This window comes from Culex pipiens, chromosome 1, assembly GCF_016801865.2.
Source record: "Culex pipiens pallens isolate TS chromosome 1, TS_CPP_V2, whole genome shotgun sequence".
Taxonomy (NCBI): Eukaryota; Metazoa; Arthropoda; class Insecta; order Diptera; family Culicidae; genus Culex; species Culex pipiens.
The window spans coordinates 91,784,342-91,837,806 of NC_068937.1; the positions used below are offsets into that span (position 1 = coordinate 91,784,342).

Genomic DNA, 53,465 nt, shown 5'->3' on the forward strand with positions numbered 1-53,465 from the left:
TTTTAGACCCAGACCTTTTACACGCAGCTGGATTACTACTTTTTTAGCTGTGTAGTAGAGGTCTTATCACCCTAGTTAAACACAAAAATTAAATACCATTCAAAGAAAAACGCTTCGCAACGTCGGTACGAACAAGACAAATTAGTTCTCCATGGCCGTCGCCATCGCGACACCGCTCCTTACGTACGTTCCCCCCATTTTCTGTAACATTATGGTGTGGAACATCCCGACATGACAAAGCGAGCAAGAGAGAACGCACACAAAGCATGCTATGGAAACGGCACGGCAAGGGCCGGAAAAGAACCTCAAAAGGAAGGCCGGAAACGCGCATGAAAAGCGTCGGTCGAACTGTCAAAACGAAGGGAGGGAAAGGTGTGGTGGGGAATGCGGGGACAGAGTGGGCGTCACGAGTGCGGCGCGCAACTATGGCTTCCTCCATTTTCATTCGAACTTCAAATAAAACGAATCATCACTCCCTACACCCGCCGCCCTGGCAAAAAGTTGGAAAACAACTCGGGAACGGAACGTTTGTTTTGTTGTTGTTGTTGGATATGGTCGGTAAAACAAAGCAAACTGGAGCTGGCTTCTGGTTCTGAATTGAGTGTGATTTAATATTAGCAAAGTTTGTATTACGACGACGCTGGCGACGAGGCGCGATAATTATTACGCAGTCGTTATGTTGAAGAGAACGAATTGATTGTATAAACTTCCTTTTATTTTAATTTCATCTGATAGTTCAAGATTTTTTTGAAAATTTAAATAAATATTTTTTAGGTTTCTTATTTACCATATTCTTATTCCATCATATTCTAAATGATGGCTTGATTTTCTATTAAACAAAAGGTAGGACTTTTGACGATGTTGTGATTATCTCAGCTTGTTTATTCTTTAGCCGACGCGTTTTCACATTTTTTTTAAGTTTAATACAATGTTTGCATAATAAACAGCGATGTAGAAAATTTATCAAAAATGTTTTATGCAGCACACACTGAGTAAAAAATCGAACAAATCGAGACATTCTTCTTTCTTTCGCAAACTATCCGTAGAATTATTTCTCAAAAATAAATTTCAAATCATTAAATGTGTGTGTGTGCAATAGGATGTAACAAAAATGACTTTTTGGCGGGCATTCAAGGGTTTGTTCCGGTACTGAGCCCAAATCCCAAATATGAGCTTGATTGGACGTACACTGAAATAAAAAAAAGTACCAAATTCCTAAATTCTAGGAATTTTGCCTCCTTTCCTTATTAAGTAATCCAAAAAACCCGATTACTAAATAAGGAAAAGTGGCAAAATTCCTAGAATTTAGGAATTTGATACTTTTTTTTTTATTTCAGTGTAACAGGAGCTGGCGCTCCGCCCTTCAATTTTAAATGAGATTTAACCCGTAAAAATACTTTTTTTTCAAAAATGACTATTTTTGAGGCACTTTGGTCACCAATGCGTTTACCAAAATCATCACTATCGTGTGGGCCACATCCTTGCGCATCTTTTGGTATATATAACATTGAAGTTTGGAGCACCCTGGAGCTCGGTGCAGACCTTCAAAGTTTGGCATTTTTTCGAAAAATCGGCCCCGGCAAAATCAAATGGCGTCTCGGGCGTCGCGAGGTGCGACGCATATCTTTTTTGCCGGGGCCGATTTTTGAAAAAAAATGCCAAACCCACCAAACGGGACCACGCGGTCGCCTTTTTACAAATTGAGTTGTTTCCATGTATTTCTAGATTTAACATCACGCAGAAAAATAAGGCATATTTGAATCAACAAAACGTTTTGTTGATTTGAAAATCAAGATTTTTGTTGAATCAACGTAAACGTCAAAGCAACTTTTTCAAAACAACAAAAGATTTTTGTGGAATTAAGAAAATAAAGGTTTGTTTCAACGCAAAATCGGCGTTGATTATATTCAACAAAAAATTTGTTGAATCAAACCTCGTACAGGCTGATTCTACAAAATATTTTTCTGCGTGATTCTATACATGCAAATAACTCGCATAAGTATTTGGATGGTGTTAGCTCTGCCGAGCTTCGGTGACCCATTTCTACGCAGGCTAGCCGTGCACGAGGTACCTCAGCTTGAATCGACAAGCCCCGCCCTGAAGAACGTTTGCATCAATCGGATTCAAACGTTATTAAAAAATTCCGAACCCTTGCCAAGTGGACAAAGGCCCAGCGCGTATATAGTTGGTAATAACAGGATTCCTAATTCCATTCATAGTTCACCAAGCCATGATGGCGAAGTGGTTAGCATTTTTGCCTACCAATCCAAACGACGGGGGATCGAACCCCACCTCAAGCGACTTTGATTTTTCGTTCATATTCAGTGTTTCAAATATTTCAAGTTCTGAAACTTTCACGTTGGGAGCAGATGAGCATCGAACCCAGGACCATTCGCTTACAAAGCGAAAACCGTAACCAGTCAGCCACGGCCGCTCCCAAATAAATTCCAAATCATTAAATCTGGTAAAATTTCATGGAAATCCCGAAAAGCTCTGAATGAATATTTGAACAACCCTATTACAGAGAAACCTCTTTTTACGCGGTGGCGTTACGCTTTTTGTTTCGTAGATTTCTCTTAAACTATACAATATTTTTGCAAGCTTCAAAAAGCGTTTTGTAGATCTGAACAAAACCTAAAAAATTGCTTTTAAAACATTGCGTCGTTCCAGAGAAATATACAATTTAGAAAAAAACGTAACGCACCGCGTAAAAAGAGGTTTCACTGTATGTCTTTTGCAGACGATTAATACAATGAAAATATGCCACACTTTTTATTCAAGTGCCCAAACACTTGAATGATTGAATAAAGCCACATCATAGATTGAATTGGTTTCTGTTTCAACATCAATCCAAACCACTATCAAATGCAAGTGTTTGGGCGATTGACTTTTTGGTATTTTTTGAGACGTTATTTTCATTCGGGTGGCTCAAGCTTTTCAAGTGTTTTGCTCATGAATTTGTCCCAGTGTTTTGAATTATTCAAAGTGATGAGCAAAACACTTGAAAATGATCTTAAGATCTACCCAAAACAGGCACTATTCAAAGTCAACGTGATTATCCACTTGAATTTAATGTGTTTCACTGATTGATTTTAACGCGACTTTTATCGATGGCTAGAAGTGTGGGAATCCTAAGTTGGTGCCGTGGAGAGAATCCCCGACACGTCTGGTTCGTCCGGAGATCGGTGTTGGAAGAGGCTGATCGTTTGTTGACCTCGACTGACAGCTGCCCGCTGTGTTACGGGTGTGCGTTACGCTTCGTACAAAGGGCGCACATGCGAGGGTATTATTCGGGCTCACACAAGAAGCGAGGCTAGAACGAATAGCACAAAAAACTCTCCCGGTTTCAACTGGCCAGCCGGCGCTGTGTTAGCGTGCACGACTAGCAAGCGAGAACCTGTATATCGCTTGTATGTACTATTATTTTTCAACACCGTTTAAAATTCGAGTGTTTGGCTATTGAAATTATTTCATGGCCAATCACCGAAATTTAAAGTGTTTTGCGATTGATATTTGAGTGCTCTGTACAGCACGGCCAGATCATGAGCGAAACACTTCGATGCGCTGTGGGAGTTTTGCTCAGTGTTATCCAGATTTTTAAGCGATGTTGTTTACACTAAAACCCCGGTTTACGCTTAGGCGTTACGCTTTATATTTCGTCGATTTCTCTGGAACGACGCAATATTTTTGCAAACTTTTTAAAGCGATTTATACGTCTTGTCCAGATCTACAAATTGCTGTCAAAAGAATGTAAAAAGTTTTTTACTAAAAACATTACACTGTTTTCGAGAAATCAACCAAACAAAAAGCGTAACGCCTGCGCGTAAACGGGGGTTTTAGTGTACGAGGGGGGGGGGAAGGGTTGAGATTTCTCAAAAAAAGTGTCAAGGTTTATGGATGGTCCCCTTCCAAAAACTAGAGTCGTGGTGTTTTTGTTTTTGGGACGATTATGAAACTCCTGTCCAACTGAAATCAATTTCTGAACTCGAAAGATTGCTTGCTATCTCTATCCAGATTTTTAAGCGAAGATGGCGTTACGAATTTTGCACCCCGAAATTTTCTCTCGATTATCTCCGGATTGACTTTACGGATTTTGACCGTTTTATTCTCATTCGATCCGTCTTGGGGTCCCATAAGTCTCTATTTAAAATCAGCAAGTTTAGTTAAGTACTTCAAAAGTTATGTTAAAAAAAACTATTTTGACTAAAGTCCGGAAGTTTGTAAAAAGGGTGTTTTTTGTAAAAAAAAAAAAAGCCATCATGCTATACATTTTTAGAAAGGTATTTGAAAGACCTTTCCAACGAGTCCAAAACATTGAAGATCTGATAACCCTATCAAGAGTTATTAACACTTAAGTGTTATTTATACACTTTTTGGAGGCCGGATCTCAGATATTTCAATAAAAATGATGTCCGGGTCCATCGTCCATCGACCCGTCGTTAGTTAGATAATCGAAAGACCTTTCAAATGAGCCTAAAACCTCAAAGATCTGACAAACCTATCAAAAGTTATAAGCTCTTAAGTGTTATTTATACACTTTTTGGAGGCCGGATTTAAGATATTGTGATAGAAATATTCTCCGAATCTTTCCATGCGAACTATCGCTGGACACGTTTTTTATCAGACCTTGCTGATGAGCCAGAAAGATTGAAGGTCTGAAAACCCTATCAAAAGGAATGAGTAATAAAGTTGATTTGTAAAACATGTTTAGGGGGAATGTTGCTATTTTGACCGAATGTGAGGAAGGCACCAAGCACCTAATGGTGGATTAAGTAACGTTTTTTGTGTGGAGCTTGGACAATGATTGGAAATCTCAGAAATCTCTGTTCCTTATTATGAAACTTTGTAATTTTCTACATGTACACTGTCGTTCTACGCATAATTGTCCCATGTTCAACAAAAATGCAACTGAGAAAAACGCGATTGAAATTTTTCGACCGATTTCTTTGTTTCTACGCATAATTGTCCCGTGGGTTCCTATTCGCCCTATTTGTCCCTAGTCGCCCAGTTAGCAGTTTATCACCCTTATTTGTGATTCTCTTGCTATACAACAGGTAAACAAGACATAATGCTTAGGAAAACTAATAATTCCGTGTAAGAAAATCCTTGGTGGGACAATTATGCGTAGAAGTTCAACGATGGTACAAACAGACTTGGTGTTGTTTTTAATGAGTTTCCGAACAAAGTTCCAGATTTTATGTGTTTTTCTTAAAGTACACATCAGACTAAACTTAAAAATGTCATAAAGTCAAAATCGTCCAAAACTGACATGGGACAATTATGCGTAGAACGGCAGTACAGTATGTAAAAAAGTATTTACACCCCTTGGGCACTATGCACATTTTGTGATGAAGCTTGTAAACAATTTAAATTTTGACAGAAACCTAGTACTACGTTTTGTTCAGAAACTCATGCCGAACATTTTGCTATAAAAAGCTCATGAAAAGATGATTTCCATAAAAAGTTATATAACAAATACTATTACAGCAATCAAAAAAGGTGCATAAAAAGTTTGTACACCTTTTGAAAAATTAACATAAATAATGTTATTTGTTGCAAATCACCATAAATCCTAAGAACTCCAAATAGGAAAATCCGCCGACATCCGAACCGGTCCACAATTCACAACCAACCTATGTGGCATCAGAAAGGGCATAAAATTTCCGACCTTTTGCTACCCATACATCTAGGTTTTCTATAAAACCCACGTTTCTAAATACCTGGGTATAACTATTTGGATTTGGGAGACTGGATTTATGGTGATTTGTCAACAAATAACTTTATTTGTGTTAATTTTTTGAAAGGTGTACAAACTTTTTTTGCACCTTTTTTGATTTTTGTAATAGTCGTTGTTATATAACTTTTTATAGAAATCATTTTTTCATGAGCATTTTGAAGCAAAATGTTCGGCATGAGTTTCTGAACAAAACGTAGTACTAGGTTTTTGTCAAACTTTAAATTGTTTAAATGTTTTATCACAATATGTGCAGGGGTGTAAATACTTTTTTTACATACTGTATGTAACCTTAGGGTGGAATCTAGTTATATGGGAAAATTGAAAATGATAAAAATCAAAACAGCAACACATTTTTAGGTCCCTTTTAGGGTCCCAAACAACCTCCAAAAATTTGGGAGCGATTGGATAAGCCCACGATTGGCGCAAAGCGAATGAAATTTTTATGGAAATTACTATGGGGAATCTTGCATTTTCACATTTTTTTATTTACAAAATTCATGTTTTATTATTTTATGAAACTAACACCGTGAAAGTATAGCCCTGGATGTCCTGAACAACTCTCCCAAAGACAGTATGGTGCTAAAGTGCGTCAAAAAAAAGATACAGATTTTTCAAAAGTTGTGTATTGAAACTATCAGTGAAAATAACACTTTCTGCCAACATTGCCAAAGGAACCATGAAATACAGAGAAACATCTTTTTACGCGGTGGCGTTACGCTTTTTATTTCGTCGATTATTCTAAAACCATACAATATTTTCGAAAGCTCCAAAATGCGTTTTGTAGATCTGAACAAAACCTTCAAATTGCTTTTCAAAAATTGCAAAAATGTTGCGTCGTTCCAGAGAAATCGACAAATTAGAAAAACGTAACGCACCGCGTAAAAAGTGGTTTCACTGTACAAAACAAACATAATTGTTCTTATATTTTGATGAACCTTACGTAAAATCGTTATGAAACAATGTTCAGAAGACGTTATTTAGTTAAATTACACCCCAATTCCTCAAATATATTCTAGTTAGCGAAAGTTTCCGCTTGACTTGGCAGTGTTGGCAAAAAGTATGATTTTTACCGAGTATTTCGAAATGTTTTTCTTAAACGCTCTGTAACTTTTGTTGAAAGCAATTTAGCACCATACTGTCTTCGAGAGAGTTGTTAAGGACATCCAGCTATACTTCTACGGTGTTAGTTTCATAAAATAATAAAACATGAATTTTGTAAATTAGAAAATGTGAAAATGCATGATTCCCCATAGTAATTTCCATACAAATTTCATTCGCTTTGCGCCAATCGTGGGCTTAACCAATCGCTCCCAAATTTTGGGAGGTTGTTTGGGACCCTAAAAGGGACCCAAAAAATGTGTTGCTGAAAAAATCAATTTTCGATTCCACCCTAATGTAACCTTTTAAGGAAAATGCCGTAACTTACGAAGTTATGTTTTTTTGCAGACGCTAAATAGGTCGATAGCAAGCAATCTGTCAAGTTCAGAAATTGATTTAAGTTGAACAGTAGTTGTCGCAGAACTGGCGTTCCGTTTCACCTTAAATAATCCATAGCTTGTTCAAAGAATACTTTGTCACTCAGAGCAAAATTGAGATTTTAACATTTATTACTGATTTAACTGCGTTACGTAATAAAATAGCACTCCCTTAGATATTTTGAAAACTAATGATTGCAAAACAACTGGACTTGTGTAAAATGCATTTCAAACCAGTTTTTTTCATTAAAATGTTTAAACCGTAAACCAAATAAACCGAAATCAAGATTAATTCTGGCATATTTTAAAATCATAAAAAAATCAAATCAAACATTTCATAAATAACGATAAAATCTGTTCTATTACTTTTATCTGAACAATTTTAAAAATAGATTAAAAGAGAGATAAAATAATGTAGTTTCAATTCTATCCATTTGGCCTTTTCAAATTTGCTAAATTTACGCACAATAACGCAAACACGGATGGTGATGGATGGTTATTGACCCTAAATTACTCAACCGAAAAGTCTTTCACTCGGCCCAAAATTGAAGTTGAAAAAAAAACTCTTCTTCATTTTCCCTCCACGTTGCTAACCCATAATGTACATTTTCGCTCTCTATATCTTCCTCTCACCGTCGTATCTCCCTTCGATCTCGACTCGACGACCCAAATGCGGCTCCACATGGCTCCTCCACAAGCACCACACACCGGTAATTTCAATTATCACACTTGAATGAATCCAGTCGCAGTCGTCGTCGTCCCCTTCTCCTCGACGACTTTTAATCAATGAATTTCTTCTTGACGTTGGCGGTGATGTCTTCACCTGGACCTTTTTTTTTTTTTTTTTTTTTCATAAAATTATTTTTATTAGGTCCTTTTCGGTACTGGGACCTGGTTAGGACCGAGTCGGCTTTTGTAATTACATTTGACTTAATAATTACAGAGGATCTTGTGTGTAAATGTTAGTGGGAGGGGAGCCGATTACCCGCGGCCTACTCGGGGTTAGTAGGGAAGGGATTGATGTTAAAGACAAGGCGTGGGATGGGAAGGGGGATTGTGTAGGGGTCTTGGTTGGCTCTGCTGGCCTTTGCTTGTGTCCTCAGCCGCAAATCGGTGTCCAGCTGCTGGGGCGTTCTTGCTTTGCTTCCGGTGCAATCCAGAAACGACGGCTTTGTGTGAAGGCGAGTTATACTAACTGAAGGAAAACTAACTGAAGGAAAACTAACTGGAAGAAAACTAAATGGATATTTTGGAATCTACGAGGAACTGATAGATCGGATAGAGAACATCAAGGTCTAGTTGAGATAACGCGTCTCGCATCGGGATTTCTGGTGGTCTTCCTCGGGCCCTGAGGGTATCTTTCAACTTAATTCTGTGAGCCTGGTGATCTGGACACGCCCATACGAGATGGTCGATGTCCTGATAACCCTGCCCACAGTCGCATAAGTTTGTATCACTCATGTTGATACGGTAAAGATGAGCCTTGGACGAGTAATGGTTCGACATAAGGCGGGACATCGTTCTGATGAATCCACGCGTCAAGTCCATTCCCTTGAACCAGGCTTTTCTTTGCACCTTAGGTCGTATGGAATACATCCAACGTCCCTTGGTGTCGTCGTCCCCACCTGGACCTTACTGGACCTTTTCTTCCTGGCCTTGGGAGCCTGTAAAACACTCTTGGTTGAAGGAGTTTTAAAAATGATATTTTTTTTTGAAATTATTACTTTGAATGTTTAAATAACAACGAAGTTGTTTAAAATCTAAAATTTGTGTGTCACAATTTTTATTTTATTTTAAGAGGTGTTTCAAATCAACCAATCGGCAGTTTAAACAGTTTACCTTTCTTGTGACAGTTTTGACTTTAATCTTATGTGCTTGTTGTGGCACATTGAGCCACCACAAATTATGATCACGAAAAATAACACAACTATACCGGTTGATCAACGTGTTCTATTTTAAGGTAGAATTGGGTACCTTAACAGCACATCATAATCTTGGTGACATAAATACAAACTTTGACCACCTTCCCGTATTATATATAATTCAGTTTTTCTTAGCCCCGTTCGACGGAGCGGATCCAGAGCATGTTTTTTACGTGCTTCTTCTCCTCTTCCATCAAGTTGACTTCAAGTCTCGTCCGGTTTGCCGAGTTTGACGAGCGTGGCCACCCAGCAGATGACGTGACAGGGACGTGAAAAAAGGTACATGACGGCGAGGACCCTACCGGGATCTAGCTGCTGCCGATGATGCTCTCATCCCTTTCCTGTCCATCAACTTCGTCCGGTTTGGTCACTGTTTTGTGAGTTTTACTTTCAAGCTTTGAAAATTTTATAAAATAATTGCAACTTTGTTTCAACTATGTTTTCTCTTGTTAATATTAAAACTTTTTTAAATACTTGTTCAAAGTCGCACAGCTTTAAAAATTATAGAAAGTGCTCTTAAACTAGTAGATAAATGAAATCAGTGTTCTCATAAACCTCTCACACAAAATCGAGTCCATTTTACTCTCGACGGTCTGATGTTGATATTAATCAGGGGGATGGCAACCCTATTCCGACTGAAGCAAACTGACAGCAGTCGACATTAGCACGGTTGTCAAATGAGAGCCTACAACAAAAGCACTAGCTGTCAAATGGTAGCCCATAACAAATCAATGTTTTGATTTTTAATTTTCAAACGATAAATTCATGAAAAAAACATCAAGTGCTCCTGATGACATTCTCTATCATATACTATTGAATATTTAATCTTTTTTTTCTTTTTCCTGATAAGACAAGCTAAATATTTCTGAAATTTTTACTCAAAAAACTAGATTTATTCTGGTTTGTTTTTTTTTTTACGAGCAATTCCAGCTCAAATCAAAAAATTTTCTGGTACTTTTGTACCCGACCCTCTCCGATTTCAATGAACCTTTGTAGACATGTTATCCTAGGCCTATATAAGCCATTTTTGTGTATATGGAGCCAATTGCACTCGAAAATGACATTTGAGAAGGGCGTAAGTTATTTAGATATTTTTGTATTCTGTAATTTAAAAATGACTGTATCTCGAAGGCGTTGCATCATACCAAAAAGTAGTCAAAGACAAACTTGTAAGAAATTGGACGGGCTTTCTGAAAAAAAATACACTGTAAGAAAAATACACGCCACTTCTATGGGATTATTTAATTTTTATGTTTAAAAGTAAAATTTTAAGGTGAAGTCACGATTTTTTTTCGTTCAAAATTTTTGAGGAAATAGCCTAAAATGTTACAAAAAGACTCACGAAAAATGCAGAATGGTATGTCTCTCCTAAAAAAATACAAAAATTATTTACTAAAACCGTTTTTATGAAAAGTGGTCTAAACGTCAAAATTTTCAGAAAGCGATAGTGGGAATCAATTCTCTAGACAATTTTACATAAAAGTCTCCATATTGACCATTGTCCTAAGTCCGAGCCTTGCGAAGTTACAGCGGTTTTAAAAATAAAAATGTTGAAAAAACAGCTTTTTTTTGTGGTTTTTGGCATTTTCTATATGACAGACTTGATTTTTCAGTCTCGAAAATATTTTTACCGGAAAGGTCGTCCAATTTCCCATGAGTTTGCCTTTGAAATTGGATGCATGTGCTTACAGATATTAGCTGAATTACATTGCTCATAACTGAAAACAGAATATTTTTTTCAGTGTGGGTGGGTCTCGTGGCGCAGGGGTAGCGGCTTCGGCTGCCGATCCCGATGATGCTATGAGACGCGGGTTCGATTCCCGCCTTATCCACTGAGCTTCTATCGGATGGTGAAGTAAAACGTCGGTCCCGGTTTCTCCTGTCTCGTCAGAGGCGCTGGAGCAGAAATCCCACGTTAGAGGAAGGCCATGCCCCGGGGGGCGTAGTGCCAATAGTTTCGTTTCGTTTCAGTGTGGTAGAAATCTGGATAGTAAATCATCTTACGTAAATATTAAAGCGAGTCAAGGGACCATCCATAAACCACGTGGACACTTTAGGGGTGTCTGTCATATAGAAAATGCCAAAAACCACCAAAAAAGCTGTTTTTTCAACATTTTTATTTTTAAAACCGCTGTAACTTCGCAAGGATTGGACATAGGACAATGGTCAATATGGAGACGTTTATGTAAAATTGTCTGGAGAATCGATTCTCACTATCGGTTTTCAAAAAATTTGGACGTTTAGACCACTTTTCAAAAAAACAGTTTTAGTAAATAATTTTTGTATTTTTTTAGGAGAGACATACCATCCTGCATTTTTCGTTAGTCTTTTTGTAACATTTTAGGCTATTTCCTCAAAAATTTTGATTGAAAAAAAATCGTGACTTCACCTTAAAATTTAACTTTTAAACATAAAAATGGAAAAATCCCATAGAAGTGGCGTGTATTTTTCTTTCAGTGTATTTTTTTCAGAAAGCCCGTCCAATTTCCTACAAGTTTGTCTTTGACCACTTTTTGGTACGATGCAACGCCTTCGAGATACAGTCATTTTTAAATTACAGAATACAAAAATATCTAAATAACTTACGCCCTTCTCAAATGTCATTTTCGAGTACAATTGGCTCCATATACACAAAAATGGCTTATATAGGCCTAGGATGACATGTCTACAAAGTTTCATTGAAATCGGCGAGGGTCGGGTACAAAAGTACCAGAAAAATTCCTGATTTGAGCTGGTATTGCTCTTATGCAACTTAGATTAATATTTGGGATTTTTAAAATTTTGATGTTTCGAAAACCCCTCAAATTTCATTGCACACCTGATCAAACCATATGTTTACTACCTTTACGTTTCGTCTTCGATACATTTCCCCTTTTTGAATTTCTGTCCTGCTGCTGTAACAGCAACTGTTTGACGAGGAGAGAAGATTAGGTGCAGTCATCCTTGGCGCTGACAAGTCAATATTCCCAGATCGAGACTCTATTGTGAGCTCGGGAGAAGGTGATATCTATGCTGACTCAGGAACATCATGTCATCAGGGGCTTGGGATCAAATTGTTAGGTGGAGAACGGAATAAAAAAAGAACCGGCACCGGGAATCGTCAGAAAAAAACTAACGCACATCGGACACCGGCAACATGGAAAAACGGAGGAAAAAAGTATCAAATGTTGCACCAATGCTCGTTGATGTCGATAATTATATTCGTGCACCCATGAGTGTGGGTTAAACTAAAATAAAGTGTTGAACTTATTGTTAATTAAAAAAAAATTGGGACGGATACTTACAATAAACCACAGTTTTAGAATTAATGCTTTTTTTACTTTTTGCAATTTATCGCAATACACAGTAAAAAAACATGGTAAAATTACATCTAAAAGGGGTACATCTTTTATGTCAGAAAAAAGCTTTAATTTTAACTCTCATAATGTGTAAATTTACATCTGGCAGACGCTAGGAAAAAATATCTGTAATCCTAAAAAAATATCAAACCGACGATAGTTATATCTAGCTTACAAAGTCCACGCCCCAACCCGCACGGCCAACTCGCCGCTGCGAAAACTGGACGATCAAAGCCAATGTACCTCTATGTGCTCCGTACATTGTATACTGTATTTACTGCATATACGGTACATAGAGGTACATTGGCTTTGACCGTTCAGTTTTCACAGCGGCGAGTTGGCCGTGCGGGTGGGGCGTGGACTTAGTAAGCTAGATATAACTATCGCTGGTTTGATATTTTTTTAGGATTACAGATATTTTTTCCTAGCGTCTGCCAGATGTAAATTTACACATTATTAGAGTTAAAATTAAAGCTTTTTTCTGACATAAAAGATGTACCCCTTTTTAGATGTAATTTTACCATGTTTTTTTTTACTGTGTAAGTTTTTTTTTCTTGAAATATAAATAATGAATCACAAATTTGTTTCTAATCCATAATAATTAGAACACGGATCGATAGTTGAGTTTTTAGAATACTTCCATTTAACAAATTCGGCTTAGCAAAAGTGTATTGGCAATTTTATTTGCAGGTTTGCATGAAAACGAACAATGCGTCATGCATGTTGTACGCTAGGGATGGCATTGATAAATATGTCAATAAGTTGTTATTCGGAACTGGGGTCCTAAAGCCCTATGGTAATTATTATGTACAACGGTAAAAAACAAGATTAAAACCCATTTCTCATCACTTTTTTTCATTTTAATGCAAAAAAATAATTGACAAGACAACATTTTTTCAATCGATCAACTATGGTCCCCTTGGAACGAGCTGTCAAGTAGAACCTTTTCTGTCAAGAAGGGCCGCGAGGTTAATTTAAAAAAAACTGAATTAAAAATTAAAAATGAACAATAATGTCACAAATTTATGCTTAATTTAAGGACCTAATTGAATAAAAATATTTCAAACCGGATTTTTTTTACACAATGCTGGGGAAGTTAAAAAAAGGTTGGCCGTTGGCCTTATTTATTTTTTATTATAAGAAGTTTATGTCGGAGTTCACATACGCTACACAACTTTTGTTTTGATAGTGTGCGTGAAAAACTGCGTAAGAAGTGACAGTTCGCCATTTTTTATTTTGACTATGTCACCCAACGGGGTACAAATTAAAGAAGTGTCAAACGAAAAAGTGACCAACCACCGGGGGTTGAGTGTGTTATTCAAAAGGTTAGACTTGATTTTTTTTACCGGGGTGACTTTGATTTTCGCTGTGTTTGTTACAAAATTGCAGCAAAAACACGTACATATTGAATTGATTACGTCAAATTGATGATTAGTTAGGTTACTTTTAACAAACCACAATTACTTTTATTGTTTTTTCAAACGAAGATCCACAAATAATGTTTGTTACACTAAGTTTATGAACATTTATAAAATTTTAAATAAATTTTAGGTTAAGTAAAAAAAAGCACAATGTTTGATCAAAACTTAGCAGGCCAATGCAAATATTTTATCAAAGTTTTATCCCCCGGCTCTAGCCAGAATCAAGGAGCATTGGTAGACACCAATGCTAATGCATAGCATAGCATTGGTGTCTACCCGTAGATGCTACTTCATTATTGATCAGGACCCCCAAAAATTGCTCTGTGGACCACAGATGAAAAGTAGGAACCAATCATCATCCCTTCGCAATTTTCAAAGGTCCCTATCATGCTGATCAATACCGACGCCGGCCACGACCAGTGATAAGACACGGGGAAGTTGATGGGAATGTTAATCCGATACTTGAGTAATGGAGACCGCTAAATCGGCTGCGTTTCCGACGAAGTATCACATGAGTTTTGAGGGGTTAGTAAGAAGGGTATGAGGTCAGGATTCACTGTGTTAGGTGATGCGACCATTGGCCATTTGTTTATCGGTTGAAATTTTAAAAATCTTAGGCAGCCGGCTGCGGAAAGATACGCGTGCCAACCGAGCAATAGTGCTATGGGATGAACTTATCAGTACACCCACAGTTGGGCAGCGCCATCCGAGAAAAAAAAGAATACGATCTGGTAGTATAAGGTACTGTGAACGGACACAGAGGATAAATCCCGAGATTGACGAGAGCGTTATTCTTATGGGTTCATTTTCAAAACAGTTCATCAACAAAAAAAGAGCCGATAACGAGACTCGAACTCAAGACCTTTGACATATCGACTGTGCCTTTGCCGTATAGGCCACCAAAGTTCGATGACTATGAGATGGTCATTTGCCAATATAAGGCACTCAATGGGATGAACTGTTTAAATGAATAAATGAACACAATTTCGTGGTGGTTCACCCGCGAGAGGTTTATTCTTCCATTTAATTTTGGTAGAGCTATTCTCTCGGCTTTCTACTGTGGGTGTATATTTTTAACTGTTTGTACATTTTAGATAACACGAGCAAATATCAAAAATAGTAAATAAAAGACACTTTATTCTTCATAAATTGGATTGTTATAGATCAACAACATATATCTCAACATATGAATGAAACAAGTGTTTAATGTGTTATTTACACTAGGACAAAAAAAATGTTTTGCAATCATTAATTAAAATCATAAAAAAATGTAAGGTTTGACGAAAACGAAGATTTTAACGAAAAAAAATACGGTACTGCGATACTGCACATCGAAAATTTTCAAAAATTCTATAGATTTTTTAACAAACCCCAACATGTCAAAAATGGTTCTTATCGCAGGGAAATGTATTATGAATTGATTTCAACTCATGGCTTTTAAGTTAAGAATTTTTAGTTAAAAAATTATTGTTGTGCCTCCTGATTTTTCGAGCCGGTTTAGAAGGGGGGGGGGGGGCTTAGAATAAAAAAAAAATATCTAGACTTTTTTATAATAAGGTCCTAAAACAAATGTAAATATTGAGTGTACCAAAGTTTTTTTTTTTTTTTTTTGACAAAAAACAATTCGTTAAAACTTAGAAATTTTCAATATTAATCATTGTTAAACAACTGGGCTGGTGTAAAATGCATTTTAAAACACTTTTTTCGTCCAGATGTAATTACCATGGATTGTAATTTTTTTTTTATTTTTTTTTTTTTTGCTCATTACCTATTTATGTTTTTCTGTGTTTGAAACATTTTTGCAAACAAAATAGATAAAATTAAAGTAACTAAAGGCACTGGAATATATTGAAAATCATAATCGATGAATAAATGGCATTTATTTCGGTTTAATTTTGATTGAAACAACTCATTTTTAACGCAAAAATCAAAAGGTGTTGTGTTTTTTTTTTGTCATTTTTTTCATTTCAAACAAAAAAATCAATTCAAAATGAGTTTTTTGTAACTTTGAATTGTTATTAGCCAGCCGCATCAACTTAGACGATACATTTTTAGTTACAATTTCCAATTATAGGGGAAATATACCCTTTCTAATCAAACACCTATCTTCGTCATATGGAGAGTGTGATGCTCGATTAAAGCTCCAAAAATACTATTTAGGCTATAAACTTACCAGCAACAGCACCGCCTCGAGTAAGCACGCAAATGTATGCCACTTACTGGCCAAAAAGATCAAGTTTAATGCACTTTTGATCATAATTTCTATTTTGCGAGATCATTTCTCATCATTTTGTTGGCACACACATCTACACGCAAAATGAGAGCTTTTAAAACTACTTAACGAAAGTTGCCATTAATATCTTTTCACTTGCGCTAATGTTTTCAAAGCGCATAAGATGTGAAATTGCTTCCAACTACCGGAAACATGTTCTTTTGAACATTAGTTAGTCACTCACTTGAAAAATAATCCCGAAACATGTAAATAATTAGCAAGCGCCATCAAAAAAACAAACGCGCCAAGTCTTTTAACGTTTGACTTATGACGACACATTCCAATCGAAGGCTGAAGAAAACCGAGCGAGATGCGAAGGCATATAAAGAACAAAGGGTGGACACCAATACCACCAGCAGCGCCTGTTGGAGTGAGCCAGTGTTGCCAGGAAACTTTCTCTATGAATGTTACTTTTCGTGAGTGTTCGCTAAAAATTTCATCACAATTGGCAGCACTAAGCAGACCCAAAAGAGCGCTTGAAGAAAAAAGAACTATGCTGAAAATAGAAAAATGGGCGTGGCCCAATGCATTTTCGTCTGATTAGAATACATTTGGGAAATATTTTTTTTAAACGATTGTAAAAAGAATATAATAACTTTTAGTAAAGTAAAAATAAACAGATATGTTCACAAAAAGTTGCTCTACTCGTTGGTGTACTTGGTTTTATAAATTTCAAGAAACACTCCAGATTATCCAGCATCATTCAAACACGACCGCTTATTAAGCTTAAAATGGGTATATTTCCCCTATGCAATCTTATTTCTCATGTAAATTCTAGAATAGTTTTTTTCAGTCAGCACCTTTGATGGCTCAACCCGTGGCTCAACCAATATTACACAAAATCCATCAACATTCCCCGATGAAACATTACTATGACTTTTTTACTGTGCTACATCAGTTTATTTCGGCTACCCGACAATTTTGCCGATTTCTTTATATTTTATAGTTTTTTCAATTCCTTTTCTTATTAATTAAAAAAAAAATCTCAGCACCACATTTTTTGTACTATTCAAGGTATTTGACATTTCTTGGAACATAGATTCCGCATCTCACACCCCTAAACCCACTTCTCGATACATGCACTTTGTCACTGTGTTTAGGCCTCTGTTTTCCTCCTGTTTATGCCTTCTCTGCTGTGGTGGGCGAGTGTCGACTTCGGGAGGGGTTGTGGTCTGGAAGGAGTGCGTGGTGTTGTTGCCTTCCCTCACTATCCTATCCAGTATTTGCTGCTGTCCTTTCGACACCGGTATCCTTCCCCACCCCCTCCTCCGCCTCCTTCTTCTATCTATTTTTTTTTTCTTTTTTCTTTCTTTTCTGCACTCTTTTCACTCATTTTCATTGTATTTTTCTTGTTCACACTCGCAGTTGTGTATGTTGTTTGGTTTTTATGTATGTAAAATGAGTAGTTTGGTGAGACATGGATGGGACGGGAGTGGGACTGCGATGGGATGAGGGACGGGTTGGTCGGCCGGACGGACGGACGTCGCATTATGTCGCCCGTCGTTGATAGTTTGTAAGTTTTTGGTTCAGTCCACAAAGTACCCTCAACCTGTCAAGTATCTCGTGTGCGTGTTTCTTCTCCTTCTGGTTCGCGCGGGCTGTTCGGGTTTTTTTTAAGTTCTTCGTTGCTGCCCTTTTTTTGTCCTCCCCCTCCTTCGTGATCTTCCCTGCTCTTTTTGCGTTTTTCCCCCAACTCCCTTCGACAGTTTTTTGGGGTCAAATGTAAAGGAACAAATTTGAGGTGAACCGAATCGAGCGAAGAGAGAAAAAGACCCCGTCAAAGTTCCTGCCAAAAAAGGATCCACGATCAGGATGTCGTCTGGAGACCACCCCGAGGTGGTCCAACACTGAACCATGCCGGCTGTGCGATTCGTTCACTGGAAGCTATGGATAGAGCTGTTGTTCTGCAACAAAGTCAAGAATAAAGTGCACTTTTCACGATGGTGAAGACGACGACTGAAAAAAATATCAAGTGCAGTGTGATTAAAAGTTCCAGAAACAAGTGCTTCTTATTATGATGATACAAAAGTTCTTAATATCTAAAAAGAAATATAATTAGAATATCTAACGTTATCGACAAGTGTACGAATTGTTGCATCTTTGCGAGTGTACAAAGTTATTGCAGTTCAGTTTTTTTTTCCTTTTCTGTTTATCTTTTTTTCGTTTTATTTGTTTCCAGTTATCGACTTCTACATTCTGGGTAAGTTAGATTGCTTTTTAAGTTTAGTTAGAATAAAATTAAAATCGTAGATAAATACTACATGGGTCATTCCGCCAACTCACACAGCAGTTGCCCCGACCCCTCTTCGATTTGCGTGAAACTTTGTCCTGAGGGGTAAATTTTGTCCCTGATCACGAGTCCGAGGTCCATTTTTTGTGGTATCTCGTGACGAAGGGCCGGCCGAAAGTAGATTCGAAAAGTACAGTAAATTTCCCATGTATCAAAAAAGTTTAAAGTTAAGTAACGGGAAATGGTAGAATTCTTAAAACTTTTTTAGTGTTTTTTTTTTCGATGTGAAATACGTTTTTTTTCGGAATTATGAGTACGCCATCAAATCGGGCGTCCAATTTCACATAAAAGCCCGTTTGACACCAAATTTTCATCTCATCACCATTTCAGGCTGCAAATTGTTGAAAAATATGTCTATTCACGCATGTTCAAAAATTGAAGGGGTCGTACCGGCCCTCCGTCACGGACGGACCTCGAATTCGTGATAAGGGACAAAAGTTACCCCTTAGGACAAAGTTTCACGCAAATCGAAGAGGGGTCGGGGCAATTTTTCCCAATTTCGTGTGAGTTAGTAGAGGGGTAATTCTCTACCAACTCACACGAATTGATATCTCGTGACGGAGGGACGGTATGCCCCCTTCCATTTTTGAACATGCGAAAAAAGAGGTGTTTTTTATTAATTTGCAGCCTGAAACGGTGGTGAGATAGAAATTTGGTGTCAAAGATACTTTTATATAAAATTGTACGCCCGATTTGATGGCGTCCTCAGAATTTCGAAAAAAACGTATCATCGCAAAAAAAACACTAAAAAAGTTTTAAAAACTCTGCCATTTTCCGTTACAAGTTACAAATTTTGGAACACGTCATATTAAGGGAAATTTTATGTACTTTTCGAATCTACATTAACCCAGAAGGATCAATTTTTTTTTCATTTAGAACAAAATTTTTCAATTTAAAATTTCGTGTATTTTCCAACTTCTCTGGGTTATTTTTTAGAGTGTAATAATGTTCTACAAGCAGACAATAACAAAAATTTTGATATAAAAACATAAGGGGTTTGCTTGTAACCATCACGAGTTATCGCGATTTTACGAAAAAAATAGTTTTGAATAGTTATTTTTTGCATATATCAAAAAAGTTTTGTCGTTCGTGTCCGTCGCGGGTGATGATGAACGGCCATGATCGACACAACCAACTTTTCAAAAAAAAAAAATCGCGATAACTCGTGATGATTACAAGCAAACCCCTTATGTTTACATATCAAAATTTGTGTCATTGTCTGCTCTACAATATTGTTACACTCTAACTCACCTAGCGATGTAGGAAAAAACACGAAATTTTAAAATGGAAATTTTGTTCTGAATTATGCTTCTAGGTTAATGTACCCCTTGTAAAGTCAAGGGGCATGATTTGATCCTAGTGCATTAGTTAAAATTTGGGTATACTAACAAAACACATATGAAACTGTAAACTGGAGCGTTTGGTACGGTATGTCCACGCATCCTTCCTCCCCTGTAGATTCTGTGAAATGTGATCCGTTTTCAGAATCCTCTCTGCGGTAAACACAACGTAGTAGGGCTGGCCGCTTTAATTTTTGCAATACATTTTCGGGTGTTCTCGGATGTACCACAATTATTAATAATGACAAGAAAAGTGCTTGGGGTGTAATCTAATCACAAGACTTTCCAGCATGCTTTCATCGGACTGGCTGCGTTTGTGTTAGATTAGATTAGATTAGATTAGATTAGAGATTAGAAAAAGTAAAAAAAAACCTTGCTTAATCCACCTTAAGGTGGTTGGTGCCTTCCTCACATTGATATACTCTTGATAGGGTTTTCAGATTTTCATCCTATTGCACTCATTGGAAAGGTCTTTGATTACACATCCAACGATGGGTCGCATGATTGATAAGGACATCATTTTCATCAAAATTTATGAGATTCGGCTTCAAAAAATTGGATAATGAACACTTAAGTTTTCATAACTTTTGATAGGGTTGTCAGATCTTTAATCTTTTGGATGCGTTGGAAAGGTCTTTTAATTGCCCATCCAACGATGGGTCGCAGGACAGATCCGGACAACGTTTTCATCAAAATATCTGAGATCCTGCCTCTGAAAAGTGTATAAATAACACTTAAGTTCTAATAACTTTTGATAGGGTTGTCAGATATTCAATGGTCTTTTAAATACATTTCTGAAAATTTTGGGGTTTTCTTACAAAAACAATCCTTTTTACAATCTTCCGGACTTTGGTCAAAATCGTTTTTTTAGCATAACTTTTGAAGTACTTTACTAAACTTCATAGTTTTCAATAAGGACTTAAGGGACCCCAAGAAAGAGGCCAGTGCTGAGATAAAAAAAACGAAGTTGACTTTATAGCTGTCGGCCACCATTGCTAGTACCAACCACTAGTGTCTTCCTTTTTATCTACAAGGACTTCGCCGCCCTGGGCTCCTAAGTGTATGAAAGTATGGCACGGAGCGACGGCGCCGAATACCCATATTTACAAAAAGAATTTTAGAGCGCCCGCCGCGGGATTCGAACCGGCGACCTCTGGATTGTGAGTCCAGTGCGCGGTCCGATTGATCCACATAGGCGGGATATGCTGAGATAATCGAGTGCATATTTTTCGGTGCACAGACCAACATCCCTACACATACACACACACACACACACACACACACACACACACACACACACACACACACACACACATTTGCTCAGAATTTGATTCTGAGTCGATATGTGTACGTGAAGGTGGGTCTAGGAGGTCAAATTAAGAAGTTCATTTTTCGAGTGATTTAAAGCCTTTCCTCAATAAGGTGAGGAAGGCAAAGCCATCGGGATATCCAGTAAGTTTCAAGTCGTTTTTTTCGTTTTTTTAACGTTTGTCACATATAAAATTAAATCAACATTAGCTTTCAAGTCACAACAAAGAGTGTCAAAGTAAATCCTTTTAAGACTATGCTTCAGGGGATGAATCAAAATGTTATCGAAAATTTCTGTAGTTTTGTAGATACTAAAAAAAACCGCTCCATAAATCTCGGCACACCAGGCTTTGGTAACAGTAAACTGTTAAGAATACTAAATCGTGCTAAGTATTGCTGACATTAATTTACAAAAAAAAAACTTTTATTTTTGATATGAAAAAACAGCAGAAAAAAAATAAGGAATAATTTAAATTAAAAGCGAAAATAGTTGGCTGAAAATTACAAATTTTTGCCAAAATTAACAGAAATCTTAGCTTAGCTGCTTTTTTTCAATTAAGGGAATATGTTTAAGGCACAACCACAAGCTTTATTTTATCAGGACTGCTTTTGAATTTAAAGATCAACATTGTAGTTGAATCGTTATCTTTTTTTTCTGTGTCCTATTCTAACAATCCTGAATAGTTTCACAACCTAAAATTGGATTTACAAATTAATATTTGAATTCTATCAACTAATTTCCCACATTAAGATGAAACTATTCCAAGAACTGGTCAGTTTCAATAAAAAATTGCCGCATTTAAAAAAGCGAGCCCAAAACAAAGAACGGGGCGTTTCCCAAATTCGTAGTTGCCTCGTTCCGTCGCCATGCCAGCCAGGCCAGACCAGGGCCAGTCCAACTGCATTCGATTGCGCGCGCTGTGTGTTGATGATTTCAAATGCCGGCACGTGATTGGTCGCACAGCTCGCAACACAAGAAAGAAAACCAGAAGAGCTGGCCACGAGCATGAAGGCGACGGCAAATCGAGTGAGTTCGTTTGTGCTATCGCTCTCTCTCTCTCTGTTCTTCTGGTGTGTTTGTTTGCTTATTTCATGCAACCAACTTCCCCTATGAATTGAATTCGACGTTGGAAGAGGGAACGAACGGTGCACAGTTGTCGTGAGTTTGAATTGAACACAGTTTTGTTTTTTATTTATTATTTAAGTTATTGAGAATCATTAGGTTTGAAGTGGACTTTTCCTGTGTTTTCTTCGAGCTAGAATAGAAAACACTTTTTGTTACATAAAACATAGGTCACGAAACGAAAACAGCATTAAAAAGTACAATTGGCTTATTTTGAATAAAAACATAATTTCTGCATTTTATAATTTTAAGGAGATAGTTTAGCAAAAAAAAAGTTTCGCAAAAAAATCTTGAAATTTCTAAAACTAAAATAAAGGTTCTGAATGTCAAATTATATGCCTTGTTTTTATCATTTGTATGCACTTTGTATCACAAAAGGCTTAAGATAACTTAACTGATAAAAAGTTGTAAACTAACAGGCTCTCGTCACAAACAAGCAATTGAAACACAATACTTTTCGACTAAAGGGTTGAAAAGTTATACTTTTCAGCACTAACATGGGAATTGAAAAGTTGAACTATCCACGCTCCATACATTTTTGAATAAAAATTTTCCACATGGTACACGTGGTTTACGGTCATTTTTACAATTTCAATATTTTATTCATATTGCCAAAAGTGAAAAAAGTTTTTTGTTGTTTCCTATTTAACACCAAACACGATTGGAATTCATTTGATAGCTATGTTTTTTTTCCGCCAGTGAAAATACACTTTTTTTCTATTTTTTTATCATATTTTAAAAAAAACGGGAATCCATTTTGCAATGACCTGATGGATTTAGTTAATTTTTTTAAACATTTAATTAAAGTTAAACGATTTCAAATATGCAAGCAATGTGGCAAAATGTAGAATAACCTCAGACTAGTCAAAATCGTTAAAATTAAGCTCGAGGGCTTCTCGGTATTAGCTAAACCGACAAATAGAAGCATTATTCTTCTTTAACCCTTTCAGGCCTGAATTTTTCTGAGCTGTGTTAATCTACAATTTTGGTACCAGTAGTTAAATTTTTCCATGAGTAAACAGAAACAGGCAAAAAAAAGTTACATTTCATTATTGGACGTTCTGGGTCCTCCAAAGTGTCCTGGAATACAGATCTTGGAGTCTACCGCCGCAACAACACAATTCTACCAAGTTTCCGATTATGGTTCATATTCAGTGATGTCCCTGGGACCTTTTGGCAACACTCTGAGCTTTGTGGATCACTTTTGGGATGTTCTGGGTCCTCCAAAGTGTCCTGGAATACAGATCTTGGAGTCTACCGCCGCAACAACACAATTCTACCAAGTTTCCGATTATGGTTCATATTCAGTGATGTCCCTGGGACCTTTTGGCAACACTCTGAACCATGTGGATCACATTTGAGATGTTCTGGGTCCTCCAAAGTGTCCTGGAATACAGATCTTGGAGTCTACCACCGTAACAACACAATTCTACCAAGTTTCCGATTATGGTTCATATTCAGTGATGTCCCTGGGACCCTTTGGCAACACTCTGAACCATGTGGATCACATTTGAGATGTTCTGGGTCCTCCAAAGTGTCCTGGAATACAGATCTTGGAGTCTACCACCGTAACAACACAATTCTACCAAGTTTCCGATTATGGTTCATATTCAGTGATGTCCCTGGGACCTTTTGGCAACACTCTGAACCATGTGGATCACATTTGAGATGTTCTGGGTCCTCCAAAGTGTCCTGGAATACAGATCTTGGAGTCTACCACCGTAACAACACAATTCTACCAAGTTTCCGATTATGGTTCATATTCAGTGATGTCCCTGGGACCCTTTGGCAACACTCTGAACCATGTGGATCACTTTTGGGATGTTCTGGGTCCTCCAAAGTGTCCTGGAATTCAGATCTTGGAGTCTACCACCGTAACAACACAATTCTACCAAGTTTCCGATTATGGTTCATATTCAGTGATGTCCCTGGGACCTTTTGGCAACACTCTGAACCATGTGGATCACATTTGAGATGTTCTGGGTCCTCCAAAGTGTCCTGGAATACAGATCTTGGAGTCTACCGCCGCAACAACACAATTCTACCAAGTTTCCGATTATGGTTCATATTCAGTGATGTCCCTGGGACCTTTTGGCAACACTCTGAGCTTTGTGGATCACTTTTGGGATGTTCTGGGTCCTCCAAAGTGTCCTGGAATACAGATCTTGGAGTCTACCGCCGCAACAACACAATTCTACCAAGTTTCCGATTATGGTTCATATTCAGTGATGTCCCTGGGACCTTTTGGCAACACTCTGAACCATGTGGATCACATTTGAGATGTTCTGGGTCCTCCAAAGTGTCCTGGAATTCAGATCTTGGAGTCTACCACCGTAACAACACAATTCTACCAAGTTTCCGATTATGGTTCATATTCAGTGATGTCCCTGGGACCTTTTGGCAACACTCTGAACCATGTGGATCACATTTGAGATGTTCTGGGTCCTCCAAAGTGTCCTGGAATTCAGATCTTGGAGTCTACCACCGTAACAACACGATTCTACCAAGTTTCCGATTATGGTTCATATTCAGTGATGTCCCTGGGACCTTTTGGCAACACTCTGAACCATGTGGATCACATTTGAGATGTTCTGGGTCCTCCAAAGTGTCCTGGAATACAGATCTTGGAGTCTACCACCGTAACAACACAATTCTACCAAGTTTCCGATTATGGTTCATATTCAGTGATGTCCCTGGGACCCTTTGGCAACACTCTGAACCATGTGGATCACATTTGAGATGTTCTGGGTCCTCCAAAGTGTCCTGGAATTCAGATCTTGGAGTCTACCACCGTAACAACACAATTCTACCAAGTTTCCGATTATGGTTCATATTCAGTGATGTCCCTGGGACCTTTTGGCAACACTCTGAACCATGTGGATCACATTTGAGATGTTCTGGGTCCTCCAAAGTGTCCTGGAATTCAGATCTTGGAGTCTACCACCGTAACAACACGATTCTACCAAGTTTCCGATTATGGTTCATATTCAGTGATGTCCCTGGGACCTTTTGGCAACACTCTGAACCATGTGGATCACATTTGAGATGTTCTGGGTCCTCCAAAGTGTCCTGGAATACAGATCTTGGAGTCTACCACCGTAACAACACGATTCTACCAAGTTTCCGATTATGGTTCATATTCAGTGATGTCCCTGGGACCTTTTGGCAACACTCTGAACCATGTGGATCACATTTGAGATGTTCTGGGTCCTCCAAAGTGTCCTGGAATACAGATCTTGGAGTCTACCACCGTAACAACACAATTCTACCAAGTTTCCGATTATGGTTCATATTCAGTGATGTCCCTGGGACCCTTTGGCAACACTCTGAACCATGTGGATCACATTTGAGATGTTCTGGGTCCTCCAAAGTGTCCTGGAATACAGATCTTGGAGTCTACCACCGTAACAACACAATTCTACCAAGTTTCCGATTATGGTTCATATTCAGTGATGTCCCTGGGACCTTTTGGCAACACTCTGAACCATGTGGATCACATTTGAGATGTTCTGGGTCCTCCAAAGTGTCCTGGAATACAGATCTTGGAGTCTACCGCCGCAACAACACAATTCTACCAAGTTTCCGATTATGGTTCATATTCAGTGATGTCCCTGGGTCCTTTTGGCAACACTCTGAGCTTTGTGGATCACTTTTGGGATGTTCTGGGTCCTCCAAAGTGTCCTGGAATACAGATCTTGGATTCTAGTAATGCTAAAGGGTGCCAGCTCCTGGCGAGTTTCGCTTTGTAAGCGAAAGGATGGCTTGAATCCCATCTGGCGAGGCAAAAGGGGTAAGTTTCGGTCGAGCGAGGATTTTGGCTGCAGCGTGAGTTGAATTTGTTCAAGTCATAAACCTCCCAAAACTACTACTCGCTAACATACTCTCAGGCAAAATTCGAGCTGAAAATTGGGCTATATGATCGGTATCGAACTCTATATGGGTAAAAAATATACGAGGTTTCCCCTCAATCTCACTTATCTCCACGTCCGCGGATTGGTTTCTCGTGTTCGTCAATACTGTATCGCTCAAACAGAAGCATTCCAGAAGACGATCTATCGGCAGGCTGTGAACAGAAGCAAAACATAAAACCTAAGAACGGGCCATACTAAAAAAGATACAAAAATAATGCTAAAGGGTCCCATGGACATCACTGAATATGAACCATATTCGGAAACTTGGTAGAATCATGTTGTTACGGTGGTAAACTCCAAGATCTGTATTCCAGGACACTTTAGAGGACCCAGAGCATCCCAAAAGTGATCCTAATAGCTCCGAGTGTTGCCAAAGGGTCCCAGGGACATCACTGAATATGAACCATAATCGGAAACTTGGTAGAATTGTGTTGTTACGGTGGTAGACTCCAAGATCTGTATTCCAGGACAATTTGGAGGACCCAGAACATCCCAAAAGTGATCCTAATAGCTCCGAGTGTTGCCAAAGGGTCCCAGGGACATCACTGAATATGAACCATAATCGGAAACTTGGTAGAATTGTGTTGTTACGGTGGTAGACTCCAAGATCTGTATTCCAGGACACTTTGGAGGACCCAGAACATCTCAAATGTGATCCACATGGTTCAGAGTGTTGCCAAAAGGTCCCAGGGACATCACTGAATATGAACCATAATCGGAAACTTGGTAGAATTGTGTTGTTGCGGTGGTAGACTCCAAGATCTGAATTCCAGGACACTTTGGAGGACCCAGAACATCTCAAATGTGATCCACATGGTTCAGAGTGTTGCCAAAAGGTCCCAGGGACATCACTGAATATGAACCATAATCGGAAACTTGGTAGAATTGTGTTGTTACGGTGGTAGACTCCAAGATCTGTATTCCAGGACAATTTGGAGGACCCAGAACATCCCAAAAGTGATCCACATAGCTCCGAGTGTTGCCAAAGGGTCCCAGGGACATCACTGAATATGAACCATAATCGGAAACTTGGTAGAATCGTATTGATACGGTGGTAGACTCCAAGATCTGTATTCCAGGACAATTTGGAGGACCCAGAACATCCCAAAAGTGATCCTAATAGCTCCGAGTGTTGCCAAAGGGTCCCAGGGACATCACTGAATATGAACCATAATCGGAAACTTGGTAGAATTGTGTTGTTACGGTGGTAGACTCCAAGATCTGTATTCCAGGACACTTTGGAGGACCCAGAACATCTCAAATGTGATCCACATGGTTCAGAGTGTTGCCAAAAGGTCCCAGGGACATCACTGAATATGAACCATAATCGGAAACTTGGTAGAATTGTGTTGTTACGGTGGTAGACTCCAAGATCTGAATTCCAGGACACTTTGGAGGACCCAGAACATCCCAAAAGTGATCCACATAGTTCAGAGTGTTGCCAAAAGGACCCAGGGACATCACTGAATATTAACCATAATCGGAAACTTGGTAGAATTGTGTTGTTACGGTGGTAGACTCCAAGATCTGTATTCCAGGACACTTTGGAGGACCTAGAACATCCCAAAAGTGATCCACATAGCTCATAGTGTTTCCAAAGGGTCCCAGGGACATCACTGAATATGAACCATAATCGGAAACTTGGTAGAATCGTGTCGTTACGGCGGTAGATTCCATGATCTGTATTCCAGGACACTTTGGAGGACCTAGATCATCCCAAAAGAGATCCAAAGGGATCGAAGTGGTGCCAAATGGTCGTGGGGATGTGACTGGTAATAACCAAACTTCATTTGTCTGGAAAAATCGTTGTTAGCCTGAATTTTCTTCAACATTTTCTGAAGTTCCCAAATTTCAGGTTTTCAGGATGTTCTAGGTCGTCAAAAAGGCCATTAACAACCACTCAAACATTTTTTCCTAGGTAGAGAAACTCATAAATTACAACTTTGCTGAACAATGTTATATGTTTTGAGCACTGTGTGATTTTATACAACCGAATTTCGGTATGGGTCATATATGACCCATCAGGCCTGAAAGGGTTAAAACATTAAAATAGTGAAAGAAACCTTAAATTTTCAAAACGTGTTTAAAACCGAATCGGATGTAATTGAGTTGGAAATTGTACAAAGTATTACAAAATTAATCAAGGGTTAGAAAACATATTCGAACAAATGTGCTAAAAAGTCTCATTTTATGGGAAAATGATACAATTAAATTATACTGGACTTGTTTGGTAACTGGGCGCTCGATTAATGGGATGTATTTATTTCTAGACATAAATTTTCATTTTAAGTTTTCATGAAAATTCATGTCCTAATAAAAAATATAAAGGGTTAGCTCTTAGCTAAATTTTATTTCCTTGTTTCATTTAAAAAAAAGCTATATTGCATTGAAGAATTCGACGACATTTTTTCCGCTAGGTTTGCTGTTGTTCCAGCGGTGTTCGGAATGACAGCCCCCATACATTTTGAGCAGTTTTAAGGGAAAAATGCGTTTATAATGAAAAATCAAACATTTTGAAAAAAGTGGGGTATTGCAAAGTGTGGCAATTTCACTAACGATCATAATGCATGGTGAATCGTAGCGATTAATTTTGACTCGTATTTTATTTAGACGATTTTACGATGATCGATATTTTGTAGAATTTGAGTTAAATGTTGCAAAACATAACAGTAATGATCAAACATAATGTAAAAGTGTTTTAATATCACGTTTCTTCTTGACTGACAAAAATATTGACCGTAAAAACACTTTTTGATGATTTTTGGAAATCTGAGGAAAAAATCGAAAAACTAATGAAATTTCAAGAAAATTACTGTCATTATGCAGTAATATGATTCTAATAGTTTTTTCATCTATAATACAAACTTAAAAAGCATTCCCAATAAATCAAACCTAATTTAAATCAATTTTTCAAAAGAGCTTTTTGGTAAATTTGAGGAAAAAAGCATGAAAATATAACTCAGCCCCTATGATTTACACATCATTCGATTCGTTTATGCGATTGCCACACTTCAAAATAAAAAACAAAAACTGCTAAAAAATTTAAAATTTCCAAGCACGCTGTCTGTCATTCCGAACAGTCGCGTAGTGCTTCTACCCGTCACCAGGATGCGTGCACGTTTCTGTCGAATCCCTCAATTGATGATCCTCTCGTCATTTTTCTGTCAGCCCAGTAACTAGATCATGCTATCAGCCCAGTTACCGAACAAATACTGTACTTTAAAGTATCACAATTTACACCTGAGCTATTCTCATTTTTTCGAAAATTTTCTTTGTATTTTTTAAATTGGATTACATATACTTTGTTCATGAAAATCTGTGTCAAAATAAATTATCTTGCCTCAATAGGTTTACCATACAAGTATCCATTCAATTTTACGAAGAAGGATTTTTTGATCGATTTTGGGTTTAAAAGGGCTAAAACGTATTCATAATCAATACGTATTTTATTTTGAATACGATAAGACATGACAATTTTGGCAACTAAAATTGATATTTTTTGTGAAATTCTCTACAACCCAACCCCGCCTCTTGGCTGGCTTCGATCTAAAAATTTGTCAAAAATCAATTGTTCAACCATTTTTTGATTTTCAAAAAGCATTGGAAGGAAAAACTACTAGAATTTTAGAAAATTAAAGGTTTAAAGTTTGAGTTATTTCATGTGACTTTGCCAATGTTCAAAAACTGCTATTCCGTCATCAGGGGTGACATTGGGTCTGGGGGGTGAGATTGGGTCATACAAAAAAAGCTGAAATTTTGTATGAACCAATCTCACCCCTGATGACGGTTTAAAAAATTCTGTAACAGCTTAAGGAGCTAACATAACCATATATTGTTTAATTGTTGTGTTACATTTTCCAGAATGTGTCGTCTTCTAACTAACTAATTATCAAACATGTCTCTCTCGTCTCTCCACAGATCACCACCCAGAGGCTAGAACCGTCAGCCATTGTAAAAGCATCCGACCACCCACGACCCACCACCACCTCCGTCACCGTCACCGTTGGCAACGGCGGCGCTCCCGACGGTGGAAGGTGGAGCTATGTACATATCATGCGGGAGTGTCGATAGTACAACCCCGATGGAGCCGGAATCGGGATACGTCCCGAACAACCCTCTGTTCGGGGTTCCCCTGGACAGCCCGCAGGTGAGTTCGCGCTTTCCCTTCTCCCCTCCTAATGGATGCTGTTGCTACAAGAGGAAATCTAAAGGGGAAACATTAGGTGCCAACTAGGGACCGGGCATTCAGTCTGGATTTTCATCTCGGCCAAACCGGTTCTCTCGAATAAACGCGCGTTTTCCGCGGCTTCTGCTGTCTGACTGCCTTTACTGATTGTGGAAAAGTGCAAGGATTCTTGAAGAAGGAAAAATCTGCTGAAAGTGAGAGTGAACGGAAGATTGGATAATCGGTGGCGCACGTACTGAAGCCCCTTCTATGAGGATTAAACAAGTGTGTTTCAACTGCTAACTGGATACTTTAAAAAAGCATAAGCGAAAGTGATTGGATAAGTTTAACCTTTAATCCAAGGATTTTAACTCAGAGGTGAACACTTAACCGGATAACGAAGCAAATATATAGTGACTATGTGAAATATATTATCATAACTTTTAATGATATGATGGATTACGAAAAAAAGATTATGACATTTTTTTTTTCTCTATAACAATCTGCCGTATTAAAAATGTTGACTTTAGCAAATCCCTTTCCTTAACTCTCGCCAAAGCTGTTTGCTTAGAGTAAATATAGTAAATGGTTAAATTGTGGTATAATCGTGCAGGAATTACATCGAATCTGTGCAAAAAAGTTGACTTTGAAATGGTGCCCTGAGCACCACCAGGAAGTTGAGCTACTTTTTTTATACGAAAAAAAACTTGTTTTCTTCAAATTTATCGGTTCAGTTGTTTAAAAATGCTTCGAAATCTGTTCAATACTTCACTTTCTTCCTTTGAAGACAATGTTTCTGAAGTATGAAATATAAATTATCAAAAATCTCTGCATTTTTATATTTCTGTGATTGGCTCATTCAAATCTCAATAACACCCATTTGCTTAAAAAGTTAGGAAAATAATTAAACCATCGGTTCAATAACAATGTTTTGCCTTGTTTTTAAAAAGTCATAACGTTTAATACTCCAACTTAATACTCTAAACAGTTTCCATCCTTGCCCTGATAAAAAGTCTAACTAACAGGATATCGTTGCCAAATAAAATTACTATTACTATTACTATATACTTTTGTTTAGCTAAAAAAATAAATTTTCCTGTCATTTCCAAAAAATAGCCACCGGAGCACCACCTAGTTGCTCGTATGCTGATTTTTTGTTTTACGGACTTAAGAAAACAGGTCTTATTTATTTTCCAAAAAATGTTGTACAGATGTGCTTGTGCTTTACCAAATTTGGTCAGATGTTAATTTATTGGCAAAATTAATGTTGTGATTGGATTCTACATAGTTTATGGCTTCTAAAAAAACAACAAATAAATGTTTCCAAGCACCTCAATCAGTAGAAATGCACCTCAATACCACCTCCGGAAGCCCTAAAATATCGCCAGTGATCAGGAACCATTTTTCCAAAACTGATCATATCCTGAAAAATTAGTTAAATCCATCTACGTGGTTGGTGCCTTCCTCACTCCTAACCAAACATGGGCCACACGAAAGATCCGGATATTACTTTCTTCTGGATTTTAAGATTTGAGCATGAGCATGAGCATGAGCATGAGAGACCACCCATGGTTGACCGACCATACGCTTGAACGATCTAATGGTGTTTCCCTTATCAACAGCATGTATGAATGCGCTGAAAAGATAAAACATCAAGATCATTAAAACTAGATCTGGAGCCAATAGGTAACAGTCGTTGGCCACCAACGGCGCCCGCCATGTCAGTTTGTAGATCTCGGGGGATTGGGACGGGAATGTTAGTTAGCACAGGTTGCTACAAAGGGTGGGTTCTATACGATATCCACACCCCCACGTGTGCCGGAAAACTACTTCTACTTGGGATTTTGTTAGTGGGTAAGGGTAATGGCCAGGATTCAACATAGAGGATGATGATGCGACCCAATAATCAATAAATTTTGTTTAATGGTGTGATGTATTATGCATTCTCAAGGCAAACAGTCGGAGTATGCGGATGAGACTATTCCCGGTTATTTTGTGTTGAGTTTAGCATAAATGATTCAATCTTAGACAGCCGGCTGTGGAAAGATAAAACCAACTAAAATGCGAAAACGCGAAACCGCCCGGACCGAAATATACACACAATCGGGGGGACAACAAAGACGGAAACGGCATTGAAAATCCTGCGTGATAACCGCGACGAGCACCGTTCAAATTCTCCAAAGCAACTGTCAAACTTCACGTAATCGCCCGGACCGAAATACACACACAATCGGGGGGACAACAAAGACGGAAACGGCATCGAAAATCCTGCGTGATGACCGCGACGCGCACCGTTCAAATTCTCCAAAGCAACTGTCAAACTTCACGAAATCGCCCGGACCGAAATACACACACACCCTTTCTTCTGGATTTTAAGATTTTTGGAAACAAAGTGCGCAGAAAACAAGGTTTTAGTTATGGAACCAACTAAGTTCAATTTAGATCTTGTCTAAAGTATTGATAGAGTTGCTACTCTGCATTGTGTTTTTCGGAGCCTTTTATTTGATATTTTATTTTTAATAAGTCCTTCTTTTATCATCGTTGATAGGAAGGCACGCTGCCGGTTTAGTTCGTTTATGTTATTGTTTTTATTCCATCACAAACGTGACCTGTTTTCTTTCAAATTCGTTGAACGTAAATGGTTATTCAAACTAGCAGTTTGAGTATTAACTATTCAAACTATTCGTTTTATGAAAAGTAAAGCGTCTTTTATTTAGTATTTTAAGATGTGCTCGCGTTGTCTGAATTGTACATACAATAAAAACTGATAACTCCATCCAATAGCACTACTGCTCGGTTAGCCTGCGTTCGATTGAAAAAACATTTCTAATTAATTAACATTGTATCGTTCCGCAGCCGGCTTCCTAAGATTTATTAAATTTCAACCGATAACACATTGCTCATGGTCGCATCACTTATCATGGTGAATCCTGACCTCATATCCATCTTACTAACCCCTCAAAACTCATGTGGTACTTTGTCGAAGACGCAACCGATTTAGCGGTCTTCATCACTCAAGTATCCAATTCCCCGTGATCTTACCAGTTGCCAGAACTTTGATCTTTGATTTGTTTGAAAAATTTTCCGATTACCTTGCCAACGATAGGTAATATGATAGATCTGAACATAGTTTTCGTACAGATAAGTAAGATTCTACTTCAGAAAAGTACATAAATATCTCTAAAGTGGTCCTAACTTGAGACAGGGTTGCCAGATCTTAAATCATGTAGGCTTGTTTGAAAGGTCTTTCAATTACCTATCCAACGATATATAACATTATGTTATTTGGTACGATTTCAGGTCATTTATCTAACATCCGGATCTATGCGAAAACACATTTTTACATATAACGTTTGAACTACTTATCGAAACTAAATTTTTGTTGAAGGTCGATCTATGGGACCCAAAAGGATTAATTTCCCGTTGAAAGCAACCTGGTACACTGAAATTGGTAACAATGCAAGTAAACCATCCTTTTGAGAAAGTCTGAGTTGTAACGTCACGAAATGTAAAACGGGTGCAAAACAACAGTTTTACTTTTTTTCAAGAACCAATTACTGTGACTGTTCGGTAGTCAATATTTCCACAGATTCTAAAAGTACGTTAAATTTGCCACAAGAATCAACTTAAGGATTTTTTTTTGTTATAAAATCGTGTAAAAAGTGACAGTTCGTCAAGGCTGTATATCATATAGGTACTCGCGATCTTGCATTGCATTAGTGTGAGTGCATGACTCCGTGCCACTAAAACCAAAACAATAACAAACGAACAATGGACCTTGCCAGGAAAACCAAAACATAAAAAATGTCAGTGTCAGTGGAGTGAGAGAGTCAGAGATAACGATTTTGACAACCGCACTACAACACACTCAATCGCGAGTACCTTAGGTAGAAAGCCATGACAGTTCGTCACTTTTTAGTTTGATTTTGACCAACTAACGGGATACAAACTAAAAAAGTGTCAAACGCAAAAGTGACCTATCACCGGGGGTTGAGTGTATCCGCCCTTTTGTTTTTCTAATCATGAGGGGCAAATATTTTGTTTACTGCGACTTCCGACGTTTATTTAGAAACTCTGAAATTTTCGTGATAATTTAGCGAATTTTAACCTAACAATTTTCAAAATTGTTCTAAATGCTTCGGATGTCTCTATCCACAACCCCAACAGAAACTGATCACAAACTAATTAAATTTTTGTTGATAAAAAACTGCGTAGTATCAATGAATTTACGATTGTGTTTTCTTTATCTTTCATGTCTTTTTTCAATCTGTGGTACCAAAATTCAAAATTTGCCAAAAGTCCAAATGTGTAAAAATTAATAGCAAAAAAAAGTTACACAAAAATTTTGAAGTAATTTACAATCAATTGTACAAGTTTTTTCAATGAAGATTTTAATTTCCATAATATTTCTTTAACTCCCTGTTTTTTGGTAATTTAAAAAAAAATAATGGCCCGCAAACTCAAATTTCAGCCAGTTTAAGAATCACAAAGTTCATGCTTCAATTTAGGATAATCTGTTTAGCATAAGTGCAAATCAATTTGTATCTTCCTGCAATGTTTTCACGTAAAGACAACTCTGCCACAAATCAAACTATTGTTTTGCTTTTTGGATGTTTACTTAAAAAGGTTTTAAAAATTTGTCCTGTTGGTCCTTAAAAAAAAACTCCAGAACTATTTTTTTTTTGTCTTATAAAATTCGATAGATTATTCTTACACTTGCAAAATAATTGAAAAAAAAACTATCTTGTTTTTTATTCTAAATAAAACATGTTTCAGAGGCTAAATTTAGATACCTTATCAGGGTTACAAACATCATAAATCTATCACGATAGAAAAGATCGCATGCAGGCATTAAATATAATATAGATAATTTTTGTGTAGCTCAGCGAAATAAAGTCGCGCGTGTTTTTTTTTCAAATTAATTTTTACTCATAGTCCGTTACCACGCACAGCATTAACCCTCTACAACCCAACCCCGCCTTTAGACGGGCTTCGATATAAAAAATCGCCAAAAATCTATTTTCAACCAATTTTTGATCTTTAAAAAGTATTGGAAAGAAAAACTCTTAAAATTTTAGAAAATGTATGGGTTGGAAGTTTTACATGTTTAATGTGGCTGCGCCAATGTTTTTAAAAATTTCATTTTTTTAGGGGTCAACTTTGGCTGTATTTTTTACTAACATTTCCTAGACTTTAAGTAAAAAGAAGTATGCAGTAATTTTTCTAGTGCCCCAGACTATGCCTCTACGCATTTATTTACAATTTAAATGATAATGGTGCCATTTTATAGCACAAAATGTAAAAAACATGCAAAAAATTGAAAAAGTAACTGTAAAAACATAAAAAAATTAGATAGGCAAAATGTAATGATAGGAATAGGCCAAATACTACCATAAACAAACATAAACTTGACAAGATGAATGCAAATTAAAATACTAAAAATGAAACAAGAAAAAGATAAAACAAGAGAAGTAAAGTTTTTCGTAGAACAAAAGTTGCTCAAAATGACCTCCTGAACACGGGAAAAATAAAAATTTTCGAAAAAAAAAATTTGGGCAGTAGAGGGTTAACACTTTCGCACAGCATTCACGTTATCTTTTTCTCTTTCTATGTCTCGTCCACCCACAGGAATGTCCCTCGTCCTGTGGCGGGAGCGGTTGTTCTAGCTGCCAGGAGAGCACATCTCTGCCGCCGTTGGCCGGCCTGCACGGATCGGATTTCGCCGACTGCGGAAACTGTCTCGACCACAACGGTGCGCTCAGGTAAGAGTTGGTGTGCAATAGTTTTTAAAAATGTAAAATTCGTTTGAACTACTGAAAAAACAGAGGTTAAAAAAGACTAAACAAAAAATTGAATCAAACTAAACAAAGCGGTTTTGTAAATAATATTTCAAAACTAACTTTTTAAATGCGGAAAATTAAAGTAAAATTTGGAAATAATATTTTGTCGACACTTTAAAACTTTCTGAATTCAACAAATCAATTATTTCATAAGTCAATTTGAAAACTCTCAAATGAAATACTCACACAGTAGAAAAAATCATGGTAAAATTACATCTAAAAAGGGGTACATCTTTTATGTCAGAAAAAAGCTTTAATTTTACCTCTAATAATGTATAAATTTACATCTGGCAGACGTTAGGAAAAAATATCCGTAATCCCAAAAAAATATCAAACTGGCGATAGTTATATCTAGCTTACTAAATCCGCGCCCCAACCCGCACGGCCATCTCGCCGCTGTGAAAACTGAACGATCAAGCCAATGTAGCTCTACGTATCTCGTATATCGTATATGTATCGTATATGCAGTAAATACAGTATACAATGTACGGAACACATAGAGGTACTTTGGTAAGATCATCCAGTTTTCAAGGCGGCGAGTTGGGGTGCGGTTGGGTGCGGGTTGGGGCGCGGACTTATGGTACGTTCGTTTGAAGATTCGGTGCGGCACCGAGTGCCGCACTCGTCGATGCCAGTTTTGGTTCAATCGAACGTTGTTTGTCAGTGTGCGTGGAACTCGCATGAAACTGAAAAATATCGAGTGCGGCACTAGAGTTTCAGTTCCAAGATGGCGGCGAAACTTGTGCGGAACTAGCGCGAGTTTCTTCAAAGAAACACTTTGACAGTTCTGAGTGCGGCACTCAGTGTGGAACTTGTTATAAAACGAACGTACCATTAGTAAGCTAGATATAACTATTGCCGGTAAGATATTTTTTTGGGATTACAAATATTTTTTCCTAGCGTCTGCCAGATGTAAATTTACACATTATTAGAGGTAAAATTAAAGCTTTTTTCTGACTTAAAAGATGTACCCCTTTTTAGATGTAATTTTACCATGATTTTTTTACTGTGCAGAGGAGATAGTAAATGTCGCTGCAAAATGCTGCCAAGACCACAAAATCAGCAACCTCAACGGGACGACCAACCGAGGGATGATGGTTGGTTGGATGCTGTGAAGTGTTTGCTGATTTGAGTTATGCTGCCACAGGCCTCAGAAAGAGATGGAAACCGGAGAGCAAAAGTAGCATGATTGGTCGCACGGTTTTTAGTGCGTTCATTTTCGCATAAAAAGAGCGCCAACGTGAACCAAAAAAAACCGCATGTCACCGGAGAGTGAACGAATATCTTTTTGGTTTGTGGTTCGCGCTGATGCGTTTCGGCAGGCATTATGTTGAGATTCGAGTGGGGGCTGAGGCCGGGCCAACCGATGGGAATGGTCCTTTTCTCAGGGCAGGGCAACATAATTGGCAAGTTGGCTTTGGTAAAACGGCAAATAATGGGTTTTGTTCTGGTGTGAGACCCTAAACTGGTCAGCAATGGGTTAGATTCCATTCTGTTTAACGGTGCACATCAACCATAGATTTTTGCACCTCCATTTTTGTACAAACATTTTTGTATCTTCAAAACCACGAGAGCTATGATTATAATTTTTTATTCATTCCTCAAAGTACTACATATCTGAAAAACATTTCGCAATTAAGTTTGACTATTTTTACAATCAGATTGTTCCAATATTGGGACCGTAAATTTGACAATTTTGGAAAAAGAAGATAACAACTTCCTTGATTGCTGTGTACCCTTAATTGCATAAAAAAACGTTACATAATCTAGAAAATTTCAAGTTTGTCGAAGAGGTTTAGCTCTTGATCTACACGATCGATATCTAGCTATTTTTAAATCGTAAAATTTGGTACAATGTCACCCCGTGTCTCAAAGTCACCCCATTTTAATTATTTTTGTGCAATCTGGTTTTCCTTGACTTATCATTCCCTGATGCAGGATTTTTTTTAAATATTAAGGTACAAACATGTAAATAATGTACTTAAGACACTTGACTTAGGCTTAATCCGGCTAAGTCAGTGCCGTGATTCGTTTTTATATCATTCTGCTACATGTTAGTACAATTTAAAACCATGACATGTAAAGTTTTGGAGTTAAAAACATTGAAACTTTGATCTTTTCCTACGCATTTTACATGCGATTTCTCCATAATTTCTACTCGAAACACTAAAACTGACCGTATTCGAAATTTCTGCCGGCAAATATTTTGAAACTCGGCCCAGAGGTTCAAAATGGTCCCAGGAACCATGTCGAATCATTGGTTTGGGTGGAATTTTTTTTTTTCGTAATAGCGGTCTGTGGGGGACCCTTGCACGAGATATACGCCATTTTTGAATAAATGGTCAATGGCACTTTTTTTGCGGTAACTCAAAATGTTAGTATTTTCGAGGCCTGCTATGTTGTGGTGGGCTTTTATAACATAAATTTTCATAATATACGTTATGTCACAGACATAACCGGAATGGCGTTGACTACGTAAAGTTTTGATATGTGGACATAGAGTTTTCCATATCTTAATTTAGAAGAATTAGCTAGATACTTGAAATACATTAACGGAATAAGATTGTGAATGTGAGATGGACCCCCCGACAAGACAGAGCTTACACCCTTGGGCCAGTAAACTCAATCGGACCGTGTACGTACCGGTTGTTGAAACGGAATTCGTATACGATTCAATTGAATTCCGATTTAGTTAACTTTTACAAGAAAGAGATGGCAAATCTAAAGCGAACATAACCGCAGCTGCCATGTAAACATACTTTGAATGTGTTGGTAAAACTTTGACTGAAAGCCTTATTCAAACAACAACATAGAATGGAGGAAGGAAAGAGAAGAACGAAAAACGATTTTTTCGCGAACCGAATGAATGTTTGGTAGCAAAATGAGGGGGAGGGAGAGGGATTGGGGGCGGGAGCAGCCTCAGATAGCTGTGCAGTCCGTCACCCCCGAAGACCAACATTTGTTCCTGAAAAGGCATTTCGCCGACTCGTCCCGGGTGGGACGAGGGAAGGGAAGTGAGGGCATCTCCGAGGAGTTGGGAGTCCTCACCCCCTTCCTGCTTGTTTGACAACCACGGCTTCGCCTACGAGAAGCAACTTGTTCGGCAAGAAGGCAGCAGGCGCGCGCTTTTCAGTTGTTGCAGAATTGTCCCGGGTGGGACGAGGGACCCACCCCCTTCTCAGAAGATCCAAACGGTCCGGCCATCGAGAGGCAACTGGCTGACGAGAATGCGATGCGCGCTTCTGTTGTAGCTCTGGTCCCTCTCTATCCTGCTGCTGCTTCTTTGGTCTTCTCCTGCTGCTGCTGCTGCCGGTCTGACGTCTGAGACGTGAATGATGGTCTGAAAACCGGCGCATTTTCTTATATACGTTTATGTCCCGCTACTTCCCCTCCTTTTTCGCGATCGTTTTCCAGTACTTTCGAGTAAGACGTAGTCTACGTTAAAAAAAAGTCAAACCGATCCCGGATGTTTAAAGCACATTTTGAAGTGCTTCAAAAGACCTTTCGAATGCAATTAAAAGAAATATAATTGATCAAGTTTTACGAAAATGCGAGCAATTTTAAGGTTTTTTGAGTTTTTTGGACCTTAAACTTCAATGCCCGTTTTACCCCACTTCCCTTTGTCGTAGATGGCTCATATTTGGCATGAGATTATCAAATGTTACACAATGGTGAAAACCTCGCTCTTAAGTCTACTTCAAATAAATATGGCAAGTTTTAAAGAAATTGTGAAACAACATTGCCAAATCTACACCTTAACAAATCTTAACATTTTCGCAAAGCATCAACTTCTTCCAGCTTCAATCCCGTTGCGGTCACTCCTTTCTTATCAAAAAAAAATAATTATTCTTGCCTGCACAGGCACAACCACATCACCAACCAGTTTATGTTTGCGTTGAGACCTCTAAATTGAGTAATATCGATTACACGATTGCGGACTCTCTGGGAACCGTTTGCTAACATTTGCATGCTTTTTTGTCCTCTTCCCCCGGCAGCTCCCACACCAACCTAGGCAACTACTGGAGCGAAGATATGAGCACATTCCCTGGACTGCCGCCCTTGGACATCGATCCGCTGCCCAGTTTGTTTCCCTTCTCGCCGTGCGGTGCCGCCACCTACAAGTAAGTATCATCGTGTGATCATCGTAGATGTTGCAGTAACGGGGGTTTGGTAATGTGAGACGGGCTGTGGAAGCAACTAGCGCGCTTGATTAGCGGTTTATTAGTGAGTTTGCGTTGTGAGCTTGATCTAATGCTTTTGATTGTCCCTTCTCCTTCTAGTCGTCCCGAGCGGCCAACGCACGACGTAGCGGACGTGCTGCTGTCGCTGAAGCACGCCGTCCTCAAGCAGAGCCCCGATCTGCCCCAGATGGGCCCGGTGTCGCCGGTGTCCGCCTCGCCCGTATCGTCGTTTGCCGCCGTCCCCCCGCACCAGGCGTCCCTCTCGTACACGGTCCACCATCCGCAGATGCTGCTTTCGCCGGTGGGCCACAACTCGCACTACTCAAGCCAAGCTCAATCGCAGAACGGAGCCGCAGCGGTCGGATCTGCGGCCTATCCGTCCAACTACTACGAAACGTCCTGTGCACAACATTCCGGCCCGCCGCTCTATCCGAGCATGAGCGTCAACGTGAGCATGAACATGACGATGCACGGGTACGGGGCGGCCACGGCGGCCGATGGGACGCCAATGCCGATGCAGTGCTCCCAGATGCAGTGGGGACCGCAGACGCCGTCCTCGTCGGTGAACGTGCTGTATCCGCCACTGTTGAGTCCCGTTCCGTACCATCATCCGGCGGCAGGTGCTACCTACTCGTTCACCGCCGACTTTAGGCCACAAAATCAAACGCAAAATCTTTCCCCGGTGTTGGAGTCGTCCAAGGGTTCATCGGGGTTGCACCACCTTCACCAGAAAACTCCTTCCTCGTACTACCATCATCAGCAGCAGCAGCAGCACCAGCAACAGCTGTCGAGTAGTGCCGACTATTCTCCACCAAAGAGTCCCCAGGAGTACGAACAAACCGACTTCCAGCTCAAGATGAAGTCGGAGAAAGCGCTGGGAATCAACTTCGAAGACGAAGAAGACGGCAGCATCAGCGACGCCGGCAGTGGCCAACCCGGCGACAACAAGCCGAACCTGTGCCGTCTCTGCGGCAAAACTTACGCCCGTCCGAGCACACTGAAAACGCACCTGCGAACGCACTCCGGTGAGCGGCCCTATCGCTGTTCCGACTGCAGCAAAAGTTTCAGCCAGGCCGCAAACCTGGCCGCACACATCCGTACCCACACGGGCCAAAAACCGTTCCGTTGTCCAATCTGCGACCGGCGCTTCTCGCAGAGCTCCAGCGTGACCACGCACATGCGAACGCACTCCGGAGAACGCCCGTACCGATGCCGGGCCTGCAAGAAGGCGTTCAGCGATAGCTCAACCCTCACGAAACATCTGAGGATCCACAGCGGGGAAAAACCGTACCAATGCAAGCTGTGCCTGTTGAGGTGAGTCGTCCTACACTGAAAGCCCGACCATGGTTATTTTAAGAACATGTGTGTGTGTGTGTGTGTGTGGTCCAATCCAATACCCGCTAACCGGTAGCGATATTATGGGAAAGTATAATCTGTATCAGACTTTGTATATGCCGAATGCTGATACAACTTATCTCAGTCCCGGGTATTAGGTGGTGATAGCCCTCGCGCTGCTTCCAACGACCCGTTTCAGAATGACAGAGCTCCTTGCGGTCCAATTCCGAGGTCGCTGGGCATTGTTCGGCCCCGCCTAAACATAGGGAGATGGCGTCGCTATTTTTAGACCACGTTTTCCACTTTTGCTCATCGAAACCGACTACTTTATCGACCTAATTTTGCTGGGCGAGATAGGACGCCGTCTATTTTTAGACGATGACTCAGCACTTTTACACTCTTGCGCTTAAAAAAACCAGGTGGCAGCACGATGTAACGCCACGTCCCTATAGAAGCAAGCATCTGAAGGAAACTCGATCTATATTTAGACTTCCAATCCCCTCAGGCAAATCAGGGATCAGCGCGTATTTAATATGAGAAGATAACATGTTTCAACAGTACGGACCAATTCACAACTAGACTGTAAACCTTCTGATGGTCGACTGCTTAGCGTCCCAGACCACCAATCCAAAGGTGTGAGTTCGAATCCCACCTGATTCAATTTCGTTTTTTTGTTCAAATTCCTGATTCCAAATTTCAAAGGTACCGACTGGGATTTGATCCCTGAACCTTCTGCTTGTGAGGCAGAAGCCGTAACCATTAAGCCACGGAGCCGGCACCATGGTTATTTTAAGAACATTTGCTAAAAATGCTGCTTATTAAATTAACTGTGGCTTTTTGGTGGAAGTAAACGCAAATATGGTAAAATGTACCATGCTTTCACAAAATTGCATGGTAGCAATTACGAAATCATTATCATCCTCTCCATATTGGAGGGTTAAAATTACTATACCGCTCTCGACATAGTAAAACTGACTGCTTTAATTCTATTTTGGGTTCCTCAAATATTTTTATCCAAATAATTTTCAGTTCTGATACGATTTTCGTATAACTCTTTTGATTTGGTTTGATTAAAAAGATGATATCTGATTTTATATGGAAAAAAATGTAAATTATCCGGATATCCGAAGTCCCAGCTCTAATTAAAAAAAAAGTTTGTTTTATATAATATTATCTTTCGAATAATAAAAAAAAAATGCTCAATTTTCAAGATTAGGTAGTTCATTGTAGCAATCGTTAAAATTCTCAAAAATTAAAACACATTTGAATTTTTTTGGATGGCCGATTTTTTTTTTTTGGATTGCCTAACCAAGTTGTTCCTCTTAGTGAGATGTCAGACAAAATCTTCAGCTATTGAGCTTAGTTCAATTATCATCTTTAGAAATTATAAAATTAAAAATAAATATAAAGGACACCAATCTCTCTCGTGGGTCGTAGTATGGTGATGACTACATTTATCAAATCAAAAGTTTAAGCAGATCAAACTTTGCTGATTTTAATTTTTTTCAACATTGCGATTAATAACCAGCCTCTAGCAAAATTTTAAAAAAGGCTTAGAACTTTGTTTTTTGTTTTTAATTTTTATGTCATTGTTCTTTTTGCTTTTACCAATTTTATTTAATTTAGTTTGAGCCAACAAGATTGAGTCGAATAAGGTACACTAGAAATTTAAATTGTATTATTAAGATCATTTTTCATGAACATTGATTATATTTTTCAAATAACATTATTGAAGCAATGAAACGAATCTAACAAATATTGAATAACAAATTGACAAAAAATCTTGCAAAATTTTCAATAATGATATTTGAAATTGTCAAAAATACTCAATTTGAAATCAAGCCATGATACGAATTAGATTAAACAAAAAAATGTATTGAATAAAAAAAATATTTTTAAGTTATGTAAATCCGCGAAATCCACGCCATCGCTGACGAAATCCGCGCCAAATCCGCGAAATCTGCAAAAATCGCGAAAGTGTAACCACCCTGACTACCATGGTTGGATTTTCAGTTTAGCCATCACCTCAAACCCATCCTCCAATATATGCCCCTTCTAATCTCCCCCACCAGGTTCTCCCAGTCCGGCAACCTGAACCGCCACATGCGCGTCCATGGAACCAACGGCCAAGCGCTGATGACATGACAGCAAAAACAAACGCAGCAATCTCTACATCCTCCACCAGCCGGTCATCCACCTCCAAGCTCCGCCTTCGCCCTGACGAGCTCCGCGTACCAACCGTACCGAACTGCTGCCGCATCCTCCTCGGCAGCATCGCTGATGGCCTCGACGGCCAGCAACGCGTCCGCTTCGTTAGGACAAATGTCCTCGAGCTACCTGTCTGGTGGCGGCGCCGGTGGCAGCAGCAGCGGAAGTAGCGTGACCGCCAACTCCTACAACGGGTTCCGATTTGCGCCGTCCCACCACCTTCCCCACCCCCATCATCACCATCATCATCAGCTGTCCTACATCGAAGAGTACCATCACTATCATCAACAACAGCGCAACAAGTACGACGACATTAGCCTGTTTAGGAACAACTTTGTAAATATATTTTAAAAACTGTGCTGAAATCAAATCAAAATCATCCCACTCACAAACAAACATGAACAATTTGCAAGAAAACACAAAACACACACACAACGCTCTCTCTAATTGTTATTACATGTCTGCCGGCACCACTCAGGCTGCTGAGTATCTAGTCAACTGTTGTTCAACCCTGGAAAAAGCACTACAACAATATCAAAAAAAGGAAATTAACTCAACTCACTCCCAAGACAAGAAGAACCAACACCACCACACACTCATTGTTGTCTGTATGTTTCGAAAATCTAATTAAGGAATGAAAAAGAGGCAGTTTGTATGGGAGATGAAACAGTTTTCGTGTGGTGTAAGCCGAATTTATTGAAATAAAATAAAATATTAAAATGTTTGAACGTTTTTGCGATGACAAACCATCGACAAGACCTACTGATGATAGGGTGTAGGGAAACTTCGCATAGACGCCCTTGCTCCCATCGCGTCACTAAGACGAGACGACGAGAGATTAATAAACTTGCTTCCAGGCGAACCTTCATTAGAGAAGCAGGCAATCAACAACTCACAGTGAACGACTAAGGGAACACCCTACCACGTATATGGGCGTATTGGGCGTGGTTTGTCTTACTTGGTATGTATAAATATTAGAGTAAGTGAAAGTTTTTTAAAGGTCCTATAAACATATGAAAGACAATAGTTTATAGGACCTTTTCAAAAAAAAACTCTAGAAGTGTATTTTGATACAGGGTGACCACTCAAATCCCAATTTCAAATTCCCGACTTTTTCCATACTTTTCCATAAACTAAAAAAAAAGGCATTGCTTATCTTAATAAAGTTAATTTCATTCATCGAGAAAATGTAAACAAATTTAAAAAGAAATCAAACTATTCACAATTTTTGTAAAAAATAAACTCAACAAAAAACTCTTTAAAAAATACTTTAAAAATGGAAGCCCTAATTGTTTTGATTCAGAGAAGAAACATAAACAAATACACTCAACCCCCGGTGGTTGGTCACTTTTTCGTTTGACACTTTTAAGTCAAACTAAAAAAGTGACGAACTGTCACTATTTACACGGCGCTCACGCACACTATCAAAACAAACGTTTGGAAGTGTGTGTGAACTCTGTGTAAAAAGGGGGGTCAAACTAAAAAGTGACCCCGTTCGTTTGACAACAGTTGGTGAAAAATAACCGAAAGCTTAAAAATACTTATAATTCCAATGTTAATATTTATAACTGGCAAACGTATAGTTTTTGATACTTCATTTCAACTGGTAATGGCAAAAACTTTAAGATGACTGAATATAACATTTTATTCTTAATTTTATTTTGTTTAAAATCAATGAACGCTTAAATAATGATTGCATGATTTTAAAAGATTTAGAAAAATATCTAGGAATTCGTTTAAAAAATATTTTTTAAGGTTCATTTCTAATTTTTTTAAATGTTGATATTGATTTTTTTTAGCCAGTGCTGATTTATCCAGTTGTCAGTATTTAACTGTTATATATATTTTCATTGAAAAAATCAGTTTGATAAGATTTACTTTACATACTTTATTTACTTTTTTGCTTTTCATTTTTTTTCATGTTTACATGTTACATTTATTTTTTCATTCAGAACGACCAACTATTGGATTTTATTCGATAATTAAGTTACCGAACACTGATAATCTAGCTTTAAGTATAGTAATTTACCTATACTCACAAAAAAAAAGTTCAAGATATACCTTTTGAAAAACATATTTGAAATTACTTAATAAATATTTTCCTCCAAAAAAACCATTACCAAACTCTAATTGGAATCTGTAATTCTGTAATGTCGGAATACATTCGTCCGGCTTCAGCTGAAGATTCATGCTGTCCCCTGTTGCATGTTCGAGTGTAGACCTGGCTCAAAAGTTGCGGGTTTTTGTCCCCTAAAACATATAAAAAAATCTCGAAAATAAAAAAAAAAAACGTATTTTGGGAAATTGAGTTTTAGTGAAAAAAAAGTTGATTAAAAAATTTGCAATTTTTTTTTCCGTGTACCTATTTTTTCTCAATAGTCCTCAACAATACCTACAACTTTGCCGAAGACACCAAATTGTTCAGAAAATTCACTCAAAAGTTACAGCTGTTTGAACATTTACATACCATTTTTGTATGGACAGCAGCCAAAATTGTATGGAGACTTGTATGGGTGAACCAATGACACAAAATAGCTTCTTTGGTCATAGGGAAGGCACCCACAAAGTTTGAGCCAAATAAAAAAATACAAAAAATATAAATGGTCGAAATCGGCCGATTTCGTAGAGAGTTGCTCCAATGATAAAAAGCGACCCCTTAACCCTCTCCAACCCAACCCCGCCTTTAGACCGGCTTCGATTTAAAAAAAAAATGCCAAACATCAATTTTTCAACCAATTTATAATCTTTAAAAAGCATTGGAAAGAATAACTCTTTAAATTTAAGAAAATTTATGGGTTGAATGTTTTACTTGTTTTATGTGACTTTGGCAATGTTTTTAAAAATGTCATTTTTTAGGGATCAACTTTGGCTGTGTTTTTACTAAAATTTCCTATATTTTAACCCTCTACAACAGCGATTCTCAACGGGGGTACCGGGCCTACTTGATTTACATGGCAGGGGGTACCAACCTAGAAGAAGGTTGAGAATCGCTGCTCTACAACCTAACCCCGCCTTTAGACGGGCTTCGATCTAAAAAATCGCCAAAAATCAATTTTCCAACCGATTTTTGACCTTTAAAAAGCATTGGAAGGAAGAACTCTTGAAATTTTAGAAAATTTCAGGGTTGGAAGTTTTATTTGTTTTTTGTGACTTTGCCAATGTTTTAAAAAATGTAATTTTTTTAGGGGTCAACTTTGGCTATGTTTTTACTAATATTTCCTATATTTTCAGTAAAAAGAAGTATGCAGTAATTTTTATAGTGTCCCAGACTATGCCTCTACGCATTTTTTTGCAATTTAAATGATGATGGTGCCATTCTATAGAAGAAAATGTGAAAAACATGCAAAAAATTGAAAAAGTGACTGTATAAACGTGAAAAAATTAGATACGCAAAATGTAATTATATTAGGTGTAAGAATAGGCCAAATACTACCAAAATCAAACATAAACTAAACAAGATAATTGAAAATTAAAATACTAAAATGAAACATAAAACAAGAGGAGTAAAGTTTTTCATACCACAAAAGTTGCTCAAAATGACCTCCTCAACAAGGGAAAAATAAAAATTTTCGAAAAAAAAATTTGGGCAGTAGAGGGTTAATTTTAACCGATTTGCCTAAATATTGCCACACTTACTTATTATTGCCTAAAGAATCAAGCCAGATTTTTTTTTCCAAAATTTCAAAATTCTCTTGTCAACCCCTGTTTGACACTTGTCAGTTCGTTTGACAAAGTCAAACTAAAAAGTGACGAACTGTCACTGTTTACACGGGACTCACATTTACTGTGAAACCAAACGTTTGGTAGTGAGAGTAAGTTCTGTGTAAAGAGGGTGTCAAACTGAAAGAAACCCCGTTCATTTGACAACAATTGGTGTCAAACCAACGGGGTTGCAGTGTACTGCCCACCATTGAAAAAACGGCTAATATCCACTTTTGGCAAAAACGAGATATTAGCATCAGGTGGTAGAGGATCTTCCAACGCATCTTCTGGAACTTGAATTTTACTGAAATAGTGTTTAGATTTGGCTGCCGATGCCAAAAACCAAACGGCTAATATGCCACTCTTATGGAAAATTGCCTTGATGGAGATTTTATGACAAACACTAAAACGCGTTTTTCTCGGAATACTTGATTTGGCATAATAGCCGAATTTTCAATTATGGGCAGTGTAGTAAGTACGGCAAAAATCTTAGCACGCGATGAAGAGGGGATCAAACTTTCAGGGTGTGTTCTCATAACTTCAGAATTGACGTAAATTTGCAAAAGACGTCTTTGAATTAACGTCGAACCGATTGGTTTGTGTCTTCGGAAAAAGTAAACCGCTAACGATTTCTATTGCGGAAAACTCCGCTAGATGGCAGTGATCGCACATTTTCTGTAAATGCCTAACTTTTGAAAAAGACGAAACGCTGGAATAAATTTTGAAAATGACTTATATTTTTAAAGCCAAAAATAAAAATTGACAATTTAACTGATTCGGGTGCTTAGGGTATTATTGCGACTGCTCCTAGGACTGCTCAATTTTCATTTAGATTGTCCATAATCATGAATGTTCCGTTAATCGTTCAAACAAGGCATCATTGACTAACAACGATTTTCAATTCAAGTGTAAGTTTTGACTGATTGGGTGGTATATGCCAAACTGATGCTAGTTAGTATCAAGGAACTCTAGGTTAGTCCGGGGCCAACATAAATTTCTCCGTCAATGAGTTTTTTGTTTTCTAAAATGCATTGTTGTTATCCGAACTGTTGTGAGTCAACCCTAAGTGCGACCCTGGTTTTAGTTTTAAGTAGCTTTAGGCGCAGCAGGCCATGCCACGCGCAAGATATTATTTAAACACCACCCACTGTGAATTCCTTCTTTTTCCCCGAATAAACACCAACTCGTCAGGTTGTGTGGCCCAGCACATCGCGTGGCGCGTTGCCATAGTAACCGCGACCGGAAGGAAAATTTTTTTTTTCCACGTGCGCAGAGTTCGGGAAGGTGACGCCATTTTTCGCGATTCGATTTTGAGTTAAGTTTTTCGGGAAGTAAGACGCGGAAAGAAACGTGCTCGCGATGGAATACGAACAAAATCCGCGAGTGTACCTGTACAACGGGAAGAATTGGCCGAATTGGAGTCTTCGGATGGAGGCCTACCTCCGGGAACTGAAGATTTTTCACTGTGTTCAGCGGACGCTGGAACAGGAACCGTTTTTCCCGGCGGTGGAGGCGGATGATGCGGCGGAACAGGCGCGGAAGGAAGCGCTTCGGAACGTCCGAAGAGAAGAGGACGCGAAGTGTGTGTCGGTTCTGCTCCACAAGATTGCCGACTCGCAGCTGGAAAGAATCCGTGGAAAGCGGTCTCCGAAGGCCATTTGGGACACCCTCCAGAAGGCGTTCGACAAGAAGGGAGTTTCCGGCGTGTTTCTGCTGTTGAACCAGTTTACCACCTTGCGGTATGACGAAGAGCAGGACATGGAGGAGCACATTCTGGAGTTCGAGAGGGTGGTCCGGGAGCTGGAAGCGGCCAACATCAAGTTCGTCGAGCCGGTGCAAGTGTTTTTCCTGCTGCAATCGATGCCGAAGTCCTACGCCCAGCTGATTACCGTGCTGAAGACGTTGCCGGTCGAGCAATGCTCGATGGAATTCATCAAGTCACGGCTTTTGAACGAGGACGTGGAACGGCACCATCTTGCAGTGAAGGTTGAGCCCAAGGCGGAGCCGAGTTCAGCGTTTGCGGGAAAAGGCGGCAAATTTACGTTCAAGTGCCACGCCTGCGGCAAACCTGGACACAAGAAGGCGGACTGCCCGGAGAAGGAGAAAGCGGAACAGGCCGCCGGAAGCTCGCATCGCCGGAAGAAGGGGAAGGCACACGCGGCGGAAACGAAGGACGGTGCGAACGATGACGTGTCGTTTGTGTCAGTAGCGCAAGAAGCCAACAGCGTGGAGACACACGGAAAGTTCCGGTGGGTGCTGGACAGTGGTGCGTCCGAGCACATGGTTGGCGAGAAGGGTCTACTGGTGAACATACGACGGATGGAATCCCCCACGGTGATCAACGTGGCCAAGGCTGGAGTGACGCTCGAGGGTCGCTACGTTGGTGACGTCAAAATGAAGGCCGACATCGGAACGCGGACGTTGAACTGCACGGTTCGCGACGTTCTGTACGTGCCTGGATTGCTGACGAACCTGTTCTCCGTGAAGAAGGTTGCCGAGCGCGGCATGGAGGTGATTTTTGGCCAGAAAGGTGCGCGAATCACGAAGGACGGAGAGGTCAAGTGTACGGCGAAACAGAACGGGCGTTTGTACGAGCTGGATGTGAAAGTCGTGCGTGGATCGGCCATGGTTGGTGAGTCGGAGAGCAAGTTGTCGCTGTGGCATCGCCGGTACGGACACATCGGGAATACTGGTCTGATGAAGCTGATCCGGAACGAGATGGTCGAGGGACTGGATGTTGGAAAGAACGCGAAGCCAGAGAAGGAGATTTGCGAGTGCTGCATGAAGGGGAAGCAAGCGAGGTTGCCGTTTGAAGAAGCGACCAAGCCTCGTTCTTCGCGTCCCTTGGAGCTCATCCACTCCGACGTGTGTGGCCCGTTCAACCCGGCATCCTGGAACGGCAAGAAGATGTTCGTGAGCTTCATCGACGACTACACTCACTTCGCTGCTGTTTACATCCTTGAGGCGAAGAGTGAGGTGTTGGATGCGTTCCGGAAGTACGCGGCGATGGCCACTGCTCACTTCGGAACCAAAATTGCCCGACTGAGAAGTGACAACGGCCGTGAGTACATCAACACCGAGTTCAAGAAGTACTGCGACGATGCTGGTATTGTCATGGAACCGACCGTACCGTACACTCCGGAACAGAACGGGAAATCGGAGCGGTTCAACCGGACGGTGATGGAGCGTGCACGTGCCATGATGGAGGACGCGGAAATCGACTGGAACATGTGGAGTGAAGCGGTGCTGGCTGCGGTGCACGTGATCAACAGGAGTCCCACGGCTGCGCTTCGGGACGCGAAAACGCCGTACGAGATGTGGTTCGGACGCAAGCCAAACGTGTCGAAACTGCGTGTCTTCGGCAGCAAGGCGTACACCCACATTCCGAAGGAGAAGCGGTCGAAGCTGAGCGCGAAGAGCCATGTGTGTGTCCTGGTCGGCTACGGGATGAATGGCTATCGTCTGTGGGATCCTGTGAAGAAGCAAGTGATCGTCGCCAGAGACGTAAAAGTGGAAGAAAAAGTGATGCACAATCAAGTTTACACGGACGATCATATGGTCTCAGATTCTATCGTGCGCCAACAAGAACACGAAGATCTGGACAGTGACGATGATCCTGATCCGGAGCAAGAAGAAGAAGAAGTTGTGGAAGTGCTAGTGGACTCCGAGGCCGAATCCGAGTCAGATGACGAAGTCTTTGACCAAGAAGTGCCCGAAGAAGAAGACCAAGTGCCAGAAGAGAACGCAGCACCGGAACAGGAGGAAGCTGCGGCTGAAAGAAGAAGCGGACGTGCCAGGAAGCGTCCGGCCCGATTCTCCGACTACGAGTTGGAGCAAAAGCGGCCTGCGAGGCACGACCACGACGTCTGCGTCGCCTTTGCGTTGAACGCCGAGGCCTACGTGGACGAGATTCCCGACACCATTGAAGCGCTGCAGAAACGCGACGACTGGCCGCTGTGGAAGCGTGCTATTGACGACGAGTTGCGGTCGCTAGAGAAGAACCGCACGTGGGACCTCGTCGAGGCTCCCGCTGGTCGCCGAGTTGTGTCCTGTAAGTGGGTGTTCAGAATCAAAAAGAAGGAAGACGGTACCGCTGCCAGGTACAAAGCACGGCTCGTCGCGAAGGGGTGCTCGCAACGTGCGGGGTACGACTACCAGGAAACGTACGCCCCTGTCGTCCGGATGAGCACCGTTCGCACGCTGCTGGCTGTAGCGGTTCAGCAAAATCTTCACCTGCACCAGATGGATGTCCGCACAGCATTTCTGAACGGGCACCTGAACGAAACCGTGTACATGCGACAGCCTCCAGGATTTGAGAGGGGGAGTAAGGTATGCAAGCTAAACAAATCCCTGTACGGCTTGAAGCAGGCGCCAAGGAGCTGGAACGAGAGGTTCAACCAGTTCATCCTCAAGCTGGGGTTCAAGCGGTCGCCGTACGATTGCTGTCTGTACACGAAGGTCACGAAGGACGTTAAACTGTACCTGGTGCTCTACGTGGACGACATTGTGCTGGCGTCCAACTCTCTGGAGGAGCTGAAGAACGTGAAGGTGCAGCTGGCCAAAGAGTTCGAGATGGAAGACTTGGAGGAGCTTCGGAACTTCCTAGGGCTGAAAATCGAGCGCGACGTCGAGCAAGGTACGTTGACCATCAACCAGTCTCAGTACGTTTCCGGGTTACTGAAGCGATTTGGGATGGATCAATGCAAGCCCCTCGGAACCCCGCTGGAAGCGAACGTGAAGCTGGCTCGCAAGAAGGACGAGGAAGCAGTCACGGAACATCCTTACCGTGAGCTAATCGGATGCCTCACGTATCTGATGCTGTCGTCGCGGCCCGACATCAGCATCGCGGTGAACTTCCTGAGCCGTTTCCAGAGCGCCGCCACTGACACGCATTGGATCCACTTGAAGCGTGTCCTGCGGTACCTGCAAGGAACGAAGGAGTTCAGCCTGGAGTACAAACGGTCCGAGACCGCCGACCCGCTGGTGGGATTCGCGGACGCGGACTGGGGAAGCGACATCGACGATCGCCGCTCAACATCTGGGTTCGTGTTCAAGGTGTTCGGCAACACAGTCTCGTGGACAAGCAGGAAGCAGGCCACTGTGTCACTTTCGTCGACCGAAGCCGAATACGTGTCCCTCAGCCAAGCTGCCTGCGAATCGATTTGGCTGATGAACCTGCTGAGCGATTTCGGGATCGCGCTGGACGCGCCGGCTGTAATTCACGAGGACAACCAGTCGTGCATTCACATCGCGGAGGAGCCACGAGACCAGAAGCGGATGAAACACCTGGACATACGCTACAACTACATCCGTGAGTGTATCCAGGACGAGCTCATCAAGGTGCAGTACATCCCGACAAAGGACCAGCTCGCAGATGTCTTCACCAAGGGTCTCCCAGCTGTTTCATTCAAGAAGCATCGAAGCACGTTAGGTTTGAGAGGGGGTGTTGTGAGTCAACCCTAAGTGCGACCCTGGTTTTAGTTTTAAGTAGCTTTAGGCGCAGCAGGCCATGCCACGCGCAAGATATTATTTAAACACCACCCACTGTGAATTCCTTCTTTTTCCCCGAATAAACACCAACTCGTCACGAACTTCTTTTTCAGTTGATTTACAAATTATTTTGTTATTTTGACAAAGTTTTTGTATAAATGAATGTGTTTTTATGATGAAGCATAAGTTCAGAGTAAAGTCAGTTCCTTTGTTAAATATGTATTTGATTGCACCATTGTACAGAGCTTAGTCAAATAATTGTAAAAATATATTTTCATTTTTAACATTTCGGTAGTTATGAGTTCTGAGACGATCGTCTTAAGCTTTTTGAATTTTAAAAGGCATATATTTAATATATTTCATAAATTTTTAATACAAAAGCGACAAATTTTTAACAAAAACGTATC

General features: G+C 39.7%; 1 protein-coding gene across 2 annotated transcripts; it reads left to right on the forward strand.

The window, feature by feature from the left end:
* The first annotated feature begins 17,699 nt into the window (after positions 1 to 17,699).
* On the forward strand, positions 17,700 to 44,219 carry LOC120421032 (protein glass-like). Of its 2 annotated transcripts, XM_039584169.2 has the most exons (6): positions 17,700 to 18,365; positions 30,056 to 30,284; positions 35,931 to 36,064; positions 40,138 to 40,263; positions 40,423 to 41,637; positions 43,731 to 44,219. In XM_039584169.2, exons 2-6 carry the CDS (start codon positions 30,180 to 30,182, stop codon positions 43,801 to 43,803), a joined length of 1,653 nt encoding a protein of 550 aa, XP_039440103.1. In that variant the 5' UTR covers positions 17,700 to 18,365; positions 30,056 to 30,179; the 3' UTR covers positions 43,804 to 44,219. The 2 variants fall into 2 exon arrangements, with proteins under 2 accessions (XP_039440103.1, XP_039440104.1); XM_039584170.2 differs by lacking the exons at positions 17,700 to 18,365; positions 30,056 to 30,284 and adding an exon at positions 30,506 to 30,680.
* Positions 44,220 to 53,465: the final 9,246 nt, after the last annotated feature.

Coding starts and splice junctions, on each gene's coding strand:
- LOC120421032 (XM_039584169.2), top strand. CDS start 30,180: ATGTACATATCATGCGGGAGTGTCGATAGTACAACCCCGATGGAGCCG. Junction 36,065..40,137: donor GACCACAACGGTGCGCTCAG/GTAAGAGTTGGT, acceptor TTCCCCCGGCAG/CTCCCACACCAACCTAGGCA. Junction 40,264..40,422: donor TGCGGTGCCGCCACCTACAA/GTAAGTATCATC, acceptor TTCTCCTTCTAG/TCGTCCCGAGCGGCCAACGC.